The sequence below is a fragment of the Xenopus tropicalis genome, chromosome 2, assembly GCF_000004195.4.
Source record: "Xenopus tropicalis strain Nigerian chromosome 2, UCB_Xtro_10.0, whole genome shotgun sequence".
In the NCBI taxonomy this organism is placed as follows: domain Eukaryota; kingdom Metazoa; phylum Chordata; class Amphibia; order Anura; family Pipidae; genus Xenopus; species Xenopus tropicalis.
Genome location: NC_030678.2, coordinates 29886191 through 29958279, shown reverse-complemented (window position 1 = coordinate 29958279; position 72089 = coordinate 29886191). Strand labels below are relative to the sequence as shown.

Here is a 72089-nt window from a genome sequence, read left to right as displayed (position 1 = left end):
TTTTGGTTGCCATGGGTTACTGCTACTGGGCAAACTTAGTACCTTTTATTACATATGGGGAAAAGTAAATTGTTTTGAGCTTAATTCTCTGATGAGCTGTTTTCATTTTAAAGGAGCACTTGATAAGATGGAAGTTTCCCTTTAAACTGTTAATTTGTTCTTTCTATTAGCTTGTATCATAATGCTACAAACTGCCAATAGTCAAAGAATACCAATATAAAATGCTTGTTTTGATCAATAATTTGAACCACTGCCTTCCCTTTTTATATTGTGTGTTGAGGCACTTTGTATTCAATTTCCTCTCCAAGTCAGTTAGAGAATTTTTATGTATTATTGGCGTTAAGAAATGACCTTGAAGCAACACAATCTCACAGGTTTTTCTATCATCATTGAGGAAGTTTATTTATGCTATACATAAAGAAAATATATTTATTCCCCAGAAAAAATCTTTTACAAAAAAAATACATCATGGCATGTAACACATAAATCCAGGTAACCCATTAAAACACAGTATATGAAGGCAAGAGCACTGCAGAAAAATACTACGTGATCTCCTGAAATGAACTTGACTGGAATTTTGAGTAAAACAAACAAAAATAGTATCATGGAAGAGAAGAGGCTTAAGGGTCTAGAATGAGTGATGAGCCCTGTACATAAAAAGAGCTGATGAGTTGGAGAAAGATATTGGAGCCACTTGGAGTTACACAAAACCAGAAGGGCTTCTGTTAACCTTCAGCAGGAGGGAGTGGACAACCATATTGTTATGGAAAAAGGTGGACACAACAGAAAGTATTCTAGAACGGCAATGAGTTTCTCAGCAAAGTTTCTAAGGGGCACATTTACTAACCCACGAATCCGAATTGGAAAAATTCCGATTGGAAAACGAACATTTTGCGACTTTTTCGTATTTTTTGAGATTTTTTCGGTGCCTTTACGACTTTTCGGAAATTGTCGCGACTTTTTCGTTACCAATACGATTTGTGCGAAAAAACGCGAGTTTTTCGTAGCCATTACGATGCGCTCGTATCTTGTCGCGACTTTTTCGTATTGAGCGCTCGTAAGTGGCGGGCGAAACTTTCAGACTTAGCATGATTTTGGAAGCCTCCCATAGGACTCAATGGCACCCTGCAGCTCCAACCTGGCCCAAGGAAAGTCTCCCATAGGGCTCAATGGCACTCTGCAGCTCCAACCTGGCCCAAGGAAAGTCTCCCATAGGGCTCAATGGCACTCTGCAGCTCCAACCTGGCCCAAGGAAAGTCTCCCATAGGGCTCAATGGCACTCTGCAGCTCCAACCTGGCCCAAGGAAAGTCTCCCATAGGGCTCAATGGCACTCTGCAGCTCCAACCTGGCCCAAGGAAAGTCTCCCATAGGGCTCAATGGCACTCTGCAGCTCCAACCCGGCCCAAGGAAAGTCTCCCATAGGGCTCAATGGCACTCTGCAGCTCCAACCTGGCCCAAGGAAAGTCTCCCATAGGGCTCAATGGCACTCTGCAGCTCTCCCATAGGGCTCAATGGCACTCTGCAGCTCCAACCCGGCCCAAGGAAAGTCACCATACTGAAGCTTGAATGAATCCGAATCTTTCGTACTCAGCGCGAAGGCTACGAAAAAGTCGCGACTTTTCGTGCAAGTAGTAACGCTACGAAAAAAATCACCACATTTTGCGCAACATTCGGAATGGCAACGAAAAAGTCGCGACAATTTTCCGAAAAATCGCCAAATACCGATCATTACGAAAAAAACGCAATTGGACGCATTCGGCCCGTTCGTGAGTAAGTAAATGTGCCCCTAAGTGTTGACTAATAACTTAATAGGCTAAACATTCCCTGCCTCTAATTATAGGTAAGGTGCATGGTCAGTTACTTGATGAACAGAAACAGATGTATAATAAATATATAAGGAGACTAAAAAAGGCTTTCTTGGAAGTAGAAGAGCATTTGTACATGTAATACTAACCCAATACAGTAAAGACTAATTACAATGAACCAAACAAGTGATCTTGCCAATAGGAATCAGCCTTCAATATGTTTATCTTTTGTGTATATTTATCAATATGTTTATCTTTTGTGTATATTTATCTCTTTTAGTCTGTGGGTGCATCTTGTTTTTTAGAAAGGAGCAGCTGGCTGTTGGTGGTCGTGTGTTCCTTAACTGATATGTAAAACATGTTTTTAGTTTGTGATTCATAGAAGGCTGATTTACCAAAACTGCATGTAGACCTGAATTAACTGAACAACAGTTTAGCAGCGTTACGCACAAAACTTTTATTGGTTACAGATAATTGAAATAAAAAATCCAAAATCCAGAAAACCCCCAAGTCCAGAGAATTTTGGATAATTTATCCCATTCCTGTACCTTGATTTGCCATTGCAATAGTGCTGGAGGGCATTTACAGATGTAACAATTTTCTGATGTATTTAGAACACAAAGAAACGAATTTCAATGTGAAAATGCCACAAAGTGTACTAGGTATATCAGCTAAGCCAGTGTCCTCTGCAATTGCTGCACTTTCAGAAGACTTTACAGGCTTAAGCAGTGCTGTCAGTTGCGTATAAGTCCTGTACACCATGTGGCACATTTACAAAAGCATGAACGCTCCGATCGTATTGTCGCCGATTTTTCGGGCGTCCGCACAACTTTTTCGTACGGTGCACGACTTTTTCGTACGGCGCACGACTTTTTCGGACGTTTGCACGAAGAAATCGGAAAGGTTTTACCGCTGTTTACAATTCTTCGGTACGAAAATGTTGTGACTTTCGGATCGCCAATACGATATTATCGTGACTAATACGATTTTTTCTGAAGCATTTTCGTGATATTTGCGATCTTACGAAATATTCGTTTTCAATACGATTCTTTCCCATTCGTGATTCGGATTCATGGATTAGTAAATGTGCCCCCATGTGTAGGTTCAAAATGCAGAAAATATTAAGAGTGGGAAGCACTTTACAGGAGACCCATCACCTAGATATAAAAAGCTGTATAATAAAAGTCCTTTTCAAGTTAAAAATGAAACCCAATTTCCTTTTTTATATAACACATCCATACCCATTATAAAGGCATTTAAAAATCCCAGCTGTCGATCATATATTGCCTACCCCGCCTCTATGCCTGGGGCATGGAGTCAGGGGCAGACAATAACTTAAGCTTTCCATTCAGCACTACCTAGATGTCACTGCACAACTCACTTTTCCCCTTCCTCCTTTTCATCTAATAATGTAGCCAGTGCATGGGCCTGGGCATCTGGTCCTCCATGTTGTATAATAAAAATGTGTTTTCCGAAAATGTCAGTATTCATACTCCAAATACTGGGTTTATATGTACTTATCTTCCCATTTGATTCTCCACTAGGGATATATGATTCTCACCCACACTGAGTAAGTCACTCTTGGATTTAATAAATGCTTATAATAGAGCCTGGCCCCAAAGTTCCCCCTGCGTCTGACTTGAACCATTCAGATTCACTAAGCATATAAACTAGACAGCGAGTATTAAATAAAAAAAAAAAAAAATAGCTCATACATCCTGAAAGCTCGTGAGGGGAACAAATTCAACTACAAAAATGTTGCCATTAACCATTTCTTCCTACATGGGGCTGATCCCATGGCATCCGATCATCATCCATATTTTAGCAACTGTGTCTCTCTGTCCATCTTTAGGAAAGGATTAAGTGTCTCACTGTCTCAGCACAATGACCTGTATGGTAGTTGTGTAGTTGGTGTTTCTGAGACTATTTGTGACTTTTTTAAACTTGCGCTATGAATACTTGTGGCAGGAGCCAACGGATACATTCCTTGTTCTGTATAAACATTCTAGGACCCCAGCAAATAGAATGGCCTTAACCATGAAGCCATTGGAATACCTGGGACAGGAGACATTGGATACATTCCTTGTTCTGTATAAACATTCTAGGACCCCAGCAAATAGAGTGGCCTTAACCATGAAGCCATTGGAATACTTGTGACAGGAGCCAACGGATACATTCCTTGTTCTGTATAAACATTCTAGGACCCCAGCAAATAGAATGGCCTTAACCATGAAGTCATTGGAACACTTGGGGCAGGAGCCAACGGATACATTCCTTGTTCTGTATAAACATTCTAGGACCCAAGCAAATAGAACGGCCTTAACCATGAAGCCATTGGAATACTTGTGACAGGAGACATTGGATACATTCCTTTTTCTGTGTGAGCATTTTAAGACCCACGCACATAGAATGACCTCTAAAATTATCTTGCAATTGCAGTTTTTCTGTGCCTGTGTCCTGTTCTAAATCTTTGTTCTTTGATAATAACTAATATATACATGTGTATAGCATAAATCTAAAACACCAATATCTACACAATCTATCAAGATTTTGGCATAATACAAAGTTCCCCTTACTAACAGTGTTGACAAAATGGTGCCTGCCTGCTTGCTGTGATTGAGTAGTTCCAGACTAAAGGCAACAAGATTTATATTATTTATATGGTGTAAGTGAAGTTTATTTTGCTCAACTAACATGATAGATAATAATTTGGAGGGTTTTTTTTGGGGTGACAGTTCCCTTTACAGGTAAAAAAAACCTTTTTTTTAAATAATTTTTCACTATATTTTGTAATTTTCTCAAATTAAGTAATGCAGTAGCAGCAAATTGCTGTTTTGGGATCTGGCGAAACAATTATAACTGTGCTTGTAGCATAAGACAATCTCTGGGAAACATGGAATCTAAACAATGTGCGAATGATTAAGCTGCAATGTGGTTGTCTTTTGTCTCCTCTGATTGGGCGCAGTGCAGTCTCGCACCTCACGGCTCAGTAACAAAACGTCTGTCTCATTACCAGCAAATGGGCAGCTTTATTTCACAATCACAGGAGGAAAAGACATGGACACCTTTAAATACAGCAGGTAATATACTCTGGGTTTACATAGCTCCAAAAATACTCAGTCAACTAAATATGTGATTTATAGACAGAGCACGCATGTAAATGATACTGAGCGCTAAAGCGCATGAAATAATTCTGCTTATTACAAAGCAATATCCCCAGCTCATTATCTCCAGCTTCTGGCTGCCACATTAAATGTTCTTCATTAGGGCTGAAAGTGCAAGGCATGAGACATTAATTAAGGTTAATATTTGGATTAGCCCTATTTCATTAAGTTGACACTAGCATTAGTTATTGCCTGTTTTTTTAACTCTAAAACTTATTTTCATCTGTTTAAAATAAAGTTTCTCTTAAAGGGACAGTATTCACCCATTTTTAGCATCAGCTGAATGAATATGGCTTGTGGTGAACACACGCTATTGCCTATTGATTTAATTAAGAATTATCTATGGTTTCTGTTACAAGAAATTTTGGCGCAAAGCAAGAATATAAAGCCATTTTAACTTTAGCACTTCCTGATCCCACAAAATTTCAAAGCTGCTAATAAAAGTAATTACCTGTCCACTGAGAAGCTCCTGATAATAAGATGCTCAAAGGCTGCTCATTTGAGTAGCTAGGGAGCTCTGAACAAACTGCCCTGTTTATTAAAAGAGAAGGAAAGGTTAAAACTAAGTAAGCTTTATCAGAAATGTAAATACAGCCATAAGCACTCACAGAAACGCTGCACTGAGTCAAAAGAAACACAGGATTTCTTGTCTCTTTTTTGTAAACATGTTCTTGGGTATCTGACTTCCTCTCTCAGAAAAATCCTTAATTCCTGGGGCCAGAGTCTGTACAGTTCTCTCCTATCTCCCCTCTCCTGCACCCCCCTCCCATAAGAATTCATAAAACTCACTCCCCCTCTCTTAGAAATGTGAAATCTAGAGCTGCAGCAGGAAGATAAGAAGATCAAGCTAAAATGGCAGCTGCTATCTTAAACAAACAGAGAAAGCTTCTAGGGTTCTTTACTCAGGTATGCTTCAGCTTTCTGCAGAATAAATAGTGTTCTAGGTGGCACTAATGTAGCAAATCTATTGGCAGTAAAATGCAAAAATGACTTTCCTTCTCCTTTAACAAAAGGGGTGAGAGGGTGGGAGTCCAGTGAAAATAGCCAAACTTTCAAATTAGTGCTTTACAATGGCATAAATTGGAAAATATGGATTTTTTAAACTAAACAATTGTCAGAACACAAGTCCTATTTATTGTGCTCATTTTTAGCAAAGGAGTTTTTAGGTGTAAACTGTCCATTTAAGGGACAAGGCAACCCCAATAAAATTATTGTTTCAAACTATTAGCCTACTTTAACAGGAAGAAAAAACGCTGAGCTGTGTACAGAAAGTTCCCATAATGCCTCACTCCTGCACAGACACCCAGACCAAGTGAACATGCTCAGTTAGTAAGACTATGGGGCTGATTTACTAAGACACGAATTCCGACCGAATTGGAGAAATTCCGATTGGAAAACGAACATTTTGCGACTTTTTGGTATTTTTTGCGATTTTTTCGGCGCCTTTACGACTTTTCGGAAATTATCGCGACTTTTTCGTTACCAATACGATTTGCGCGAAAAAACGCGAGTTTTTCGTAGCCATTCCGAAAGTTGCGATTTTTTCGTAGCGTTAAAACTTGCGCGAAAAGTTGCGCTTTTTTCGTAGCGTTAAAACTTAAAAGGCGCGACGTTTTGCGCAAGTTTTAACACTACGAAAAAATCGCAACTTTTTGCGCAAGTTTTAACGCTACAAAAAAATCGCAACTTTCGGAATGGCTACGAAAAACTCGCATTTTTCCGCAAAAATCGTATTGGTAACGAAAAAGTCGCGATAATTTTCCGAAAAAATCGCAAAATACCGATCATTACGAAAAAAACGCAATCGGACGCATTCGGCCCGTTCGTGAGTAAGTAAATGGGCCCCTAAGAGTCAGCTTCCTGCTGATTGGCTCAGATCCACATTCTGATGCTTGTCTGTGGCACACAAATTACAGACACAACTAATCTTTTTTTGGTGCAGTGTTTCTGTGAGTGCTTATGGCTGTATTTACATAGACCTTTCTGATACAGCTTACTTAGTTTTTACCTTTATTTCTCTTTTGAGGAATCAGTCATATGACTACTCATCAGATATTTAATAAAATAAGAGCTGTATTGCAAAACAAAATAAGTGTTGATAAGTACCAAAGATGGACAAGGAATTTGTAAGATCCTTTTTAGGGGAGTTGCCTTGCCCTTTAAAAGCACTTCAAATAACACTGCTAATGACCAGTGAAGCCATATTACTACTGTAAATCCTATCCAGCAAACTGTATTTCCCTTGCATGAACTTTAGACATACACTATAGGTTAACGGAAGATCAGCTATAGCTCCTTGAACATATCTAGTAAAGTTGGGGCTTTACGGAAAGATTTCAAGCTTCCAATCTGGCTCCTAAAGCAATATAGGTCCTGGTTTAGCCAGTGCACTCTTATTGCCTACAGGATTTCTGCAGTGGTACTGACAGAGAACATACTTTACTTCACTTGGGACACAAGATGGATGAAAAATTATTACAGGAAACAAAAGAGAGGTTGAGGTCTGGGCCAGTGGATAGTTAAGCAGATGAAAAAATCTGACTGATATGCCAAAATACAGAGCGAATGGCAAAAAATAGGTCCATTAGAATCAGGGTTGAGACGAGGCTGCACAAAACAGATGCCATTGTGGATAAATGTACCTTGGTGCCAAGAAGTTGGCATGTATCCCTGTGCATTTGCTGAATATTCAAACAGAAAAGGTCAAATTGGCCACTTTTATATGTAAATTTAGCTGGATTTGTATCATCTGAACTGCCTCTGAAAAGGTAGTCAATATTTTCCTGTTGTTTGGGAGAAGAGTTTTCTTAATTCATTGCCATCACATAATTAAAACAATTGCTGCAAAATAATGTAACTTGCAACTTACCAAAGTTAATGGGTAAAATATATTGTAAATGAACTAGTAATGTACAGTAACTGGTCAGGGGGCAAACAGACTATTGTGGAATGAGGAGGTAGAAAGTGACACCCAATGGTTGGCCACAGAGCAAAGTAACTGGGCAGAAAACAAGGTTTTGCAATGAGATGTTGGACAGCCAGGAATCCAAATACATTTGGCCATATAGTGTGAATAAACTGGAAGTAATGTATACACCTGTGAAGGCAAGTTAATTAACTGGGCTCCATAAGGCACAATATAGGCCAGTAACCTGCTGTCAACAAACCAATGAGACATTTGCTAAAAACCCATGGACAGTGCACAACAGGTAACATGTGGTATTTTCAGGTTCCTATAAGCTATTTTTCTAATGTTACAGAGGCTCAGCGAGATTAGAAGTCGTATCCAAAGCCATAAGTAGTGTAGATACTGGGAAGAGAGCCAATATCAGCCCCCTGAGCTACGGCAATCGTATTAGTAAGCTACAAAATGTACAAAGAAGGATAGCTTAGCATCCAACAAAAATATCAGTTTTCAGCAAGAATACGATTACGGAAATGGCCCACTGAAGCTAACCAGGTTAAAAGACAATAGATACTGTATATTTCACTGCAGCCCAATTCCCATTCCGAAAATATATTTTATAATGAACAGAGATAGACAGTTGCATTATACCCCAGAGTACTTTTAACCCTTATGACATAGAAGCAGGTATTTAAAAAACATATCCAAACACTTTATAAGCAACTGACCGCATCATTGTAGGAATGGTGAATATTAATAAAAGGCAGCACATTCCAAAGCGTTGGGGCTTATTAATTAGGGGGGCTTATCACTGCAAGGTTGTAATCCCCAAGCAAATTTCTGGAGAGATACTAAAAACTGTGCCCAGCTGAGCACTGCATATTGTAGCCTGGGGGTGGCAGTTTCGGGGGACTCTGAACTTCAACTCTACATTTAAGGCAGAGGAGAATAGTGACAGATGTTCCACCCAGGAAATGCCTCCTGGTACACACATTGTGCAACCTTCTGATTTAACATTCCACACACAATGACAGGTAGCTGTACAGAGAAAAGCTCCTAAGGCATTGATTCCCAAACTGTGGGGCTGTCCCTCTGAGAAGGCCTGGAGGAGCGGCATGGGGGCTTAACCTGAAGGCCAGTTAGGGTGTGCATTGGGAAGAATTCCTATTTTCCTTAGGTACACCATCCTGGAGGTCAAGTAGGGATGAAATTTTTGGTGAAACCTTAATTACTATACTAGTTATTGTTGGAAATAGGTGAGGCGGCAGTGTTTTCCTATGGATATGGGGGCCTATTTTGCATAATGCTTGGGACCTGGAGTAGGGGCCTTTCTGTAATGTTGATCACCTTACCATAAGTCTCCTTCACATCATTTAAACATGAAATAAACCAATTAAAATTGTTTTGACACCAATATGGATGGATTAGCTATAGCTCGAATCAAGTACAAAATACTGTTTTATTATTACAGAGAAAAAAAAATGAATAATTCGGAGTAAATGGAGTATATGGGAGATGGAATTCCCATAATTCTGAGCTTTATGGAAAATGGTTTCTGGATACTAGAACTTTAACAATGTTATGAGCTAAGGAGGCCCTGATCAAGGTTGGACCTACAAGGGTAGGGGGATTGAACTGAAAAAATCTAACAACCACTGTCCTAGGGGATACAAGAACCCACAAAAGTGAGAGTGATTTTATTCCATAGCGCCCATTTTAAAGCATGAAAAAAATGAATTGCATACTCTGCATGTTATTAAATGTACCGGCTGAACTCTAATTAAATCAAATTCTGTGTATCTCTGGGATTTACTGTAGCATATGCCTGATATTTGAAAGTGCAATGGTTGCTCCCCTTATCAAAAAATCAATATACAGTACTTGGAAAATCTCTACAGTCTCAGATAATTTCCTGGACAGCCTTGGTTTCTATTAATGGTATGTCAGTTACTTTTATATTTAGCCACAATGCGAGGCACAAACTGTGAGATCCGGCAGCATCATAACCCCAAACATGGCCAGCAGTTGCTTTCCTTGGTCTCTGTTAGCCATCCGCTTGCGCTCGTTGTCAGAATAACAGGAAGAACAGCAACAGGGATACCTTGCATTTTTTAATTTAACGGTACAAAGATTTTCAAATTATTATCAGATATAACCCACTGCAATGTTTCCCATATGGACCCTAATAACCTCCAGAGAGGGCACAAAGCTGATTGTACCAATAAATCTATTTTTGCAATAATAACTGGGGTGGTAGTATGTCCTTCCATCATAAAACATTTATCTTTTGCTTGCCCCACTCTTTGGCTCACAATAAATGGATGAATTACTCCTATGTGATTTGTGTGCGGTTGTTATTTGTATTCTGCACTGGCATGTAGGGGCAGTAAATGGGTGGGACATGGACCCCCTCTTGGGTGCTTCCTAACTGTATGTCTTTCACAATGTGTATTTCTGAATCACCTTTGAATGCAAGGTGCATCCAGAGACACTTGTGAATAGCATGATCCATCAGAATTAACACCTACCAGGTCATAATTAAACTCTATTGTTTTCGTTCATAAGAGTGTTCCTTCTACATAGTCAGGCCCAGACTGGCAATCTGTGGATTGTGGCAAATGCCAGAGGGGCTGCTGTAAGGTGCCATAGACAATCACTATTTATAGGGCTGATGGGGGCTCTTTGGGCCTCTGTGTACTTGTAATGCCAGGGCTTATTTTTACTCCCAGTGCAGACCTGTACAAGGTCTATATAGACCTCCCCTTACTCAGTATCACCCCAAGCTGTCTATACCACTTGCATTTTGCTGAGATATTCACATCCATTTACTTATATTGCCTGTAACAGGGGTTTTGATATCAGGCAAGAAACCATAGTTCTCTACAGGCAGTCAAAATAATAAACACTAGCCATATTGGTCTTTGTTGCCTTCATTAATTCTCTTATCAGAAAGATTAAAGTTGAGCAGAAGGATCCTAAAAGCAAGCATTGCAGCAAAAGGAACGTCATGTCTATATATTGTACTCTTGCAACACAAACAGAATTAAACTCCAACTGAATATGTTTTACTTGATTTCCTCTATTATCATGCTCCATATTTTTTTATTAGTAAGGCATAAATATTTCCTCTTCATTACACACAAAGGAACGGCTTCTCATATCCCTAGTTTTCCTGTTTTGTTATTTTTCATTACTGCAGATACATTTCCAGCAGACTGTATTGTACTGCTATATAAAACTGACAATGTTTGTGGCGGGGGAAGGATGCCCTATGTCGTTGCTGGGAAAATAGTGTTATCGCTCCCGAAGCAAAAAGTCCTGTAAGAGAAGGAACATAGAAGGGACACAACTAACAGATGATATCAAATAATGAAATACTGGATATCAATCAGATTACTTAGTGCATTTGCAATATGCAGAGAAATTATTCTGCACAGGGGAGGCAACACTAGGATAAAAGATTATAGAGATTATTCTGATAGTGTAAAGGTTTTTATAAGTGCTTCTGGTAGGCAGAGATGGGAGGGTGGAGGGGGTGCTGTTCTCTTAACTCTTCCATTATGTTTTTTTCTTTTGCCATTCTTCTCTTTCCTTTAGTTTTTCTCTTAGTAGTTCTTCCTCTTACAAAATGTACTCAGGTTAACTGCCAGAATAAATTCAAAGTGGGTAATAATTAAAGATGTATAGATGAATTTATGTATAAGTGAGACATGAGAGGGCTGTTTGAAAGAGAAATCCCAACTTGCCTACTTGGAGCCTTAAAACGGGAAATGTGCACAGATGTCTAAGTTTAGGCCAGTCATTGAATGTAAAAATTCATATCTGATTATTTTTTAGTGAGGATTATAAAATGGTTCCTCATATAAAACACAAGGAGTATCAGTAGCAAGATCTTTAAAGCTAATTAACTAAACAAGGAGTCGCCAAGATGAATTCTCATGAGAATATTAGGGTGAAAAATGTATTAGATATTTTAATTACTCTTGTGTAATGTTGAGGATTGCCCCCTACTTACACCCCTCCATGTGCTGGTTTGGGAATATTATGTGAGGCAGGGATCCCCCAACCTTTTATACCTGTAAGCCACATTCAAATGGTGTGGTGGAGCAACACAAGAATGGAAAAAAATCTTGGGGGGTGCAAATAAGAGCTATAATTGGCTATTTGGTTGCCCCTATATGGACTGGCAGCCTACAGAAGGCTCTGTTTGGTATTACACTGGGTTTTTATGCAACCAAAACTTGCCTTGAAACCAGGAATTCAAAAATAAGCACCTGCTTTGAGGCCACTGGGAGCAACATCCAAGGGGTTGGAGAGCAACATCTTGCTCAAGAGCCACTGGTTGGGGATCACTGATGTAAGGCCACTCTGAGGGGTATCTGTCATGGCTATTTAAGACAATGTTTTCATGATGCCTTTATTTATTGGGAGGTAAACTTTCTAGATAGAAACACCTAATTACATGAACCTCTGCTAGTGAAAATGACAGATTTTTGTTCCTACACACTTTGAGCTGGATATGAAAAGATACTGGTGGGTTTATTTCTAAATTTTCGAGTTTGAATATTTTTTCTAATTCAAATAAACTTGCAATTCAAAACAACTTGAATGTTTGTTTATTTATTATATATATATTATATTTATATAAAGATGCCAAAGTTTTACATTTGAGGTTATGGGACAAAAACTAAAACTGTGGAACATATTAGAATTCAAACGTTGATAAATCACCCCCTAAATGTCCTAGCTTGAAGCATATATTTTATCACTTCCAGATTTTTGCCACTGCATTCTGAAGGAGTTCCAGCAGGCAAGTTGAAGAAGGAAATACTTCTCTGCCTTTTTTGTTATAGTGAATATGCTTGCTAAACTACACCAAGGTCATCAGGGTCAACTTGCCATTCCACCCTAGCCTAGATATGCTGGCATGCATGGTACTTTGTGAAGTCTCATATAAGCTGGATGTTGAAGATAAACCTCCTTTCTATCTTTCTAAGGACCTTACCTTTGATGGTTCAGATCTGGCACCACACCCCTGGTCCTACTTCTTTACACATCTGTTCATATCCCCCTTGATCCTATGGCTATCATTATCCTTCCTATGCCTACCTCTATCCTTGTCCTCATCCCACCATTCCTAAATCTCTCCCTGTTCCTATCCCTCACCCTATATCTTGGTATCTCCCTTCTATTCTTTGTCCCCTGCCCTTCTCCATTGCTCCTATCTCTGCCATCCTCCCTTTCTCTCTAGCAACAACCAGACGCATCCAGTCTAAACCACAATACCTTATTAGTTTAGCAGCTTTGCTCATCTACCCATCTCCAATGTTCCCTCCAATCCTATTCCCATCCTTAACCCCTCCAACAGAAGGCCCAGAATATACCCTGCAGCCCCATCTTCTCCTGGGCACTCTCAAAAAGCCTTCCCACTATTCCTCAGTCCCTCTTTGAGTGATGCCCTCTCCCCTCTCCCTTCAGACAAATAAGCTGAGACAAAATGAAAGTGACAAGGAATATAAATGTTAACATGAGTACATTTTATACTTAATGTTTCTATAAATTCAGAGAGAAGATAGATACATAATCAAGAAATAGCATTTTTAAATATTTATGCCTCAGAGCACCAGGAACTGAAATGAAATAGATTTTCATATAAATTGTAGGGAAAATTGCAGATAGTCTCAGAAGATTGGCTGAAAGCTGGGAAGAGACTTATTTTCATAAAGATCATATTAACAGTTATGCAGAGTCATGCAGAATAATGCTAACTGGGGAGAGCAAACATTTTAGCTTGAAAAATAGCTTATTTGCTGCTGTTTGTTATGTAGATGGGATGACTTTAACAGTATTGCAAATCTTGACAAGTGCTGGATATCAAAACTAAGCGTTGATGACATTTTTATGTGCAAACATACACCAATGTGAGCGCTCTTTGCCTGAGGAGATTTTTAACCTTTAAAGAAGTGATGCCAACACATAAAAATCCTTACAATAAATGTTTATTTCTTTTAATGAAATAATTCATACCTGTTATAAATCTAGAAAAAAAAATCTGATATGCCGGTCCGGTGCATTAGGCCCCCCAATTTCGTGCGCACGCAGGATTTTATAGTGATACACAACTTAATAGGTTTCCACAAAATGGTTCCTGCCAGCTTGCTATGACTGTGAATTCCAAGAAAGAAGAAATTTTTATTATTTATATAGTGTAAGCAAAGCTTATTTTTCTCGCCCAACGTTATAGAAAGGAACTCGTAAAAGGTACTATACATAGGTCCCAATCTATAAGTAGAAGGGGGGTGAGTGACACATGGAGACAAATTTACTAAACTCATTTCCACGAAAGTTAGGAGCAAAGACAGATCTTCCAGGGAAGTGAAGGGACAACTGCCACTGACTTTCACATGATCTCAACATGCTTTTGATGGAGTATTTACAGATTCAGAATTGTCACAGTTTTGTGGCATAATAAATCTTGAAGAAGTTGTGACGGTCATTAAATGGCCCCAATGGTGTTGGCTTGAGTAGGGTGCATAGCTAAGAAAGCGAGATGGATTGTAAACTGTATTTTAGAAGGAGGAGTGGCTTTAGTGTTTTGTAACTATATTTCTTGATGTCAGCTACAAAATCAGCAGAGAGAGTAAAGGCTTCACCAGTAACCTGCAATGCAGCATGAATGGAGCTCAGAGCAAAGGCTGAGACAAACAGGGAACGGGTTGCTAAATTAATCACAGGCTTGCTTCAATTTCCAGTCTTGTCCTGTTGTTTTAACTGTGTGGAGACACTAGAGGGAGCTTTTAAAACCATATCTAATGTCCTGTTTTAAAAGACTGTCATAGTAATTTTAATCTCGTTAGGTTTGTGCAGGTAAGCTTTAGCCCCCCAGCACATCTCAAGCCAAGAGCAAATAATATACCATACATACACTGTATACAGTATACGTTATATATTCACTGTATCTTTCTAGATGTATTCAGATTCAGTAAATACATAGAGGTGTCGATTCTTCTACCCCTGGAGCCTTATTTCTTTAACTATTTGCGCAAAAATTAAAAAACAAATTACCCACTCACTGTTAGATGCATATCTTAGATGTATTATAATCAATTCTTGTCCCAAGCAGTGACATTTTGGAGTGCTTTCTTATACGGGCATAATGAACGCAATCTAGTGTGCGACAGTATCACTGCAATACAGGAAATCACATACAGGATATATCCCACACCTTGTGTCTCAACCCTTTCTCCTTGTAGTTTGTAAGCTCTTTTGGGCAGGGCTCCCTTCACCTCTTGTATCGATTATTGGTTGCTTTATAAGTTACTCTGTATGTCCAATGTATGAAACCCACTTATTGTACAGCGCTGCGGAATATGTTGGCGCTTTATAAATAAATGTTAATAATAATATATCACTACTTTGAGTGCCCCTGTTGTCCATTCCATATCACTTCTCATTGCTTCTCTTGCAGCTAAAAAACATTAGGCACCAGTGAATTTTATTGGTGAATCCACCACAACTCCCTTTTCCTTAGCCCAAGATCCCAATTCATCCCCCATATCTAAGTGGAGGAAAAAATTCCAGGACCAAATCAGAATCTGTATGTCTGGCTTCCACAAAACAGGCAGCTAAGCATTACCTCTCCTAATAGTGGGCCAATGTTTAAAGTAATAAGAAACAAGGTGAGGAATGAGATTCGGCCAGGAGAGAAGATCTGTGACAAAAATGCAGTGATAGCAAAGCTAAGCCCAGGTAAGAAATGACAGAATAGAAAGTGGAAAGTAGCAGGAAAGAAAACTAAAATGGTTTATATTTGGAGATGAAATGTGCAAAGATGAAAGTTAAAAAAAGAATCATGTGAAGCCAGCCTCAGAAAACAAAATTTTGTACAAAATCTGCCATTACGCTGTATATCCTACTACAAATTTTTCATACTCTGCCTTAAATCAATCCAACACAACACCGCCAGGCCTGGAGTGGAATTTTCAATAGACCCTGGCATTTCAAGTACACAGAGGCTCACAGCCCAAACAGACCCCCCCAGCCCAATAAATAGTGACTGTCTATGGCACCTTACAGCAGCCCCTCTGGCATTTGCCAGAACCCACAGGTTGCCAGTCCGGGTCTAAACACCACAATTGAAGTTAAGACTTAAAATTCAAATTACACTTTTATATACTCACATAAATTAAATGAAGCATAGCATTTAAGATACAGTGAATATACACCTGAAAACTACAGTTATTGCTACAGTATTATTGAAAAGTTTTGTGCTACTCATTATTTATCTACATGAACTCTTATACCTTCATCATGAAACCAACTGTGTGTATGAAATGTTTGGTTCTTCTCATAAATTAGTCACATGACTAAACAGTGCGATAAAGGCTATTTATGAGAGCAGTTTTGTTTGTCTTTAATTATCTAAAGAACTGCTTTACCTCATTTATAAAAGTGCTTGTATGAACTGTTTCATGTTAATCATCAGTCATTTGAATGTATCCCAGTATCTTGCCAATAAAACAGTTACTTGTAGGAATTGCTTTATGCCTCCCAATTCAGTCATTTATTTGTGAGAACTGATTAACCTTACACAAGCTATTGTGCCATGTTTATTTACCTTGCTTATAAACCTGATATTGGCATGAATTCAATGTATTTGTGTCCCTGTTTAACTTATGGAACAGACATGTACCTTATTCTTCTCACACTTCAATCAATTCAGTGAGCCTCAGTATGCACTCTCATTGCTTTCAGTTTATGTTACATGAGGGAATTGTCTTTGCCTGTTCCTACAATTTAGAAATAGTGTGCATATCTATGATGACTTCATGACACTAAGACATAATTAATCCTTTTTGGTTGCAAAACAATCCTATTGGGTTTATTTAATATTTAAATTATAATATTTAAGGTACAAAGATACAACTTATGGAAAGACCCCTTATCCAGAAAATGGCAGGTCCTAAGCATTCTGGATAACAGGTTCCATACCTGTACAATCAAAATATGTTTCATCTATAAGCTCTAATTGAACTATGGCATGTCCTTTTCCGTTATCCTCCAGATTATGGCTTGATGACAGATGGACATTTGGAGCCCTAAGGGAAATATCTAGTATATAAAAATTTTAATTTTAAATGTCTTAACTTCAGTTATAGCTGAAATATATATTGGCATGTTATCTCATATCCAAGACTGGGGCAGGGGAAATGCAATGTTCATCCAGTTTTTATAAGCAAATTCATTAAAGAAAAGTCAAACATATTATGTTTTGTTTTTTAAATAGGAAAAAAGTTATAAAGCAAATATATAATGATGGTGGAAAAGTAATGACCTTAGCATGAAAGCCCAAATTAGAACTACATGGAATTGTAAGCATGATTAGTAATGATTAGTCTTGTCACTGGTTCATTCATCCATTTAATGAATATGCCAGTTTGTTTGGCCAAAATTTTCATATTTAATTAGCTACAGTCAAGGTCAGGCTGATATCTCACCACTCACATTTCTCTGCATTATTAGACTTACACAACACAATAATGTCATCTGGGGAAAGTATTAAACTTGTACTGTGCTGTTGGCCTCCTGATAAAAATGTTCCCTTTGAACGAAATAAATATAAAAAATGTTTATAGAACTGTATTGGTTCATAGCAGAAATAGCCAAGTCTGGTGTGATATTGGAGCTGGAAAACTGGAAATGATAAGGCATCGAAATACAGCAAACAAAATTTAAAGTGTATTAACCCTAGAAAGTATGTGTATAAACAGGGCTACCAGCATTCTGTATATATTAAAATGCAGTAAAGCAAGTGCACAAGTGTGAGATGAATATCATTATTGTTGTCTTTTTGTCAAAGTTAATAAAATGCTCTATATAAGTGAACTGAGTGAGAACTGAGAACCAGAAAGTGGTTGCTAAAATGCCACTGATATGTCATTTTTATACAACAGGGGTAAATGCCCCACTCTCATTCATATGGATCCAGCTTCAAAAGGAGTGTGCCCTGTAGGACACTTTAATTTTCAGCAGCCACAAAGTTGCCCTATGGGAACCTTTCAGTCCCTGCATGACTGAGGGTCCTCAACACTTTTATTTAAAGTGGACCTGTCACCCAGACATAAAAAGCTGTATAATAAAAGTCCTTTTCAAATTAAACAAGAAACCCAAATTCATTTCTATAGTAACACATTCAAGCCCATTATAAAGGCATTTAAAAATCCCAGCTGACAATCATATATTGCCTGCCCCGCCTCTATGCCTTAGGCATATAGGCGGGGTAGACAAGTACTTTAACTTTCAATTCAGCTCTCACTTTCCCCCTCCCTCCTAGCCATCTAATTGTGTAGCCAGTGCATGGGCCTGGGCATCTGCCCCCCCCCCCCCCCATTCTGGCACATACACAAGAGTTTGGGGTGATACAAAGCTTGCCTTAATAACAGTGCCCACAAAATGGCAGCTGCCTGTTTGATGTTATTGTGTCATTCCAGGACTGAAGGAAACCAGATTTATATTACTTATATAGTGTAAGTGAAGTTTATTTTACTTAACAAACATAATAGAAAATAATTATTTTCAATAATTATGTCGAGCCCATTTTTGGAGTTTTGTGTGACATTATGTCCAATTTGCTTTTTTTTTTTTTTGTTCTGTTCCAATACACACAAAGGGAATAAACATGTATATAGCAAAACATGTGTTACTGCAATACTTTTCTGTGAGAAATACTTGATTCTCTGGAAAAATTTCTGGGGTGCCAACAATTTGGGCCATGACTGTACATGCAAAAAAAAAAAAAAGCTAAATATTAAAACTCGTAATTAACAAATGGCTGCAGCATGCACTGACACCACTTACTTCTGGTGATATATACTTGGTGCTTTATATCAATTATGGGTCTACTTTAAGCCACTAAACTGTCCACTAAGTGGTGAAATGCACAAAAGCCAAAGCAGCAGAACACAGGGCTCCATTAGATCACTTTATGAGCTGTGTGAAAGACATGCAATCCATATATCCCAGAAGTACTCTATTTATACAGTCTTCTCACGGACTGACACGGTAAGAGATAAATTGCAGATGTAGGTTGACTGACACTTGTCTTTGTGTACTTTGCCACTTTGACATATATGACCTAGTATAACCCATAAATAAAAATGTCAACACCACAAAACAGAGAAACAGAAGTACTATTTTTCAAGTTTCACAAAGGCCAATTAATGATCCAAAAGGACATCTGCTCCACAACCATTCAGATACCTGATATATGGCTGCATATTCAAGGTGACGCAGCACAAACACCAAGCAAAATTCATTCCCAGAATTCCTTTTGTTTGCTTTAAACTGCTACCTTAATTGTATTCAGAAGAGCGAGGCAGCATCTACAGAAGTAAAGTGATTAGTAGTAGGAGGTTAATATAGACTGAATTTTGGCAAGGATTAAAAGATGGGCTACAATGCAAAAACAAAAATCTTGCCATAAATGTAAATTTCCTAGATGTTATTAGCAAAACACTGTGCTGGGAAAGAAACTCACATATATAAAAGTCTAACGATTTCATTAGCATTTTAGTATGATATATAGTGTGAATCAAATTTAGAATCCACATATGGAGGTTTCTTTATCAACATTCATATTTATAAATTTTAGAGATTTTTTTTTCAAATTTACCAACTTGAAGAATTCAAATCGAAAAAACTTGATAGAATAAAATTTTGAAAAAATGCTTGGAAATGCATGGAATTGTATTCTACTCATCATTTCCAATGAGTCTCCAAACTCTTAAAAAATTATAAACATTCAAAAAACTCAAATTGAAAAATAATAATGCTTACATTTTGTCTAGGGCTACTCCCATTGACTTTTACATGATCTCTCAAGCTTTTAAATGGTGACGTTTGACATTTTTTTTTTTTTTTTAGATTTTTGTCCCCTAAGAAAAAGGTTAAGTAACTTTGTCCAAAAGAGAACGTTTGCCTTCTCTATAAAAGCAAGCCCAAAACGTTCTCACGGTAGGCATTAAGCTGTAGTCATAAGAATGCACATTCCTATCCATGCATTGTCCCAATGCCCTAGTCCCTCATTAACACTTTACAGTTTGGAGCAGCTCACTTTGTAATGTCAGTTTCAGGAACTAGGAACAAGAGAAAGAATGGGCATGAACTGTGTGCCCAATTGTGTATTCCTTGACTGAGACAGGTAAGTGTCTCTCAAAAAACCCCCAACAGACTAAGTTTAACGTAAGAAGCACACTCAACCCTATAATAATGTTAATTCTGCTATGCACACAGTACACTAATCAGGGCTGACAGATGAAAAGGGCAGCTTGGTGGGGGAGTGTGTTATTTCCATCAATAGAATGCCCTTTTGTAAAACATATATTCCAATAATTCTCCAATTTGCTCACACACCATTGTCCCCCGGCCCCAGGAACATGCTGAAGTTTACAGCACAGGTACAAACTCACAGATGCAATGATCACCTTCTAATTCCTAAAGAGGCTACTTTGTGGGACTTTAAAAATGATTTTACAAAATGCAAAAGAAAATACCCACACATAAAAAGTTACAAAACAAGTGTGGAAATGGTGCAGCATGGAGGTTAGCACACCTGCCCTGAAGCGCTTAGGTCAAAGGATCAAATCCAAGCACCATGAGCAAAGAAAATATGTATTTTTCCCCTGGAACTATATGTTTCCTTTAAAAGTCCAAAAACACAGAGGATTAACTGGCTCCTGAAAAAATTTACTTTTGGTTTTATAAGGATCCTAGGCTGTAAGCTCTGTGGGCCAGGGACTGCTTTACTCTTGTCACATAATCATGAATCTGAGTGTAGTTTTTATAGTTATATTCTATTTTTGCACGGTTCCCTGGCTATTCTATATTTTATTTAATGTACACTGCTGCATTTACAAGTAGCACCTTACAAAAAGAGCTATATAAAAATGTAAATTCATAACAGACAAAATATTTGTAATGCATTGTGAAATACATTGGTGCTATATAAAGGATAATATTAGTAGCAATAGACTCACATAGATATTATAAAATGTGTGCAACCATCAAAGAGCCATTCTTGATAGTTAAAATGAGACTGAGCCACTCACAAAGTGTGACTGTCATGCAGATTGTATTATGCCTGATAGATCTGCCTTAAGGCTAGGAAAGGAATGTGACCCCTAGCTGTGATTAAGATTTGGCAGATCAAAATGAGAACAGAGTTGTGTTAATCTGGCAAAGAACTGTCTAATACACCAGCTTTTGCCCTAATTTTGTTTTCAATCATATCCACCATTCGCTGTTCTGGTATTATAGACAATGGTTCCTTGAAGCCCTGTAGATATTAATCATGCGCCATCTGAAAGTCATACAAGGGTAGCAGGTAATATTGTGCTTCTTTATATTGCTCCAGTCCTGCCAAAGGTAGAGAAAAGGAAAGCTACTACCTATTGGCTATTTTCTGCCTAACTAGCTTTACACAGTACCCATACGCAATGTGATTCAGCATCAAAAGCCCATACATATACAGTGAGCTAGATGCTGATGCAGAACTTATTCAATATATACATCCTATGGGGATCTGGTGAAGCATGGGGAAAAAAAAAAACATTACTGGGAATAAGTAGGTTCAATAACAGGTGCTGGACCTGGGGGCCCATTCACATAAGTCCAAATTTTGGGCTTAAAATCACGACATGGAAAAAATTCGGAGTAACCATGATAATTTCTGATGTTCTAAATTGTCACGAAAATGCTTTAATTGGTCGTACGAAAATATCGCAATTGCCTTCTGAAAGTAACAAAATTTTCTGATTCAAACGTTCGTAACCAGCACAAAAGCCTTTCTTCTTTAGTGCATGATTTTGGAAGCCTCCCATAGGACTCAATGTGCACTCAACAGATCCAACCTGGCGAAAAGGTAGTCCCGATACCAAAGCTTGAATGAATTCTGAAATGTTTGTAGTCTTTGCCAAAAGTACGACTGTTTGGTGGAAGTTAACAAAAACCATGAAAAGGTTGTGGAATTTTAACAATTATCATGGACATTACGAAATATTCTATAAGTTAGAAAAAATATGAATTTATCTCATAAATACTTTTTTGAGGTTTAGTAAATGGGCCCCCTGCTGTCATTGGGGTTTTGCCTTGAGTACAACACACAGCCCAAGCATCCATGATTTTCCATCTGAAACAATACATCAGCTTGTGGCGGGAAGGTTTAGTCATTGCGGAATGATTTTTGCCACAGCTTTTCACCTATTTTAACCATAAAGTTATCATTTTAGTGTTTCTAAATACATGTGGAGTACATGGCCAGGGGTAGAGAATATGGAGCAGAGCAGTCAGTGTCCTCTTACAACGCAGGAAATCTATGCCCCCCACAGAAAATGCATTAAGGTATGTTTAGTCTATAGAGCTCTAGATTTTAACCCCTAGCACTTCATAAAAGCTGAAGGTTTGCAGGGAGGGCATTATGCAATGTATATCCTTTATATCTGTATCTATATTTCCCTCTGTTGTTGGAGGCCCCGGGAAAAGCCCTTATCATCAAACTATAAAAACGTGCCCCACTCAATCAAGTACAAACGTGTTTAAATATATAATTGCCAACCAACCCTCCCCCCTCCATCTGGATCGAGTCCTGCTATCTCATGCGGCTTAAAGAACAGCTCATAGAAGAACTCTACCCCGCCATCACACTGTAATATCCCCACACCCGCCATAACTCATGGCAGGAAACGGGGCACAAAGAAGTTAAAGCTCAAGGCAGGAAGTGTGTTGGCGAAACCGGAAGTGGGGCATGTCGGAGTGTCAGCGCACTGCCTGCCAGGGAGAGAGAGAGTGGGAATATGCTGGCCGGCCCGCTAGCCTATATTTAGTTCACCTTCACAGGAGCAAAGCCCGGGAAAGTAAGTTATATCGCTGTGACTTTTACAAATATGTTATATGAATGCTTTCTGTAATAGCTATAACTTTGGGACTGGGTTACTCATCGCACTTTATAATAACATCTCACTGACCCATGACATTACCAAACACGCATTACTCATAAGAGTTTAGATACGGTCTGCTGTTATACTGCTCTCACCCTAGGGATTGTAATAAACGTCACAAAGTCTGCATCTAGTAACCCATAGCAACCAATCAGATGTTTGCCTTCATACAGGTGGCCAATCAGTGGTGGCTGCTTATTGGCTGCTCTTGCTTGCCAGACCTGCTATAAATCTTGTGACTTGTGTCTTACTGCCTTTTTCTTTGATCTTTAGCCTGTGTCCATATGCTAAGCCATGATTTACTGCCAGCAAGCCATGGGGCTATTTCTGATGATTTGCTTCTCCACCCATAGAACTGCCAGACATTCTGCCTGCTGTTACCCATAGAGCAGTTTAGAGAGGGCATTTCCCCCCGCCCATTTGGATCCCCTTTGTGGTGGCACAATACATTAAAAAAGCGTTGTTAGATATAAAATAAATAATACAAATAAATACAAAACTATCAACCCATTTGTGCTGCATTTGCCTTGCTGTGTTCTTCAGGATGTTTTGCTTCATGGTATTTTATGTTGCAGTTAATGCAGCTGATCACTGGAGTGTTATATCTATAGAATGTTTATTCTTGCATTGTTTGTAATACTTATTATTGGGCCAGTGGTTCTGACAGTTAAACAATGCTTATGCGTAAAATATAGGGGTTGTCTAAAATATCACAATTCTACATCAAAAATGTAATTTGAGGTGTGAAATTAAGGATATGTAAGAGAGGGTTTTATTCTCTACTTCTATAGACAGATATAAATAGTATTTCACCAATGTTTATCTACCTGTGTAAAAACTATCCCCCCATGTGCAAGAGTGCATGTTTTATTCTGAGTGTTTTTTTTTTACTTATTTAGCTTTTTGTTTAACTGTTTTACAGTTTGGAATGTTAGTGGCTATATGGTTGCTAGGGTCCAATTTACCCTAGCAACCAGGCAGTTGTTTAAATGAGAGACTGGAATATAACTAGGGGAAGGCCTGAATAGAAAGATAAGGAATAAAAGGTAGCAATAACAATACAACTGTAGCCTCATGGAGCAACAATTTTTGACTGCCGGGGTCAGTGACCCACATGTGAAAGCTGGAAGAGTCAGAAGAAGAAAGCAAATTATTTAAAAACTATAAGAAATGAAAAATGAAGACCAGTCGAAAAGTTGCTAAGTATTTGCCATTTTATAACATGCTAAAAGTTAACTTTAAGTTGAACCATCCTTTTAACCCCACTTGATATGTTGACCATCGGTGCAGTTAAGGGTACAAGATCATCTTAAGTACCTCTGTATACCTCATCTTCTCTTATCTCCGTTACCATCTGGTAACTATAAAAATGTCTAAAATTCACAGTTACTATAACCCCCCTTCTTTTTTTCCTTCAACTTCCCTTTTGGTTTCCGCGTGTTCCTTTCTTCTACTTCCCCTTTCTAATTTTTATTATGTGAAAAAATCCAGTACCTTGTTATTGTCTGACTTGCTCAAATCTATATTATTAATAAAGATAAAGGATTAAAATTGTAGTTGTGCTTCTATAGCTAACACAAAATTTGATATGTTATTGATCTTTTATTTTGATCTGATCTATTATTTTTGCTCTTAAAGGGGTAGTTCACCTTTAAATAAACTTTTACAATTACATAGACCTCATTTGAAGGCTGGAAAGATTTGGAAGAGAAACGCAAGTAAAACTATAAAATAGGAATAGGACGTTCTGTAACAAGAAAAAAATTAACTCAGTTTAACCACCCCTTTAGCAGTAATAAATTCCAGTAATTTTTATAGATGGATAAGAACAAATAATATCAGATCAAATAATTAATATTACATCTTGGCTATGAAGGAACCTATTTTGAATTGATTTAAAGAAAAGCAGATCGTGGATATTTAGTTTATTCGTTTCTGCCTGCCAATGGTTGCAAGGCGGAACAACATGACTATAGTTACTTCCCCTATTGAATTACACAGATAAGTTACTCATGCATAATTTGTACGGTGCTTTTTCCTATATAACACTGAGATAATTCCCCTTTTCTTGACATCCAAGCAGGGATGTGGGTCCCATGGGTGCTTCCAATGCATAGCTAAGTAGTGTTTTTCCCAGAGCTTTTGTTACTACTATTATTATTAAGTATTTATAAGAGCTCTGTGCATGAAAGGCACGTATACATCATACATACAGAATACATATAAGAATGTAGAATACATATAACTACTGACTAATATAAGAAATATACTGTACTCATTCAAATCAATGTACATTTAAAGCAGAATATTATGCAAAATGTTACCATTTATAATGACACTAGTTAGCTTTTGGTTAAAGGAAAACTAAAATGGTAGTAAAACTTTTGCTCACATCATTTATATTAAAGGTGTACAACATATGGCAAACAGAAAGCAGATTAATTCTGTTTTCATTGTGGTTTTATTACTTTATCTTTCCATTTAGGCTCCCTCTCTTTCATCTTAACCAAATAATAATTTGAATTCCCAACCAAAGAGCTGCAATACAAAAACACTGAATAATTAAAAACCTTATGAAATAAAAATATGGAACAGATGCATATGTACTCAGAATACCATTGTCTATATTATAGTAAATGTAAATTGCGGTGAGAACATACATTTTCTGTTCCGTTCCCCCCAGCCTAAGTCTCACTACCAAATGGGTGCTGCTGTACTGACTGCATCTCAAATAAAGTTCTTTTAAACTGACTGCAGTGCAGATCCATATGATGGTACCGGATGGGGCTACAAAACCAAAAGGGGCAAAGTAAACTAGTTCAGGTATTGGATCCCTTATCCGGCAACCTGTTATCCAGAAAGTTCTGAATTACGGAAAGGCCATCTCCCATAGATTCCTTTATAAGCAAATAATTCTAATTTTTTTTAAATTCATTTTCTTTTTCTCTGTAATAATAAAACAGTACCTGTACTTGATCCCAACTAAGATATAATTAATCCTTATTGGAGGCAAACCAATCCTATTGGGTTTATTCAATATTTAAATGATTTTTAGCAGACTTAAGCTATGGAGATCCAAATTACGGAGAGATCCCTTATCTGGAAAACCCCAGGTCCTGAGTATTCTGGATAACAGGTCCCATACCTGTAGTAAATATAAGGGAATGAGGAGAAACTTTGCTTTCAGATGGTATTGTGATATAATCTTGTTAGTGCCATAGCGACGTTACTGCCTAACATCCTGTTACTGTGTTGTAGTATGTCTCTCACGTTGCAACCATCTTTCCTCAAATACTCCTTTACTTGGCTGCGTTTCATGTAATCCTACACATTCACTGCTGCTTCCCTTATGTGCTTGTTCCTTGCCCACCTTTCCAGCTGGTGTTCAGCATACTGATCCCATAGGTTTTTGCTGATCGTTTTTCATTGGGTATACATGGCATCACTGTGGCTAAACCAATAGCCAACTTTTATTTTTTGGTCACCCTGTGTTTAATTTTAGGGCATTGATATGCTGTCTCTTTTTGTGCACTGTTGTTGCTCCATGTCTTATCGTATGACAGACGAATCAAACACTGTAGGGTTAGATATAATTGCAGGCAGATGTTTGATATGTGAAGGGGCAACATGAACCCAGGCAGTCAAGTCAGGAACAAATTTTTCTTTGTTTGCTGCAGCTACTGACACATCTAAACACATATCACTTCAAAGGAGACATATAGGATAAATGAAAAACCTCTAATCTTGTAGGCAATTATGAATAATATATGGTGCTGGTTTCACTTTGGTCTAAAAATTAATACTGTAAAAATGACCCCTTTATTGAAGCTCCTTATAGATCTTCTCAGGTCTGTGTTTCATATCAGGGTGGGTATATCCTAATGGTCCCTGCTAGGAGCACAGTAGGAGGGGGATAGCCAATCATAGCCTTGCACTCACACAAGCAAAGACAGGCTTTAGTTCCCTATCAGGTCAGCCTAGCTGCTGATTTGTTCCTACAGTACAGTGTACTGAGTGTCTTGGCCCCTGCACAGCCTGGGAAAGGAGGCAGCAGGAAGTGGAACAGATGGGCGGGAATAGTGTGTGTTTTTGGAGAAATTTTCAATAAATCAGCCAGAAACACTACTTTTTAAAGCACATTCCTTCTATACTTAGATGATTACAATTCATTGGCACAATATTGATTTTCACACAATATGTCCCCTTTAAAAGAATTCCCCCCTATACACCCCACCCTTTTTGTCACAGGCTTGGGACCAGTTGGCTGGAGCTCCACCTAAACTGGAGGCCTGGCCTGTGCATGACTGCTACTGCTCCCAGGCCCAAAGTGACAGTTGCAGCCGCCAGAGAAGAAAGAGTGTTGAAGTCCTGCACTGGCTGGAGGCAGCCAAGGGTCTCAGTTTAAACAGAATACCATGTGGTCATGTTTTAGTAATGAAGCAGGACTGTGTCAGTGTCACTTTATGCCTGGAACACTGGTCTCCAATGATAATGGTGTGCATCTGATACTTTTCTTTAATACAAGCAGTGACACACTGGGGAAAAGTGTTTTAATTGTGTTAATCTAATTACATTTATACACGTGGCTTACGGAGAAATGGACATCTTAGCCTTTTTCCCTCTTGGTATAATTTGTTGCTTGTTTCTCATTGACTATAAGGTGAAACAATCAAACAATTTTTTTCAGTGCTATTCTTGCTTAGGTTTTGCCTGACAAGGGAATCTTATATTTTGTATGTAACAATAATTATTTTGGTGTGTATCTAGGCAGCACCCATGCACCTTTTTGTTTCATTCTTTGTATTTTTACAACTTTGATTTGTGCAGACAATGATAGGTAACCGGTACTTCATACAGGAACAGTTACAAAATGTGCCTTCAGCACCTAGAGGTATATTATAAGCACGAGCTGGCACTCACAGTACATTAAATTATCAGTGAGCCTGGCTGCTCAGCATAAAACTGGTACAGGCACTTACTATTCTAACTTGGAACAGAGAGAACAGCCAGTGGTGGAAAATGAAAAACAACTGTAGGGGATTTAGCAATTTATTAGGATGTAGACGGGAGCAGTTTTCATCAGACATCAACTGCATGTATCCTGGGCCACTTGGGAAACAGCAAACGGAGGGTGGGTTTGACCACTGCTGCTCTGCGGCACATCACAACAACAGGTATACGCCCCTTTCTATCATCACTTCTTATACCAGCGTGTGCCGCGAGATGTTGCCTGGTGTGCCGTAGGCAGGGCCGCAATTTTTACAGGGCCCCCTTTAATAAAATCCGGGCCCTGTCATTGGTTGCGCCCCGTGTGTACGGGTGACGTCAGTACGCACGGGGCGCAACGTTATAAAAGGGCCTGTGTGCGGTCGCGTGTAGGCAGAAGTGCAGAGGCGGCGCGCGTGAGGGGAAGATGCTGCTGAAGCCGCCGAAGAGCAGAAGTAAAATGCTGCTGGGCACCAATGTATTAGGGGGGGCCACGGGGCACACTGACTTATGGGGGCACTGCTGCTGGGCACCAATGTACTAGGGGGGCTGGCTCTTGGCACCAATGTACTGGGGGGCACTGCTGCTGGGCACCAATGTACTAGGGGGGCACTGCTCTTGGCACCAATGTACTAGGGGGGCACTGCTGCTGGGCACCAATGTACTAGGGGGGCACTGCTCTTGGCACCAATGTACTAGGGGGGCACTGCTGCTGGGCACCAGTGTACTAGGGGGGCACTGCTCTTGGCACCAATGTACTAGGGGGGCACTGCTGCTGGGCACAGAGTTAAATTTTTTAACATTTTCTAATGGTGGTGTGCCTCGTGATTTTTTTTTGTGCCTTTGCCCAAAAAAGGTTGAAAAACACTGTCTTATACTACTAATGGTAAAGCACCCAATCTGCCGCACATGGAACAATGACAAACGGACCTCAGCACCAAAACATTTGGCACTGAGCTCCACCTAACCCTGCTTTGTGTGTGTCAGATATGGCTCTTTAAATTCAGAAGTATTAGGAGCAGTGAGCCCATAAACAGGCTGCTGTCCTGCTGATACGGTCAGAAAGTACCAAGTTGGGTGACAGTCACTTCAAATAGTTATATATAAATAGGAGAAGGAAAGGTAAAAACTGAGTAAGTTTATCAGAAAGGTTTATGTAAATACAGCCATAAGCACTCACAGAAATGCTGCACTGAGTCCTCTATGAAAAGAAACACAGGCTTTCTATTCTCCTTTTTTGTAACCTGTTCTTTGGTATCAGACTTCCTCTGTCAGAAAAATCCGACATTCCCCAGGCCAGAGTCTGTCCAGCTCTCTCCCCTCTCCTGCTCCCCCCTCCCATAAGAATTCATAACACTCACTCCCCCTCCCATCAGAATGTGTGATCTAAGCTATAACAGCTAGAGCTACAGCAGGAAGGTAGAGACGACCATGCTAAAATGGCAGCTCCTTGGAGGGAGCTTCTAGGGTTCTCTACTCGGGTATAATAAAGCTTTCTGCAGAATAAATATAGTGTTCTAGGTGACACGAATGTGGCGAATCTCTTGGCAGTAAATGCCAAAATGACTTTCCTTCCCTTTTAAATAAGGAAATGTTGTGGATTTCTAAACCGTAGTATTGTTTCTAGATGAACTCTGTTTAAAGTGTATTGAGTATTCTGTTGTAAATATACTTATGCTACTTTTTTCATGGAAAAAAAAAGGGCCAGTTACATATGCCCTGGACAGGAGATGCACTTCTACTGGGGGTCTAGCTAGACTCTGCACCTTGTGCTGAACATAATATCTGACATAGCATCAGCAGGCACAAGACAGCCCTATCCTCAGCCCCCGCTCTAGGTCAGGTAGTAAGTACAGGGCCTGAGGAATTTTATTAAAACCTATAAGAAAAATGACCAGTCTGCTGCCTGATAACAAGGTCAGTCCGAAATCCATATGTATACAAATTAATCAAGCACTACATTGCCACACTCCATCACACACATAGAAAGAAAGAAATATTGTCTGTTACTGGCACAAAAGCACATAATGAAAAGAGATATTTAGAGCCAGAAGATCCCTAGAGAGAGTATGAAACAGGACTTGCTTACACCAGGGCTGTAGAGAGAAAGAGAGAGGTCATTGGGTCCTTGAAATCAGTCTTTGCACCACAAATCCCAGAGCAGAGCTTTCTAAGGAATTCGCACAAAATCAGACTTTCTCCCAATCTCTTTGCCTTCAAGAGATCTCTAAAAACACATTTATTTAGAGAAGCTTACCCTAATCTAGTTTAGCAATACCCTGTGCCACACCTCTCTCTGGTCATGCCCATTCCCATACCTTGTGTCTCAGCCCTTTCTCCTTGTAGATTGTAAGCTCTTTTGGGCAGGGTAACTCTTCGGTTATTGATTGCTTTATATTTTACTCTGTATGTCCAATGTATGAAACCCACTTATTGTACAGCGCTGCGGAATATCTTGGCGCTTTATAAATAAATGTTAATAATAAGAGGTAAATGTGGGCAGGGATCCATTTTGCTTATATTGAGGTTACAGCCATGGGCTCATTTATCAACATTGGGCAAATCTGCACATGGTCAGCAACCCATAGCAACCAGGCAGTGATTAGCTTTTTTCAGCCAGCTACAGGTAGAACAATAAATGCAACAATTTGATTGGTGGTCATAGGTTACTGCCTATATGCAGACTTGGCCAGTGTTAACAAATAACCCTGATGGGTATCTAGACAACAGTTACATGTTCACTTAAGATCCCACCTTTCTTGCAACCTCAAGTGCAGTATGTAAAGTGCATTTAGTATGCAACTTGTCATGTTGTTTACCCATAATTCAACATTTTCCCACAATTCCACTATTCCTATTGTGACCACATAGGGAGTTGTGCCTGATGCATCAACATGAACCCAATTGTATGTGACTGGGTTGCCAATTGGAAGTTGCGGCTAACATTTTTATAGAGTCGGGATTGCTTGGCATAAGAGTTTGCTGCTGGCATAAAATGGCATCCTCGTGTGGTTCTTTTGGTGCAAATCTGCTGTGCCTATTGATAAATTCCAACATTCAAGGTGGCAATAGCTCCAGGGTTCCTAAGTGTTATTAGGCTTACAGAAAAGACAAGATGGATGCAATGACACTTGGCACAACTATATAGAAGTGCAAGGTGCATGCTTGGACACAAGAACCTTTAATGAATGGCACCAGTACCTGCAATATTTACATCTAGAACAACCCCTTTATGCATCCAGGTATATTAGCAGATCAACTCAGCAGTCTTGCCCTAACTGACATACGCTAATGTCAATGATAAATACCTAATTACACAAATACCGGATCTTTCTGTAATTAGGATCTCCATACTTTTAATCTACTAAGAAAATATTTAATCCAATAGAATTATTTTACCTCTAATAAGGATTAATTATATCTTAGTTGGGATCAATGTAAATGGTTTATTACAGAAAAAGGGAATATGTTTTAGAAATTTGAATTATTCGATTAAATTGGAGGCTATGGGAAATTACCTTTCTGTAATTTGGAGCTTTCTGGATAATGGGTTTGCAGATGGCTGCTACACCAATGTTTTCCTATATCTGTAACAACCTTGACATTGAATATTTTGTTTCTGTAAATATTTTGTTGGAGCCCTGGCCAAATGTATGATGTCCCATGATGTCCGCAGTTTTACATTAATTTATAACAAACAAGGGTCTTACAGTTATTTAACAGACAAGATTTACAGAATAGAAATAGGATCAGAGGGTCCTGCTCACAAAAGCTTACAATCTAAAGGCTAGATATATTAGTCAGGGCCTTCCACAAGTTTGTTAAAAAGCATTAAGCTGGGGCCCCAAACCTTACCCTTTTTTACTGGGAAATTACTGGAAGGGAAGCTAATAAACAGGTTTTTTCTTTGTTTTAATTATTTATTTCCTTTCTTTTTATTGTACCTCTGTGTGTCCCTGGTGCATCACGTTGCCTTATTTATTTTATTAATTCTCTGACCTTTTCTCTTGAACCTTCAGCATACAGTTCTGCCAGATTTGTACTATTTGAAATATCCTTTAATGTATAATCTTTAGTGTTTGTTTATGAAAGAGTGATGTGTGGTTAGGAATGTTATTGCCGTTTCCCCCCAAAGGTATTGCTGAGCCCATCTGTTAGGTTAGCAAGCCCATGATATGTTTGCAGTGTAAAGGTTTCCATTCTCTTTGGCCCTTAAGAGGTTAACTCTGTGTGTCTGACCCCCTCTATTAGATGCCCTCCCATCTCTCCTTGCTTAGTAACTCCCACAATCATTCCCCTCCTCACGTGTCACAGGGCTGTAACTGGGATTTTGCCCAAGCTTTGCATGCTGATAAGCCTCTGTTTGGGAACAACCTCCCTATTGTGGTGTAAAAAAGGCACTGCACATCCCAGATTCCATCCGAGAGCCCAGAGAACATCGCTCCGGCGTTTGGCGCTTTGCAGAGATGCCTCTTGGAAGACAAGTCATTAATATTTTATTGATTTTACCCTGTACTTATTTGTGACCCTGCAAAGTGCTGAAGTCTTGCTTTGCCTTTCCTTCACTTTGCATTCTAATTTCTTTTATTTTCTTTGTCGTTGTTCAACAGATGCAGTTTATGCTTTTGTTCAGCCGTCAGGGGAAGCTGCGGCTTCAGAAGTGGTATGTGCCTCTGTCTGACAAAGAGAAGAAGAAGATCACCAGGGAGCTGGTCCAGACTGTGCTAGCCCGCAAGCCGAAAATGTGCAGCTTCCTGGAATGGAGGGATCTGAAGATCGTCTACAAAAGGTTGTTCACACTCTGCTCTCTTACTACACCCCTCCCTAGCATTCTTAACCACTGGGCTGCCACATTGGCCTGCATTGCAGTGCGCTGGCTGAGTGCTCCTTTCCCTGGGAAGGGGGAGATTGATTAACTTACTGCTCATAATGCAGCTGCTGCTGCTCTCCGCACATTAGTACTGCAAACCCTCTGGGCTAGGGCACATACATCAAGGAGACAGATATGAAAAAAAAAATATATATATATGCCAGTTCACCTTCTTGTGACTGGTGTTCCAATGTCACTCTTAAACAATTATGGATAGAAGTTGTCATTAATATTACATGTTTTAGAGTTCGATTAAATGATCTATATTTATACATGGCAGAAATGAGCTAGAAAGCCAACTAAATGGCAAAAATTTTCTCCTGTGCCTACATTAGTTGTCATTCAACAGTTGATAAATCACAAGAGGAGCTACAGCCCTAGATACTTACACCAAACACAGTCAGTCAGATATTGCCTATTTCCAGTAACAAACAGCAACTTTTACCCTAAACCAGTAAGCTCCGCATGTGGGTTAGTTGCCCTTTACTTACTGCCTGGTCAGTGGCAGGTGTAAAGTACAGGGCTTTCTTGTCCTTAGTCACTGTGACTGGCCCATCAATGCAAGATGCCAAATATAGGAGCAAGTGCTTGAATGGCATTTTGGCTTTACTTTTTTTTTAAAAAAAATTATGGAACAATTTACATAAAAACATTTTGTATATTAGCATGTACTCTAGGCTTTATGGTTGCATTTTATTAACTTGATTAAGTGGGGGCTTTCATTCCACCATTTTTTATTGTGCTATGTGCCCTAAAAAGAGCACACAGCATTGGTAACATTGTGTAACATGTACCTGATGAGTGAAAGGTACCTATAGCAAATCTCTCTTTAACTTATTGTAAAGAACAGCAGAAAGTCACCACAACTTTGGTTGCAGATGTCAGTCCCCACATCCTGTTAAGGTCTCTCACAGTAACAAGCCGATGCAACATGTCTGTCAATCCCCCATACCATCTTCTGTGTTGCCAAATACAGCTCTACTCAACTTGGCTGTGGTACATTCCACCCTACACACACACACACTGCTGCCTCCCTGATGTGCACATTTTTAGCCCACTGTTCCAGCTGGTGTTTTGCATACTTTCTCCATCTTTGGATGTTCCTTATTGATGGTTGTGAGTGGTATCTCTTTTGCTGGTCCTTTGCTCTCTATTCTTATCAAAAGCCTTCTTTAATATAAACTTGTTTTTGTTTTGTTTTTTTTAATGCCCACCACATTGTAATTTTTAGAACACTTATAAGCTACCTCTTAACTGAAATAAAACAGTAAACCTTAGTATCTAGTGCCATATTAGCTGTAAGCAAGTGGCAGTACAGACACCTTAAGGTGCCCATACACTATAAGATCCGCTCGCTTGGCGATGTCGCCAAGCGAGCAGATCTTCACCCGATATCCCCATCTACGGGTGTGTGATATCAGGTAGCAAGTAACTTTAAAAAAAAATGATCCAAACGTTTGGCCCTGGGGCCAAACGATCGGATTACATTTTTGGTTATGGGGCAGTCAGTTCGGGGACCGCATCAACGAGCCAATGCGGTCCCCGATCCGACCGGATTTTCTAACCTGGCCGATCGAGATCTGGCCAATTTCAGGCCAGATATTGGTCGGCCAGGCCACTCTGTTCTGCCCATACACGGGCCGATTAGCTGCCGAATCGGTCCAAGGGACCAATATCGGCAGCTATAGTCGGCCCGTGTATGGGGACCTTAAGGCTAAGTCTTATCTTGATTAAAGTTCCTAATGAGTTTTTTTATGTTCAGAGCATTGTTTCTTTTAGCTGCTAAAATACCTTGTACAATGGGAAAACTAAACCAATTGCAATAAATGAGGCACCTAACTGTGAATCTGTACTAAAGTCCTGTCCAGTGTGCCATTTGCACATTCTTCTGTGCATGAAGTGAAAGATGCAACACACACACAAAGAAGTACTGAAGGGTCTTTTATGACCTTAGGCTTCTGAATGATGCACAAGTTTGAGGGCATGGGGGGGGGGTGCGCCTACCTGCCTCCCCTGCCCCCCTCTTCAAGCCGCACTCCACTGGTCTCTGTGCTTTGAAATAGAGAACAGAGGCCTGCGTCTGCTTGCACAATGTCCATGCCAATTGTGGCCTTTTCTTTTTTTTGCCAGTGCTCACCTATGTCCTACCTCTGATTATGCAGAGAGATTAGAACTGAGGAGGCCAACTTCAAGAATTGATAGAAACTGCTCCTCATGTGACTCACTGAGCTTCTATCCATCTCTTTGAGGCAAGTGTTGCCTCTAAGGGCTCTGGTACACGGGGAGATTAGTCGCCCGCGAGCAGGGAGTTTTGCCGCGGGTGACTAATCTCCCCGTGTACCAGAGCCCTAAGGGCGAAGGCACACAGAGCTACTAGTAGCAGCTACTTTTCACAGCTACAAAAATAGACAGTGCTGATAATGTATATCTCTACATGTCACACATGGATAGTAAACTGCTGTTTGTTTGAGCCGACAGCCCAAACTAAGAGAAGTGGGACATTTAAAATTTTATGTATGTTTAAATTTACTGTGAACCAACTGGATCATAGAATGGTTGATTTAGTATACGGCCAGCTAACCATCCTGCTGCACTCTGACTTTTGGGCACAAAATATGTTTTGCTCCTATGAGAAGGAGCATTGCTTGGAGCATATAATGAAAACAGTTCATTGGCTGTTCCACTATGTGGGTTTGGCATATAGGTATTGCTCCAGATTCTCTTACCAGGAAGTAATAACAAGTTTTTTTCAGCTTTCCTTCTGACCCTCTTGACATTTGTGTCCCCATTAGGGTACTGCGTGCCATTGTTTTGTCTAACATCCTGAAGAAAAAGGATCTGCACATATAAATGGGAACCCATTCCCTCTCTCACTTTTGGATGGATCAGTTCCCAGTTCATGGGACAAAATGAATCATTGTCAGACTGCATTTTTTGGATTGACAAACTGCATCCTGACAAGATTGCTGGTGGATTGATGAGACTGCCTGCTGGGTTGGGCAAACACACCCAGTTTGCTCGGCAGAAGGGTCAGAACTGGCCTTACTGCCACCCTGAATCTGTGCCTGTATGGCTACCCTGAATCCTTGTGGCAAATATTAAAACCCCAGCAGAATGCACGAGCAAACGTAGTAATAATAATAATAAGTCTTTTGAGAGCTCTTAGTCTGCTTCCCTGCAGCAAGGACACGGCGCTACAGTGCAGGCTGACCTTACAGGCACTGTGTAAGATGGAAAATGCAAATGTGCTGGGAAAGCTTTGTATAGAGACACACTGCCAGCACCAGTTATGTCCTCCTGAATTTTCTTTTCTCTCATATTGTTAGGTATTATTAAGGAAGCCCCGCCAGACCACATGTTGTGTGCAGGTTTTTTCTGTGCAGCTCTGCAAGCACAGCATATTGTATTTTTAGTTCCGTCCACTCTAAACAGGGATGTGCTACCTGCGGTTTGTCCAGATGCAGCGCGACCTCAGGTTGCGTGCTGGGAAAATTATTAAGCTCTGAATTTCTAAAATTTGATTTAAAAGCTGAGTGCCAGGAAATAGTATATTTATTCTATAGGGCTAAACTAAGGGTTATACTGAGGGCTGTTAGGGCATGCTGGGAGTCATTCTGGGGTGGGGTATTATGACCTGCTGTGAGTTATATCTGGGATGGAAATTTTTATAGAGTTTGAGAAAATGTCCTGCTCTATTGAACTAGAGCCGCCAGTACCCTCTCGCCCCAAAGGCTGGTGGAGAATGCGGGCAACTGCTGTACAGCAGGGGCACAGATTTCAAAGCTGACATGTAATGACTTAGCTTATGTTACTCTGTACAGATAATCATTATAGCCATCTCGCTCTAACCGCTTCTCTCTTTCAGAGAGCATTATTATCATTGCTGTCTCCTGCACTCTTCTCTTCCCTCACCTTGTGACCTCCCTACTTCCTTTTCATTTGTTCTCTTCGCTTTTCATTTCCAGGCTGCCATTCACTCTCACACTATTTTTTTCTTCTCCCTTTTTATTGCAATATCTTTATTTTCCAGTTCTCCCTCTTTAGCCCTGAGCTTATCATTTCCCATATGAAATCTTTTTCTGGATGGTTTTCTCTTGCCCTTCCACCCCCAATTTATCTACATTGTAGCCTTTATTGTCGCGTCTGCTCCTGCCGTTCCCCGCGCCTTTGCTTTCCCACTGCTTGTATCCCGCACTCTTTTCACTTGCTCTTCTCATTAGCACTTGGCATCTGTTCAGCAAGCGTGCATGTAGCCTCTCTGCGCTTTCCCTCCCTCTTGTCTTCTTACTGTTTTTGTCGGAAAAACTTGTATTCTTCTGATTTATTAGTATTTATTGCTCATTTTTGTACAGGCATGGCATCCCTTATCCTGAAACCCATTATGCAGAAGGCTCTGAAGTACGGAAAGGCCATCTCCCATAGAGCCCATTTTAAGGAAATAATTTTAATTTTTAAAAATGGTTTCCTTTATCTCCGTAATAATGAAACAGTACCTTGTACTTGATGGTAGCGAAGCTGTATGAATCCATATTGGAGGCAAAACAATCCTATTGGGTTTAATTAATGTTTAAATAGTGTTTAGCTGACTTAAGATATGGTGAAATTACAAAGAACCCTTTTCTGAAAATCTCCAGGTCCCAAGCATTCCAGATAATAGATCCAGTACCTGTACTTTCTAGTGAAAGGAAAATCATTGTGTGTGATTATCCAAATACAAATACACACTAAGCTGGCCCTGTATGTACCAGTGTAGCCTGGCGCTAGTCACGACAGATTGCCAGCATGGTGGCTCAGTGGGTAGCACTGATGGCTTTTTGGGCCTTTCTCCCAATGTCTGTGAGGTTTCCTTCCAGGCTCCAAGTATATATATAAAGGCAGGTCAATTGGCTTCTGATAATATTGACCCTAATGTGTGAATGTAATAGGGACCTTAGGTTTTTAAAGAAATGGTGTGATGAATTATTGCAAATTCCTTCCAGTAATAATTCACTTGAATCCCCTGTGACTCATGCTCTCATTTACGTGTGCCATTTTTGTAGGTATTTCTTGTGCCCCATGTGACCTAAGAGTAGGCCCAAAGGCCAGAATCAGCTAGAATGGTTGGATGGGCAGTTCTAGATCAGGAGAGGGGTAACTGATATTTACCTGCACTGCTGACTATGACATTGCCAATAGTAAAAAAGTTCCTCTGAGATTTCTTTTCCCAGCAAACTGACAGTTGCTTCCCTACAGACCCCACGGCATGCATGTGTTTGATTGGTTTGTGGCAAGGACTCTGAACTGAATGCTCTGGAAGGTTGAATTTAATGACAGTACAATGGGCAGCAAGGAAGCACCGCTGAGATGCCACTGGAGCGTTAGAATGCGGATCAGATCCAAGAGTATTTAATCAGTTACAGTCTTTTCTTACGACCATTGGTAATTTTACAGTACAACACAGGTTGACGTCGGTGGAGAGTTCACGTGGAAGTGTCACCTCTACCTGCCTTTCTGCAGGGCCTCCGTGTCTTGCTAATTTATTTGTAACTTCCAGGGCTACCGCTTAATTCTTGTGTGTTGTGAGCTATGCCGAATGAATACAGGGAAGGCTGTGGGGGTTATGCCACCTCACATGTTGTGGGTCTTTTACATAACAGTATCATGCCTAATTATCCTTCCTCTCTTTAGGTACGCTAGCCTCTACTTCTGCTGTGCCATAGAAGACCAGGACAATGAGCTGATTACACTGGAAATAATCCATCGTTACGTGGAGCTTTTGGACAAGTATTTTGGCAGCGTGAGTCAAATTGTGCTCATTCAATTACATGCTGCATGGAAAGTATGACTTTCTCATTAAAACCTCACAAGACACAAAAAAAATTACATTATTTGAAGAATTACGGAACGCTCAGATATTAATACTACATCAACTTTGTGCAGTTTAGAATTCATCTTCAGTTCTTTGCCCAGAGCTATGGAAACTGGTTCAGCTACTTAAACGGGTAGTTCACCTTTAAATTAACTTTTAGTATGATGTAGACAATGATATTCTGAGACAATTTACAGTTGGTTTTCATTATATATTTTTTGTTGGTTTTTTTTTTATCAGTTCTCCAGCTTTAAGTTTCTGCAGCTATCTGGTTGCTAGGGTGGGTCCGATTTTAGCCAATAGATTTATTTAAGAGGGCCTGCAAAAAAATCATAAATATTAGAAAAACTATAAAAAATAAATAAGTAGACCAATTGAAGAGCCACTCAGAATAGGACATACTATAACATACTAGCAGTCAACTTAAAGTTGAACAAACCATTTAAAGGGGAAAACATCATTGGTTCAATAGATGGACTAACCTAGAGACCCCCAACCAGTGGCTCTGGGGCAACATGTTGCTCACCAACCCCTTGGATGTTGCTCTCAGTGCCCCCAAACCAGGTAGTTATATTTGAATTCCTGACTTGGTGGCAAGTTTAGGTTGAATAAAAACAAGATTTACTACCAAATAAATCCTCCTATTAGCTGATAGTGTGCATAGAGGCTGCCTAATAGGCAATCTTAGCCTTTATTTGGCTCCTCCATGAACATTTATGGTGCTTGTGATACTCTCCAAGTCTTTTTACATTTGGCTGTGGCTCATGAGTAAGAAAGGTTGGGGACCCCCAGACAAACCTTTGGGGCAATCCTCCCTAAGCTCATTAGAAGGTAACACATTGAGAAAAACATCATTTTACCAGTCAATACAGTAGTTAAAATAGTATCTAGGGCTTTTCATCCCAAATCTTACCCTAACTGACTTCCATGCTGGGCTTTTTGGTGCATTTAAAATAGGCAGTCACCACATGATCTCACCCTAACTGCCCCCTGCCGCTACTCGAGGTTTCCATAGGGGGAATGCCCCATCAATAAACTCATTTAGAATGTTGGCTGTCACAACAATTTTTCCTAGACTTACAGACTAATACAATTTTCTGCTTTTTGGTAATCTTGGCAACCGTTTGCCTGTCCATACTTTAAGCAACTGATTGAATCTGGATCTGATTCAAACTTCCAAAAAAGATGTAATATAAATTACTCAACCTCTCAGTAGACACAAGTTTCTGCTCTGAATCTCTCAATGACCACCATGAGCAGGATCTCTGCTTGAGAACCAGAAGTTCCTTCTGTAGACCTGTTGCCTTTCCTTTTAAAGAAAATTCTCAAACATTAAAATATTTTAGGCATTATAATTTATTCAATCCAATATAATAAATCTAACTAGAAGATATTTATCTGATTATTATTTTATAGATATATAGGTGTCTGTAGTCTACTGACATTGTAAAGATCAAAATAGATATATTTCGGCTTCTATAGGGTTTGTATGTTTATTGAAAACTTTACAAAACATAATAAACAGAGCTTAGGTTGACGTGGGATATTCTCTCCCAACTGGAAATGTTCAACAAGCCTACGTCTGCTTATGAGCTGAAAAAAAAGCTTTTCCCTGGTTAAATGTTTTTGAATTTTTAGCAGATACAAATGCAGAGGGTTCTTTTCTACTCTAATTGTGCTAATGAAAATGTTCCCTGCGCATAGCCATGCATTATTATGCACTCTTGTCTTAAAAGCTCCGTCTAATTAAAACGCACTTTCTACGAATCCTGCCTTTCAGGTGTGCGAACTCGATATCATCTTTAATTTTGAAAAAGCCTATTTTATTCTGGATGAATTTTTGTTGGGAGGCGAAGTCCAGGAGACATCCAAGAAAAACGTGCTGAAAGCCATAGAACAGGCTGATCTTCTGCAGGAGGTAAGGCAAACCGAGAACAGGGCAGAGGAACAGCATGACGTGCCCTGAATACTGATCCTTCCTGCGTCCTGCTCTGTGCTGTGCTTTTGCCCCCTAGCACTACGCACGTGCTGCATGGCGTTTCTCTCTATCCCTATCTACTCCTACCCTTTTGTCCTTTTTCTCCTCTAATGTGGGTTTTTGGATCAATGTGCCTATGGTGTGATAGGTGCAAATAATATAGCCTGTTGTTCCCTTGGTACAATCATAGCATTCCCTTTGTCCATGTTTTAACATTCTGTGTCTGTCTACTGATATGTGTGTGCTTCTTTGCTGTTTTATTGCTGAATTCCAGAAGGTAGACTCTCTCCTTTGAGCCTAATTCAGGTATAGTTTATTAACATTAACTTTTCTGAGACCTTTTTTTCTGCTGCTAATACACTTAGAAGTAGTTCTAACATTTCTAAAAATGAATAGACGTCTTTACTTAAACCTCCAATGAAACACAAACTGCCTCTCTGTCTAGGAACATCAAAAATGGTTATTGTGTTGAAAGGAGCAGCAGTTGCAGCTTGCTATCATTCTGTAGGACTAGTGTGCGCTTGAGTGATGCCATTCCGGTCACTGCTAAGTAAAATATATTGTTATATCGCCACACTGCTTGTGTGAGGTGTAGAACACAGCTATTCCCCTTGACATATGTGCTGAGTGAATGAGCACTAGGGGGGCACAATAGTTCTTGCACCCAGGGTATAAGTAAATGAGACCTACTATATGTTATTGCTGCTGATGTTCTTAATTGGTAGATTATTTTGCATAGAGATGACAAGTAGACATTGTAGCAGCTTGCCTGTACTGTGCTATTGTGCAAATGGGAATTATGGGTCACTGGACAGCTTGGGGATTCTGCCCCTATTTCCATAAGCTGTCTATTCAAATAAATTGCAAGCAGACTGCCCAAAGGCCAACTGTCTTTTTAGAGATTTTCTGCATGGATATAAATATTTATATGCTGCGAGAATGTATAGCTGGGCTTGAGACAGAAAACATTCCTTTGTGCCAAGGTCTCTCAATTAATGCCGCTGATGTGTCTATTTTTTTTTTTTACTGAAATTTGCATTTAACTACTGATTACAGTTGCAGGCTGGCAGCCAAATGTACCAAACTGTTCTGAATGTTTGATATGAAAAATAAATGCGTGTTAATTCCAAACACTATATTTTTGAGGAAAGAAGGCTCCCACATGTTTTTTTTAACTATAAGGCCAGTAACTGGAAGACGATGTGCAAAACAGGTCTTGCTTATCAGTGCAGTTTCAAATAATATTATGGTTATTGTATTATTAATTATTAACCTGACAAATTTAAAGGGAAATTGATACCAAAATAAAAACACACACTTGTCTCACCACCAGGGTCTGGTTCTCTGGGGATGATGCTAATTTCCATTGGTACAACCTGGCCCGACTCACTTGGGTTGGTTCCCACTTTTATAGGGGAATGGGGGGCAGAAGCCACCTTCCAGTTCCTAAAATCCTCCATTTTGAAATAAAAATGGTAATACCCAGAAAATCAGGTCTTAGGGCTGTGACACATGAGCAGATTGGTCACGCAGCAACAAATCTCTGTTTTCACGGGCGACTAATCTTCCCACAGTGCCATCCCACCAGCTAGAATGTAAATCGCCAGTGGGATGGCATACGCGGCGTTGCGATTTTTCTCAAGTCTCAAGGCAACTTCGACAAATTGCGGCACCGCGTATGCCATCCCACTGGCAATTTACATTCTAGCCGGAGGGATGGCATTGCAGGGAGATTAGTCGCCCGCAACAATGGAGATTTGTCGCGGTTTGACTAATTTTCCTTGTGTGTCACAGCCCTTAGGAGAGCTATTGAGATAAAAGGAAAGGCAAAGATAACAACTGCAGTTCCGCAATGTGTGCATTTATGGAAGGAATGGGATCCCACACACGTAAGCCTGTTATCCAGAAAACTCAGAATTACAGGAAAGCCATTTTATGCAAGTAATTCATTTTTAAAAATGATTTCCTTTTTCCCTGTAATAATAAAACAGTAGCTTGTACTTGATGGTACCTAAGCTGCATTAATCCATATTGGTGGCAAAACAATCCTATTGGATTTATTTCATGTTTTTATTAGCAGGCATGGAGAGCCACATTACAGAATGATTTCTTATCCAGAAAACCCCAGGATCCAAGCATTGTGGATAATAGAGCCTTTACCTGTATTTTGTAAACTGCATTGCAAACTGCCATAAAGATATTAATAGGGGACATTTTGTGCAGAATGCACACTGCCTTTTTAAGTGTTTCTAGAAGGAAACCTTGGCAGGATGGTAGCTTGGTAGGATGTATAATTGCTTTAGGAACAGAAAGGATATTACTGCTAAATGCTTCACATTGTATCATTAATGGTAAAGGCTTTCTATTTACTGTGCCAGAGTAAACCTTTATTATTTGTGTTTGTATTTCACCCATCCCTCTGACAGCCAGCCAGATGTTGTCGCTGAACTGCAAGTTCTTTAATACCAATCCCCAGTGTATTTTTAGGTGAATTCAAGCTTGGCAGGCAGGTGGCGAAATGCTGAAATTTGCCTTTAAGTGTTACTCGTGCTCACCCTACCACTTCACCGCTGGTTCAGAATGTGATTTATTATTGCCTCACAGTGATATATAGAGGGTGATATTCTGAGCCTCACAAGGCCCTTTATAAAAATCCTTCTTACCATGTAGAGCTCTCCATACTAGTGGGATCCCCTGACCTACACCCTTCTTTTTTTTGCATTGACAATATTGAATTATTGGGTCTACTATAAAATGTATATAGACTTTACATCTGCCAAGTAATGCAATGTAGTTTCTCTTTCGGACACAGCGCATTTTCAACAATAGGTGTCACAGTAACTGCACATCCAAGAATATTTTGCTTTTCATGTGAAATTGAATCCGTCTAGCATCCTATATTCAATATGCATCAACTGTACTTCATACTTACCATAAAGGGCCTACATAATGCCTACCCTGTGACATGTTTTAGATTACAGTTCCCACAAAAGAATGGGTCTGCTCAAAATCTAGTAAGAACTTGCCTAGTGATATACTGACTTCTAAAGCAATTTCTTACTAGATTTCGAGCAGACCAATTCTTTTGTGGGAACTGTAATCTAAAAAAATCCATTCCATAGCTGCCTTCCAGTTCTGTTATACTGGTGATTGCATTGTTCCCATCACATCCCAATAACACATAAAGGTATCTTAACTTGACAGCTCTGTATTCACTTTTATAATGAGAATATAAATTAACTTTAAACCAGTTGGGTAGATTGTTTAGGGTCAGGATTAACCTGTCGTTTTTAAGCCTCCTCTTATTGGAATCAGACCAGATTTTTTTAAGTTGGGAAACACATGGTTTTGGCAAAAATTGCTTGTTTTACTTCAAGCAGTCCCAGAGTTTAGCTTGTGGCTATATTTGTAGAGTAATGATGAATGGGGTTCTAGCATGATGCCTGCAGTCAATATCTATTGGGATTTGTTGTGACAGTTGATTTAAGAATGGGAGGAGCACAAATAATAGTAAGCAATGCCCACACAATAGCAGCACAGCTCACTCACTTGGGGATGCAAAGTTAATCAAGTAAGCACAGCGGCTGCTGGAGTCACATTGTAACCCTGGCTGCTAAGACCTGATACCTTGAGACTTGAGAGTTAAGTTACTGATGCAGGAAGCATCTCCTGGCACATGTTTGCTCAGTTCTATCTTTTAGTTTGGCAGGAGCAATAAAAGTGAGCATCAAAGCATCAGGGGATGCCTTCTGAATCAGTAACAAGCTTGTGGAGTTCTGTAAGGCTGCTGCCCAGACAGAAAAGAAAAAGCCTGTTACACATTCATTAAAAACTGCTAATGTCATGAAAAAAGAAAATGTTATTAAAGAAGCACTCAGAAGAGCATCCTCAGGAGTTGTAACTGAAATTGTGTGGGTGGGCATATGTGGGCAGTGAGATAAATCATAATCACCATTGTTTCCTTGTGTTATGCTGTATATATGAGATTTAGCCTATAATGAAAGGAAAAGGTCATTCTCCAACAATACATTTCGTAAACATGCCGCTTGGTTTTATGTTTGTAGACCCAGACTGAAGACTGGGGAGGTTATTCAGATGATATCTTGTGAGAAGGACTAATCTGAAGGATTAGCCTCCCCGACCTACCTCCTAAAGTGTTGGTAACTACATTTACTGTTCTGGTGGCACGGATACAGCTGGGTGTTTTGCAAAGACTGCTGCATGTGTTAGTAAGCAACCCTTGCTGGAAACAAGTAACTATAGAAAGGCCATGTATTATTATAATCCTTCAGGGCATGCAAGTATTTGGTGAGTGGGGTATTGTCTTCCTTTAAGGGCCTGTCCACCCATAGATTGGAACATTTCATATCTTTTTCACTTGCTGTTTGTCTTTATTTGCTTCAGCAGTGGAGCCTCTGTGTTAAACACATTGTCCAGTAAGGAACCTTCTTCACAGCCAGACAGTGTGGCACACTCACATTCTGTTAGGAACAAGTGTTGGCACTCGTGCATTTATACCTCTAACCTGCACCCCAACAGGCCATAAAGATGAGCTTGGGCCCAGATAATTAAAGGGGTAGTTGCTAGGATCCAGTTTACCCTAGCAACTCTAGCAACACGGCAATGGTTTAAATAAGGGATTGGAAGATGAATAGGAGAGGCCTGAATAGAATGCAAGTAATAAAAAGTAAAACCAATATAATTGTAGCTTCACAGAGCTCCCAAATGTTTGGCTGCCAGGGTCAGTGACCCCCTTCTGACAGTTCAAAAGAAGTAAAAGAAGACAATTTCAAAAACTATAAAAAAGAAGACCAATTGAAAAGGTGCTAAGAAATAGGACATAGTCCTATAACATACTAAGAGGCCGAATTGTCAAAATTCAAGATCATTTGTGTAATTTTCTTGGATTTTTCTACCACAAAAAACAAATTAAAAAAGCATAAATGTTGACTCGTTATTAGAGCCTAATATAAAAGCCTGGAATGAATATTTAAAAAAAAAAAAACTCGAAATCCTTATTTTCTTATGAATTTCTTGTGCGCTTGCAGGTAAAAAAAAAAATACAGAAACCTCTAAAAACCACAAATGAAATAAAGATTTTTACAGTTTGAATAGGGTAGCTCCAGCTTTTAAATGCCATAGTTTTGTATTTGTGTTTTTTGTGGGGTTTTCTTTGTGTATTTTCAAGTAATTAGTAAAATATACTTATTTTTAGCACTAAAAACTACAATTTATGAAAAAGAAGAAAATATTAACATAAGTAAATCTGGCCCAAGGAGTTAACTTAAGGGTAAGATGTTTAGATGCACAGGGTTACTATATGGGGAAAGTGGTCTGGCAGCCCTGTTTATTAAGCAGAAAGAAAATAAACTTCACTTTGGGTGCCCCCAATCAATACATTTGCTAACCTGGGATCCCAGACTGGCCCTCCTCTTCACGCACTGTTCCATCTTAATATCCACTTCAGCGCCACCAATGATCATTGCATGGGCTCTGTACATTGTTAGGTTAGTTATAAAATCTTTACTGTCCACAATGAAGAAATATGGCGGCACGGTGCTGAGACAACTAGGTTGGTTCACTTTTTAAAGAGGAGTGGGGGTTGCTTAACAAATTGGCACCACCCAGTCAGTTTGACTTTCCTAATATTTGTTTGGGAGATGAATTCATGGCAAGCTGATGCCTGGAAAACCTGGTTCCTAAGTGAGTGTGAGTGTGAGGCCTACTCTAGCATTTATTTGCTGCTGCTTAATTCTGACATTCCCTTGTAGATAAAGTCCCGGTAGGGTGTAGCGGAACAGCCATCCCTTACTTCTTTAGGCTGATACCCCACTGTCGGGGGCGACTAACTTCTCCGAAATGCCTTTCCACTGGCAACAATAGGAGTCGGCGGTGTAAAGGCCTTCGCATTGCTTTGTTTTTCATGGGTGACTAAAGGTGGCCATACATGTGCCAATTTTAGCTGCTGATATTGATCCTTTAGATTAATTCAGCAGCTTATTTGCCTGTTTATGGGCACTAACGACGGGCCTGCCCGACCGACATCTGGCCTGAAATCGGTCAGATCTCGATCAAGCAGGTTTGATTTTTTCACACATCGGTTTGTTGATGAGGTCCCTAAACCCATTGTGCCTATGCCCGCCATTTTAATCCAGACGCTTGGCCCTCGAATTAGCCCGATATCACCCACCTGTATGTGGGCATATCGGGGGAGAAGATCCACTCGCTTGAAAACCTCGCCAAAACGAACAGATCTTAACGTGTATGGCCAGATTAACTCGCAGTGGGGCATCAGCTATAAAAGTGGATAAGGGATTGACTCTGGTGAAGCCCAATAAGCTCCTATTATATTTGTTACAAAGATCTTTGTGTGGACAGCGTCTATAACTAACCCCTTCTGTATTTTTTGACAACTCCCTTTGGGTGATTGGTATTGATCCCTTCAGGAGCATAGCAGCTTCTGTTTAATTGATTGTAAAGCAGGAGGTATATCAAGCAAATTAACAGCTTGTTTGCGACTGATTCCTAATGGGGTTGGATGCTGCATGATGACTGAAAGCCATTTCATTCCTTTAGCATATGTGTAAATGCACAGAGGAGAGCCATTGGTACAGTGTGCCGCTGAGTTTAAAGGTAAGCTGGGCGTTCTTTCAACATTGTAATTAAATGAAAACAGATATAGGCATTACGTGGCTTGGCTGGTATCCCACTTCCATCAATAAATATCTTTTTAACAAGCTCATTGTGTTCCAGTTTGCTCAGTGGTAAATAGATGTATTTTTCAAACCTTCTTGCCTTAAACTATTAGTATGGATGGGTAACCAAAGACAAATGCTGAATGCACGCCAAGGCAGGCTGCTGTAAGATGCCATAGACAGTCACTATTCAATGGGCCTGTTTGGGCCCCTGTGTAATTGAAATGCCAGCGCCTATTTTGAATCCCAGTACAGGCATGCTCCAAGGGGCTCATAAGAAATACATGAATACAGTAAACACAGGCATAAATTATATTCATAATGCCTTTAACTAACTAAATAATATTGGTGTATACAAAAGTTCCTACAGATAGGGCTGCGTTTATTATAAAGCTGGAGATTCATATATATATATGTTTTGCTCAGAATCTGTGTCGGTGTCGAATAAACTTTGTCTGACACCTTGCGGTCCCTGGTAACTGAATTTTCACGACAATATATATATATATATATCTCATAATAAGGAGAGGACACACACCACCAAAACAAAAGCTGCCTGTGTGCCGGGTAAGGTAGCCACCATGTAAAGAAACAAAGGACTCACAGGATTTGCAGGAAAAAATCCAAAAAATTCTTCAATGTGCAAAATCAATGTTTCGGTCACATCTTGGGACCTTTTTTTTTTTTTTTTTTGCACATTAAAGAATTTTTTTTATTTTTTCTGAAAATCCTGTGAGTCCTATGTTTTTATATAATATATATATATATATATATATATATATGTATATGTGTGTGTATGTGTTTACATTATCATTTTGTATATTTTGGTAAGTATTTCATAACATAGAGTTACATACAGAACAGCAGCATATGTAGCCAGGCAAAGCCAGACCAAAGGGTTTGCATGTAACTGTATGTCCATAAATTGTACATATATTTTATATTTATACATTTATTTATTTTTTTGTGGGGATGCTTGCAGTTTAACTTGTGCACTTGTTCCAGGTGTGTCTCTTAGTGAACAAGCATGGCACGGTCCATCAGGGCAGGGAAGCAGGCAGTTTAGCATGATGTTGGTAGAATCAGGGACTGTAATCATGTAAGGGGGCATCATAATATCGGAATGCTGCTACACAGGTATATATAATATATATAGAGAGAGATTGTGTATTGTATAGATGTGACAGTCTAATAATAATAAATGAGGCCCAAAGTGCATTAAAAATATTTTGCTCTGTAGAGTGAAAAATGTGCACCTGGTAGTGCCTATGCCCCCCTGTTTATTTTCATTATATTGATACTTGTTGGCCATATTGCCGTACATTGACGCTTCTATGAGAGAGGGAGAGAGTTTAATAAACCCAAGTAACCATTTTTAACTTACCATTGATTTTTTTCTAACCCCTTTCTTTCTATTACATTATAGTCTTGATTTGTCCTGTCCTGTCTGCTCATTTTCCATATAGATTACAAGCAAAAACTGCCATCCTCATGTCCCTTTGCATTGTATAAGCTTGTGTGTTTCTTTTGTAGCCACGCCATGAATACTTTAATGTGCCTGTGTATTAAATGGCTCCACTCTTCATGCATGCAGAATTTCAGAGGAATTGAACTGGACTGAGCGTGGCTGGAAGTGTCTTTGGATTGGTGGAACCATCCATCTTGCCGCTGGCAACGCACCTGTTCAGTGTTTTGTGTTTCCATTCGTGCCTTCTGTCACATTGTCATGCACTGAGCACTCGTTCTTTAAGTAGCGGTGACTTTCTAACAACACTTGGGATTTCAGCCCTTTCTAATGTGTATGTATCAGTAACCGGAACACTGTTATTTTATAGTATGGAAAGGACACAATTCTTGAGCATCATCTAAAACTTAGATTACAAACACATAGACATAACATGGAGCCAGAATCTTGCAGATTCCCCATATACACGCTCACTCTATGGCTATTTACAGCACATACTTAGTGCATTTGAGGAAGGAACCAGAAAACCAAGAAACCTGTTGAAGCACTGGGAAAACAAATTTCACTTATACTGGGACATACTTGGAGTCAAACCCAAGACCCCACTGTACAAGGCACATGGATGCTTTTAACTTTTTTTTAATAGTTATTCTAGGTTTGAGTAAATTTGGTTGGCCAGTAGAAAACATTAAGCTGTACTATAGTCTGAAAGTATGGGTTTATTGTGTTGATGGAAATTTGTATTCCATTGTATATTCCAGCTGCAATAGCCCATTACATCAATCATTTATAAACACTGGGCAAATTTGCCCGTGGGCAATAACCCATAGCAACCAATCAGTGGTTGGCTTTTTTCAGCTAGCTGCAGGTGAAACAATGAATGCAACAGTTTGATTGGTTGCTGTGGGTTACTGCCCAAGGGCAAATTTGTCCATTGTTGATAAATGACCAGTGCTAGCCTGTTGCATACCCAACACAAGGGGCAAATAACAATGCAAGGGGAGCCCTGTACTTAATGGTTGCAAGAGCAGAGCTTAAGTACAGGGGTCTAAGGGGCCTTCCTTCCCCTGACAGTCCCTCCTTGCATGTTATGAATGACATATAAGGAAGGGGCATGCCGACAGATCCCTGTAACTCATCCTTGTGCCACCCTCTGGTATGCTGTGCTGTCAGATGCTGCAACTACTGCATACACATTCAGGGAATGGAAAGAGTAGCACGGGGTGACACGCTGCATTGTGGGCGCAAAACATGGGATTCTGAGCATTACCTTGTATTGTAAGTCCTATAATTTGCTTGTGCTGGTAAAAAAACTGTTTTTCACTTATTGACTGCAACAAGAGACATTATCAATATATATATATATATATATATATATATATAGGACATTAAGACATTCTGTGCATACCAAGATATCGCATCCCCCTTAAGCGAAAACAGGGGTTGTTTGTCCATAAATTGCAATGTATTCAAGCTGGCCAACTATGTCAGTCATCCCTGGTCTGACCAGTCCTACACTCACTTTCATCTGATTTATTGAAAAAAGTGTAAGTTCTATTAGTAGAAGGATAAACCCTCTTTGATATGTACATATTATTTAGTTTTTGGTTTTATAAAATGATATGGTACCTGTAGAGACTAAAACCAAACTTCTGTATTAACACCCTTGCTGAAAATGTGAAATAGAAACATTAAGAGAAGTGCTAACCAAGCGAATGTATTGTTATTTTGTGCATAATGTCCCTATAATTACTTCTGATTCAATCAGCCTCTCCTAACTCCCACTGCCTCATTCTGCCTAACTACAGTACTCCTTAGCATCTCTCCTAGCCCTCATATTGTGTTACAGGCTCCTTATTAGAAGGCACAGGGGTTGGCCAAACAGTACAGGGGCAAGGACTGATGTGACTAGGAGCACAGCCAGCATAATATACATGCGAATGGTTTTCCAGAGGCAAAGCTGCAGCTGGAAAAGTACCTAAATGTTAATATTACTATTATAGCCCATATGGATTAGGATCATATCACTGTGCCATCATAGATACCCCCCTATACCTTTATAGACACCCCTGTACCAAACACAATATAGCGCATGTCGGCCATTTAATAAATTGTATATTCAGAGGCAGGTTCATATAGGGATTATGCATTGCAGTGGGAATGCAGCGAGGCATTAGCTCCAAGGTCTGAATGCTCCAAGGTCCGAATGCCCAAAGGTGCCCACCAGAGTTCCTCATCAGACTCATTGGCGATCTTGGTATTGAGGTGACTGCAACAAGGTTATTATCAGCAGTTTATTAAGGGTTAATGCTGCCTAGGGGGTGTCTGTAAATTGCAGTGTGTGTGTGTGTAGCTGTTCCCCTCATTTGCTATGGAGTAAGAGAAAGAAGTGAAAGCACATTGTGCTTTATGTGAAATGGGGAACATGTTTATAATAACATAGAAATGAAACTGGAAACTAAATTGCATTTAAGCCAAATATCACTGCATGTATGTGGAATGGAAAGTGTAACAAGCTGTTCTGATTGAATATTTAAATTGATGACCCCCATCCCAGTATTTCTTTTCCTAGCAATATTTTTCCCTAAACTGTCGCTTCCAGGAGGAGAAATGTTTGATGTATGCTGGCTGGTTTGCACTGAGCAGCGCCATGTTATCAATACACACACAATAAATGTCCTGTGCAGGCTAATGGGTTTACTCATTGATATAAATGCCACATTGGGAAGATGAAGGTTGCCCTGATAAAATGCCTGCTTGGGGGCTGTCATTTCCGGTCAAAAGCTAATTTACAGGTATCTGTACAGCAAAGACATTGCCTTCCATTAAATTATTTATTTTTTACCAAGATAAGGCCTGCCAGTGTTGATTTCCTTTTAATACATGGCTATATCTCTATCTGATATGTAAGGTTGGGAAAGACATATCGATCAAGTCCAACCTTTCCAAAACAGTCTATGATTAAAACTATACCCCACAAACAGGTCTCTATAAAAATATATTGCATAAACAAGCTCATATGTAAAACCCTGCTTCATCTAAATAAACCATCTTCATAACGATATACTTTTTTAGTAGTATGTGCCATTGGGTACTCCTAAATAGAGAAATGCCATTTCAAGTATTAGGGGCCACCCCCGGGATCATAAGATTCACAGTGCACACAAACAAGCCAAGGCACACATACATGTTAGGTCACTTTAGCCAATTAATGCTTTTTATTTCCTGTCAGGTGATCTCTGTAGCACAGAGGGAGCACACAGACCACCACAAAATTGTGGGAACAAATGTAAATGCAAATTATTCCAGTTTGCTTAGATATTTATTCTGGGGGTATAGTTCTCCTTTAAGCTCCTTGTAGTAAGAATGTTATTTTTCCTATGTTTGCTGGGAGTCCTGTCCCTCCTCAGGGAGCCAGCACAATGCTTATTGGCTTGAGTGGTGCTCAGCTTGTGAGGCGTTACTGCGCCAGGTCACCACCAGTGGGTAAGCTTGGGGCCATCAGTAATCTCAAGTAAGCCGATTTGCTTAATTAAACTTGCTTAGGTATTAACATTTTTGGCAGATCTAGGAATAAGTTGCTGAACTTTGCAATCCTTAATAAAGCTGTATATGTGGAGCAATATGCCCTGTAACATATCCAGAACAGAAACCAAAATTTTGCAGAAGTCTAGAAAGTTCTGGATCTCATCTTCAATTATTATTCATTTAGCAAGAATCCGGCTTTTAATGTTACATAGCATGTAAGGTTGAAGAGAGAGAATCCATCAGGTCCAACCTTCCATGACTCTCTACAAGATGGTCAGTTACCCACAGTGCACAGAAGGGACATTTAACCATTTAGTGGCAAAGTTCATAACCCTTTTTGCAACACAAAGAGGTGGTGTTAAATACAGTGGCATAGATGGGACTTCCTGTTATATTCCCATAACATATAGGATGCATTTTCTGGACTACATAATATTAGGATGTTATAGATGGAGTCAGCAGTTTTTCAGATGTGTTGGCCAATAATTTAACCTGGGAAAAAGTGTCATGTATGTCATTTTCAGTGCTTGGTTCAGGCAAGGGAAAGAGGGGAAAACACCTTGGCGGCCTAGCCGGGATGCCAGCCAGTCCCCATGTTGTGGGTAGACCTGACAGGATCCTGCAGTATACCTTTCCCTTAGTGAGAGCAGGGCTTTGCCTTCCATGTCCTGCTGGGAAGTGAATGTCAGGGCACAGCCACATCTTCAGGCCTCATAGGAACTTTGGTGCTATGTAATCCATCACTAGTAAAATCAACATCTAAAGTCCCTTCATATTAATTACATTGTCACTGTAGCAGGCTCTGAAGTCAATAATAAAACTAGGGTATGGAAATAACAGAGAAATACCCCTCTAATCTGGGTTGAATGCCATTTCTTCCTCTATCAGCACTATCACTATCAAAAGATATCCCATAATATCGAGCCAGGAACTTTTACGGTTTTCTAATTGGATCTTTCTCTGTTCTGTAATGCAGCTATTTACACTGAAGCACCTAAAGAGATAACTGGGACACCATGATAAAAGGAGGCTAGTGCAGATACATTTGTGTGCACCCCCCCATGAATACATAGCTGTCTAGATTCAGCAGAGCTGTATTCATATGGGGTGGGTGAGGGGAGGCACATAGGAAACTCTCCTTGAGCTTAGCAGCGCTGTACCTTGCAATGGATCATGTATATGGCACAAGGTGCAAAGTGCAGACAGACCCCTGACAGAAATTACATTTGAGTTGAAGTAGAACATTTCCTTTGCTACTGTGACCCAGCATACAGGGACTATGGGTAGAGAACCAGAACCTCTTCTCCAACCAGTCACAATGTGGGCAGTATTAACCATTTACACATGTGCAAATTATACTCCCACACTTGTATGTATATATAACTTTATTTATAAAGCGCCACAAAGCTACGCAGCGCTGTACGTTACAATATTCAAGATTTCACACTGGGAGGATAAGTGTTATAGTAAATGCAATAAATAAGTATAAATACACAGGGAATAAGTGCCATGTGGTATGAGACACAGTAGGAAGGAGGTCCCTGCCCCATAGAACTTACTAAGTGGTTGGGTAACACTTATACTGTATCTTGTAGAAGACATTTCCTCCCTGATCCACATGTAGATTCTTTTCACTCTGTGCACCCCTGAATAAAAATATTATGGAGGCACCCATTACTAACTTTTGAAATAAAAAATAAACAGTGGACACAAAGGGGAAAGATACACAGTGTCTGCACACTGCCAAAGATTGTAACAAACTATGCTCATTTGGGAGATCACCCCCATTTTTCTACTGTAAGTACTTAGGTTCTAAACAATAAATGCAAATATATATCCAGTCATAGGAAACAGTTTGGGAACCCCTCTCAGCCTGCATAATAATTTACTCCACTTTCAATTTGCTAATTTGAATGCATGTAACTGCTCAATACTGATTACTGGCCACGCCAAATTGGTTGGATTAGCTCGTTAAGCCTTGAACTTCATAGGCAGGTGTGTCCAATCATGAGGAAAGGCATTTAAGGCTGATGCCAGATGAGGTGTAGGGCGGATTTTTTCGGCAAGCGGAAAATCGCTTGCTGAAAATTCCGCCCTACGTCTTACATGTCCCTGCACCGGAATGAATGGAATACGCTCGGGTGCAGGCACATGTAGGAGGCGTAGGGCGGAATTTTCAGCAAGCGCTTTACCGCTTTCTGAAAAAATCCGCCCTACGCCTCGTCTGGCATCAGCCTAAGGTGGTCAATGGCAAGTTGTGCTTCACTTGGGATCCTCAAAGCAACTCTCAAAAGATCTGAAAGCAAAGATTGTTCAGTATTAGGGGAAGGCTACAAAAAGCTCTCTCTGAGGTAATCAGGAAATGGAAGGCCACAGGTACAGCTGCTGTAAAACCCAGGTCTGGCAGGCCAAGAAAAATACAGCAGTGGCACAAAGAACATCTGTATGGCAGGGTAATGAGAAAGAAGCCCTTCCTGCACTCACCCACAAACAGAGTCGCTTGTTGTATGCAAAAGCTCATTTAGACAAGCCACAGTCATTTTGGACCAAAGTGCTTTGGACTGATGAGACAAAAATTGAGTTATTTGGTCATAACAAAAAGCGCTTTGCATGGTGGTAGAAGAACACTGCATTCCAAGAAAAACATCTGCTACCTACTGTCAGATTTGGTGGAGGTTCCATCATGCTCTGGGGCTGTGTGGCTAGTTCAGAGACTGGGGCCCTTCTTAAAGTGGAGGGTCGGATGAAATCAGCCCAATATCAACAAATTCATCAAAGGCTATAGGAGGTGTCTAGAGGCTGTTACATTTGCAAAAGGAGGCTCAACTAAGTATTGATGTAATATCTCTGTTGGGGTGCCCAAATTTATGCACCTGTCTAATTTTGTTATGATGCATATTCCATATTTTCTGTTAATCCAATAAACTTTATGTCACTGCTGAAATACTACTGTTTCCAAAAGGCATGTTAAAAGGAACTTGCTACTTTGAAAGCAAAGCTAATGATAAACAAAACTCCAGAGAATTAAGAGGGGTTCCCGAACTTTTTCATATGACTGTGTAGGTACTTAGTACTAAGCATATGTAAAGTACTGTGTTGTATATTTCTCCAGGGGCATTTTACTAAAGTGACAAGACAATGTGATTAATGTCTCAGGCTAGGTATCATTAGGTGACACTGACAGTGCTGTACATCTTCCCACTATAATATAGATCTTGGCACAGCTGAAGTATTGGATGATTCATGTGGCTTGGAAATAAACCTAGAAGGCTGTACCATGTTGAGGAGCATAGGTTAGCTGGAAACAAGGGGGGGGTATGTTTTCTGCTTTTTTCCTTCAGGGTGTATATTTTTTTTTTTATTTTACTGGTCATATTGAAATCCATCACATTAATGTATGCACTTAGGGAGTGCATGTGACCATTCAAATCCAAATGCTGATTGGTTGCTATGGTGAATATTTTACAGTGCATAGAGAAGAAAAAAAAAAAGAAATCATCAATAACAAGAAAGAAAAAAACAAGAACATAAGGTTAATGTCACACACACTGGATTCTCTGCCTGGGTTTTATGCTTTTGCAGAAACAACTAATTCTACCCTTAACTGCCCCATCTGCTTCTTCCCTGGTGTATTCTAGCCTGTATAAAAGCAACCAAACCCACATCTACCCATTAAATGTAATGGGAACCACCTGAATACATAACCATTGGCAGTTCTTGACCCTGATAGCTACTGCCTGTAGTCTTTGTAGGTATAGACCAAGCAAAAATTATTTCATGAATGGAATTGGCTACATTTTGAGACTACACCTTCAGCCATATTGCTTATTAATGGGAATAAATATATCTTCCCATAGCGTATCGCTGATTTGTTTCTTTTTCTGCTGACCACCTAATCGTGTTTGTTATCATTAGTTTGGCATGGGGTTGTTTCCACTTGCATCTAGAAGCTGCACAAATTGAATGTATTGGTTTATGTTGGGAATCATGGGGATGCTTCTTCGGAACAGTGTTATCCACTGATCTTTATGGAGCTCGGTTCAGGGTAATGGGGCAAAGGATGGAAACATACCATATTTATTCTCAGGTGGCCAAAGCATCTTAAACTTGGAAATACTGCCAGACAAGCCTGTTAAAGCTTATTCATCACTGGCGATTGGTTTTGCTAATATTGTCCATGGCATGGTGTCCCAGGATAATTCCTTTATAGATGGATCTGCCTGCCAATGACATTATTCTGCTTGTTGGCTACAAATTTTGTATCTGATCTAAATGGTCATTGGCCAAGGAATAGTGAATCTTATAGTGCATAGGGCCTTCCCCACAGTATGTGGCTAGACTTCTTTTTACAAGTGTTAGGCTTCTGTGTAGTGACTGATGCTCCCTTTTTCCCTTGAATGCTGCTTATCTGCCATTGTCCAGTTGGATCTGAGAGCTGGGTCAAGGCACCCATTCTGGACCTGCGTGCAGTTGATCATCACAGTGAGTTAAAAAAGTAAAACCACAATAATAATGCATATAATGTTGGACTGGCCTTTCTGTCAGGAGGTTTTATTGCTGCTCTCTTTATGAGTGCAATAGGAGAAAGATGGGAGACCTCTGAAAGATCATCTCCTTTAGGTTTTGGCCTAAAAACCCTGTGCCTTTCAAGTAGAATAGGGATAGATTATCTTTTAAATGTCATGTAAACCCCCCCCCCCCCCACAAAAATGTAATCAGTGGAATCTCTAAATACCTGCCACTCCAGTTGTTCAAAGGTTAATAGTAAAGCTGCAGCATCCCCTTAATCACACACTCGGCCCCCTCCCTTAGGAATTGGCTTTGGCTGCTAAACATGCTCAGTTCTTCTCAACTCAAGTTTATTAAACACACACCCCAGTCTAGCAGCCAATGAAGAGATGGCTGTTAGAGCTTCCATAGAAGCTCTGCTGTAGCTGTGTGAGAAAATGAGAAATGTTTTTCTCCTAGCCTCCTGTCCTGAGCTCAGCTTAGCTATTATGGTGTTCAGTCAAGGAGGACTCTTTCTCAAAGTAAGTCCTGCCTGTGTAAGCCTGCATTCCTCATTGCATGGACTTTAAAGAGCACATGTGTTGTTTGCAGTAAATGTAACTGATGATGCCAGAGGGAATATGGCTGCCGGTTGAAAGCTTCTTTTTTGTTTTAGAAAATGTGATGGTGCTGGCCAACAGAGTACAAATGATATGGTTTGGGTGGGGGATATCTGCCCAACTTATATGCATGGTAGGAAAATGTAGGGTTTACATGTCCTGCACCTAATCAGTTAGATATAAGTCAGCTTCCTATCCTAATTGGTACTGTAGGCCTTTTATTGCTTTAGCATAGTTTGGGTTTGTGCTTTGCAGTGCTTGGTGCCATCATAAGACAAAGTTTAATTCGCTAAAAGTGGCTATACATGCACAAAGCTGGTGACGGGCCGAGTTGGCAGATTATCAGCCCATGTGTGTGGCCCTTAAGCTGGCCATACACGTGGCAATCTGATGATGTTTCGTGCGACCATCGGTCGCACTAAACATCATCAGATCCGCCACACACCATTCAGGGCTGAATCGGCAGGTAAGGAGGTAGAAACAATAGGATTTCTACCTCCTTCTGCCGATTCAGCGCTGAAGGGAGATTTTGGTCAGGCGCCTTCTATGGCGCCCGATCAAAATTTTCAAACTGGTCCGATCAGCGAGTCGTCCGATATCAGCAGCTTCCTGCGATATCGGTCGACTCGCCGACATACCATACATGCACCGAATATCGTACGAAACGAGGTTTCATACAATATTATCGGTGTGTGTATGGCCAGCTTTAGACAGGCCTGTCCAACAAGATCTTTCAATGTATGGTCCAGCTTCAGAGCTTGAAATAAATCTGACATGTATACAATGGTACCACTGTAATGGCGCTAGAGATAGCTTATAATTACAGCCCTGGGTTTATAGTGGCACTCTTAGCTAGCGTCTATCTGGCACGCAAGTCACGCCTCACCCCCTGGGTACATTTTTTCTTTTAACTAATAACCATAAATGCAAATCACTATGCAAATTATGCATATCTGAAATAAAAACCCTTGTCTATATTGTGCACTTTGTATCTGAAAAGCAGAGTTTCCATTGAAACTGTGTCATTGTAGGAAGCTCACTGAAAGCGAATAGGGGAGCATTATAATTTTATAGCTAGTAAGTGTTTGGGGACAGAAAACTCTTTCCAGGCCTGTGTATGTTTTCAGCATTTATTATAGTTAATGGCATTTAATGTATGGGTGATTTGTTTCTCTATAAAGTGAACTGTACCCTTGCGGCACTATGAAAGCCCATTTATTTTCCTTGGAACAAATAAATTATAGCTGGGCAGCTTTGCAGCCTCTGGGAATGCACAGAAGACTAAAGGAGGAGCAGAACATTGCAGTTTTGTGTATCGGTTCACAAACTATTGCCATGCCAAGCAAGTTGTTATTTATCTTATTTTGTACTTTGCCATTGGATTAAATGCCCAGAGAAACTGGCCTGCCTGGCCCCAGCCATCTGTAAAATCATGATGAGCTTGAAACTTCCTGCATATTGTTTTAAAATTGAGTGAGAATGGATTGTAATCATCCACTTCCTCCGTTTGACAGCTCATTCCCATAAAAGCGATGGAGTTTAAGAGCATTTATCACCAGAATGCACTGCTCTCTGCAGTCGTCCATTGAGAAATTACAGCTACTTTGTTTACCCATTATGAAATGTGCTTTAAGCCATTACATGCACTAGTAGTGCTTCTTGCTGACTCTACAAAGGCTGCCTAATGGAACCGCAGCGAGAAATACAGACCGTAAGGCGTCTTTTGCAGTTTAGGATTAACTTTTGCATTTCTATTTAGTAGCTGTCACATTTGCAAGCATGCACCTCATATTGAGGATTGGAGAGCAAGTGGGGCCCTCCAATCCTCTCTTTGTTTCTTTGGGCCTCTGGGTCTGGTGGGCTTGAGGGCCAAATGATGGGAGCAATTTGTTTTGACCTACTATCTGTTTTGATATCGGATTAAACAGTGGTAAAGCTGGCCATAAACGCACCGATATTATCGTAGAAAACTTTGTTTCTTTGACCCTCTGGGTCTTGTGGGCCTGAGGGCCAAATAATGGGAGCAGTTTGTTTTGACCTACTATTTGTTATAAAGATTAAACAGTGGGTAAAGCTGGCCATACAGGCACCGATATTATCATATGAAACCTTGTTTGTACGATATTCGGTCCATGTATGGCGGCTGTAGGGCATGTAGGGCTGAATTGGCAGGTGGAGGTAGAATTTCTATTGTTTCTACCTCCATATATGACCATTCAGCCCTGAACGTCAGTGGAGGGTGGGAACGATCCTTTGTAGGACCACTGGTCGCACAAAAGCTTGTTATTGTTACGTGTATGGCCACCTTAAGTCTTGTAAATAATAAAATGGTGCATAAAGTGGATTATTGTGACTTACTTGGATTAGATAATTGGCAGTTGGGTAAGGCCAAGATCATCAATGTGCTTGTATTACCTGAAGATGGCACGGGCAAGCTAATGGTGCAAAAATCCTCTCCAGGAGCTACCAAATAGGGGCAGCCAGGCCGATCAGAACCGTGCCTGGCACCCCTTCCAGCTTCTGCCTACCTCTGGCCCTGAAAACTCCTATGTAAAGTTGCAGTTAGAGGGCAGTTCTTTGCACATATGTCCTGTGCATGGGATATGTGTTGCAGAGTAACTGGCAGAGCTAAAAGTCATTTGTGTAAGTGTGGCCATAAACCGATGATCCCCAACCAGTGGCTCTGGGGCAACATGTTGCTCACCAACCCCTTGGATGTTGCTCTCGGTGCCCCCAAAAGTTATTTTTGAATTCCTGACTTGGGGGCAAGTTTTGTTTAATTAAAACAAGATTTACTACCAAATAAAGCCCATGTAAGCAGATAGTGTGCATAGAGGCTCCCTAATAGCCAATCACAGCCCTTATTTGGCTCCTCCATGAACTTTTATGGTGCTTGTGTTGCTCTCCAAGTCTTTTTACATTTGACTGTGGCTCACGAGTAAGAAAGGTTGGGGATCCCTGCCATAAGCCATGACTGCTTCTCCATTGCTGACATTCTGCTATGCAAACCCAGGCTTTGGACCTGCTCACACTGCAGACTTTGGCCAAGCTACAGTATGCCGTCTTTTTTATACAAGTGTATAGATAGGTACAGTAGCTGGTGTAAGTGCCCAATCTGGCCAATGTTGCTGTGTGACTGTGTGCTGTGTGACTGTATTGGCTGAATTGTATTGTGGGGGATAACCCATTTGGGATTTGCATTAGATGTTAGTAGAAGTCCATGAGTTCCTGTAGGGTGCGGCCATTCTCCGAAGGACAGTCCGTCCAGTTATGGTCAATCTCACAATGTTTATTTGCCTTTTTTTCTGGCCATGAAACTTCAGCATTATTCCTCCAGCCTGCGCCAGAAAGCAAACGGTTTCCCTCACCTGTTGTGCTGGGAAAGGGACTAATGAAAAGCTTTTATTGTTGCGCTGGATGGTCGGATAAACATTCTTCTAAGGATCAAAGATTTGTCTCTGCGTGGGGCTCAGAAAGCTTTTTGTGCTTGAGTGCCTGCTGCTAAATTTAGCTTTTTAATGTGACTTGCTGCCACGTGACATATAAAATAGAGCGATGGTGTATAGCGAGGCTCAGCATACCTCTCTAATGTGCTCAGCCATCTGCTCCAACTCTCACACACACCTAAACTACATGCAGGAGCTCATTCATTAGCACTTACCTTTCTTTTACTAATTATACTTACAAACAATGCATAATGATGTACTTAAATACAAAAGAATCAAGAGAACCCAAAACGGACTTCAGCGCCTTTTTATTTTGCTAATATCTTTTCTTATAGAAGGTTCCTATAGGCTGTTCCATAGAGTTCCTCCGCTGGTACAAACAGGGCACAAATAAGTCAGCGCTGTATAAATGAAGGAGAATCCCAGCAGCCTGGCCGCACACAATATGGCAACTCAGCAAAAGTGTTTGTTCTTCCCATAACATTGGTTTCTCAGAGTAAAAGGCAATTGTTTCATGTACGAATGTGCTTTTTCCTTCAGAATTGCTGTTTTAACATGTTCTTTTTCTCTTTCTCTTCTCCTATGTCTGTCCCCTCTAAGGATGCTAAAGTAAGTGTGTGTGTTTTAAAGGGATTTGTGGTGTTTATCTTATTAGAGATGAAATACAGTAGAACCACCATATTTTGTTTTTCAGGAGACGAGAATAAAATATAAAATCGGGGAAATGCATTATTTTGTAATGCAAAAAAGTTGTAAAATGTGGGAAAACATAAAATTGAGGTTTCACTGTATTATTTACAATGTATAGCCACTGGGGCAAATTACAGTAATATACAGCAACAGCTCAGTAAAGGGGGGCATGCAGAAGCCAATAAAACAGTCGGCCTAGCCTGGCCCCTCAGACTGGTTTGAAAATCCTGCTATGCTGCATTATTTGCCCTTCTGATGGGATTTGGCATTTGTAGGCATCATTAAATACACACATTAAATACACACACGTGTAGTAAGGTTACCATCAGTCCCCTTTTGGAAAATGGACCCCGGCAAGAGTTCTTGCCTCTAAAAGCTGCTCCTGTGGCAAAAGATCTGCCCCAGCCAATCATTGCTAATCCAGGACAGGGGAAGGAGTGATCACCTGGTCCCTTCTTTCCTCCTTCATCCTCCAGACTTCCCACGTCAGCTTTTCTGTTGGGGAAGGAATATGTAGATAATTATGTTGGCGCTTTTCTATGGAAATATATTGAGATGTGGCTGTGATGTTGAGTGGAGGTACGGCAATAGGGGAGTGGCCAAAAAGTGGGCACAGTATAAAAAGTCTTGCGTCCCTTCCTGTCCCTTTGCTGAAGATAATTTTTTACCCATTTTAATCCAAAAAGATGTATGGTTTTTGTTTTTCTGGCACTCAACAATAAAATTAGACCGATTCCTGTTACTTCCTGGTTCTGCCGAGCAGAGGAGAAGCTGATAAAATGAATTATCTGTCTACTCAGAAGCCCTCTGATAAGGATCTGCTCAAAGGAACTAACGGAAATTGCTTTGTATACATTTAAATATAATGTAATGTGTGCATTGCTTCACATGCTCCTATCAGGCCTGGACTGGGATTCTAAACAGGCCCTGGCATTTTAACTACACAAAGACCCAAATTTCCCTCCACCAGCCCAATAAATAGTGAGTGTCTATGGCATCTTACAGCAGCCCCTCTGGCAGTTGGTACAATCCACAAATTGCGAGTTCGAGTAGGGCTTACTTACTGTAAAGTTTATTTATGTACAATACAATAGTTTTAACATAGTGCAGAGTAAAATAAATAAATGTCATTTATGGCTCTCCATATAGTGTGAAAGGCTTTCCTACATAATATAGGGCTGTTGCTGCCAAGAAATATGTGATATGCACATTTTGATGTTGCTGCCAGCTTAGCTGATACATAATGAAACCTATGGAACTGACATTCAGTAACTAAACGCCAGCTCTGTAGATTGTGTTTGAACCAAAGGCAAATATTGTGCTTTTTGGCAGCCAGTTTAACTGGTTAATCTGACATCTGATGCTGTTCATTCCCACTGATTACAGATAACTGACAGTTAGTGAGAATTATCATTACTGCAGATACCAGTGATTCTGATTGAAACAATATGACTCAGGTTTCCTTTGGAAGCATTTTATTCTCAGGTCTGTTTGATGTTTCCTTTCTGCTGTTAATAAAATAAAGATGCCCCTGAACACTGGCAGAGATTTGTATCCATCAGGGGGGCTCTGGGAGGGTTTGATGGGCTCGGGAAGGCTGTCACTTGCTGCAAAGGGAGAAAGACGTTTCTAGTTTCCCCGCCATGTAGCGACTGTGGGAGGAACTGGCACAGAAAGCTGAGAGTAAAGCTTTTGTTTTGCATTATTAACATTCAAAGGCGCATTCATAAACAGACTGAAGATATTGTTATCTGCCCGGTGATGTCGGGGAATTCTATCATCATCACACGGAAGTGGCAAAATGTTGCGCAGAAGGCACTGTAACGGCGAGAGCATCGCTGGATAGAATGTGTCTTTTAGCACTGAATGCAAATTATTATTGGGATTATATTCTGCACAATTCTATTGTTATAATGCACTAGAGCCATGACTGATCTGGAAACTATAACCTAAGTGGCACTTGGTGATGGCAGTTATTATTATTGTCTATTATGTTATATTGTGCCGGCATATTCCAGAGTGATTGACGGTGATTATACATCAGTCCCTGCCCCAGTGGAGCTTACAGTCTAAGGAACCTATCACAGTCACACACAATAGGGTCAATTTAATCAGGAGCCAATGAACCTGCCTGGAGGAAACCCACCCAAGCATGGGGGGAACATGCAGAGCAGCACTAACCTCTGTGCCATAGGACTCATTAACACGTGTGTATCTTTATATAGCCCTTATTATTATATGCAAGCGAGGTCCAGAAAAGTCACATTAGATCAACCAAGAGGGTCTTTGGTGACCAGTACTAAGCAAATGTTTTCACATGATATTCCCTTATTGCACTGTTAGAGCACAGGTTGAATATTATTCTGTTAAGGAGTCACAGAAAAGCAGAGCTGTAAGTGTAGAGGAACCACAGTTGCCTGGGGACCAGTGGGCCACTGCTTGATAAGTAGATTAAAAAAAAAACAAAAAAAACATATATATATATATATATATACATAATAAAATCTGGGAATTTTCCCAAAGCTCAGAGGGCCCTTACATGATTTTGCTGTAGGTCCAGATAACTTCTTTAGTCAGGACTTTGCATTGATTGATGCTGCAGTAAGCCAATCACAGGCTGCCGCATCATAGTCCCACTCCCTGATGTCACTAGCCGCCTTTTTCTTGAAGCTGTACCCACATAAATTAACACCTATTTAAAGGAACAGAACCCTAGAAATAAATCCAGCATGTGTATTGTTGTATTCCTGAGTGCCATAGGTACATGTTCCGTTCCTTCATTGCCCAAACTGACTATGTTCCTTCCCCCTGCAGGAAGCAGAGACGCCACGCAGCGTGCTGGAAGAAATCGGACTGACATAAACCTCCTCTCGCCTTACCACTGTCTCTTTGTTCGACATCAATGTTCTCACTGCCTTCATCTCAGTGTTAAACTACTAGTGTAAAATGCTGTCTGTCAGTATTACTGTACTGCTAAGCTGCTTTATTTGGGTTCTCAGAGGGGAAAATCACTCCAGAACAATGTTAACAAAAAGGGAAATGAACATTTCAGCAAATCCACGGTGTGTTCCAAGAACATGTTCTCATTTGGTTTCAGATTGATAATGTGGAATCTGATGGCACAGCGCCCCCTAGTTCTGATACTGCCAGTGCACCAGAGCTGAAGTTCTTATTGGCCCACAAGACAGGAAGCTGTCATTTGAACCCCATCTTGTATGGAGATGGATTTGTGAGGTGCTGCAGATCCCTCGGGCACATACAAATTAACTGTTGTTTTGGCAACCAAAGAGTAGTCGTTGGCTGTTAAGGATTTTCTTTTTTGTATTGAAATTTCTTTAAAATATTAAAATATTGTTTCCCAGTTTTAGTATTTTCCTCCCAGTGAACCAAAGTATGAATGTGAATCTCCTTAGAAGGTAGGAGGACATGTTTGGGAGCCCCCTCTTCTGCTAGGAACATAAATACTCCACTCTTCCTCTGCTGATTTCACATGTGAACCTCTTTGAACATCTCCACTCTTTCATTGTCTTCACCTTTTAGCTAGTCTAGATTTTGACTTAAGCCGGCCATACACGCACCAATGATATCATACAAAACCTTGTTTCCTACAATATTCAGTGCTTGTGTGGCTGCTTGACAAGGCGACTGATGTTGCAAAAAGCTGTGGATATCAGTCGACTCGTCGATCGGCCAGGTTAAAGCACCTGAGCAAAATCTGCCGTCAGGGCTGAATCGGCAGAAGGAGGTAGAATTCCTATTGTTTCTACCTCCATATCTGACAATTCAGCCCTGATCGTCTGTGGAGAGTGGGAACGATGTTGCACAAAAGATCGAAAACCGCTGCGTGTATGGCCACCTTAAAAAGCGATCATCAGCATTGGTCCAACTTTTGGTCAGAGGGGTATTTGTAATATTTTTGGGGTAAATAGGTGTTTGTGGCGATGCAGTGCAGACATTTTCCAGATGATCTGCCTTTGCTGGGAGATGTATCCTTTAGGGATGCACCATCAGTTTTGGATGTGGCTAAATACTAAATCCTCTACGAAAGATTTGAATCATAGAAATTACGTCAATTTTAAACAAATTTGGTTTTACAAAGTTGATAAAGGTTTAGATTCAGTTTGGGTGGAGACTTAGCACTTTAGCAGGATTTAGTGGAATCCTAACAGTCAAAAAGAATTGTGGGTTTGATGCACCCCTAATATCTGCATGAAGAGGTTTCCGTTGCAGAGGAGGAGGGAGCCAGTTGTGTTGGTCTTGCTACTGATTTGGATTTGAAGTTCAGTAGAACCTCAGGGTTACACTTCTTGGGGACCAGAGTAAATTAGAGGGAAGTTCAGGAGTAAATCAAATTAAATTTGGCTTCTCGGGATAAACATAATATAAAATGTAGGTTCAGTTGCATTTTCTGACTGGCTCAGAAATCAAAGCCAAAGAGTGTTGTGCAGCCTTCTAGCTGTTGGGTGAGGACTGGGTGTGTTTCTATCCTGTTGGGTCTCTATAGGTCTGTGAGCGGATGTGATCTTTGGCCCAACTACTTGATCAGCACAGTCTCACCCAGCCTGAGGATGGCCAAACTGAGAGGAAATGAGCTCATTTCAACCAGATCTGTTAGGGATTCCTACCTGGCTATACACTGTGTGGCATATACTACAACAAAATCCCCCTGTCCTTTTTCCATACATGGCAGTATTTTGTTGCAATGTTTTCAAAGCACAAAAGTTAGGACAATATGTTGTGACAAAATTGGGTCCTGGGGACAGTATCTGTGCAGCTAATAAGGGAAACTGGTTAGTAGAACTTGCCTGACAAGTAGGGTAGAGCGACATACCTTTGGCTACCCAATGTGGCTTTAATTAACCAAGCAATCACTGTTTTTAGGATCAAACTATCCAAGCTCACAAGCAATTTATCTCCTTCTGGGTCATTCTCTTTGTGATTTAATAGTAATTGGAACATTGCCTGCTTGACATTGGCTTTTATTGAATGGCAGGTTACCCATATGATGGAATTATTCTTAACACCAGCACACCCTTACCGCCTCCAAAAAGTTTTCCACTTGGTCTAGAGAGTCGGCATTCTCAGTACAGTCCAGTAAAAATTATTTCAGCCGGCACAACAAGTAAAGTGCAAGCGGGGCAATGAAGGGGTACGCCCCCGAAACGTTGCTTTCTGAATAAACACGCAGGGGCTTTGCCCCGCTTGCACTTTACTTGTTGTGCCGGCTGAAATAATTTTTACAGGTTACCCATATGCCCATGAGCACAAGAATAAATACAGGAGTAGTGCTGGTTATCCCAAACTATTCCTCACTGTATCCCAATATTTTAAGATCTATTCTTTTCAGCCACCTAACTTAAATTAGCCCCTTGGACTCCAGCTTGTAATCTGGGATATCCCAAAGAATTGTGTTTGATTTAATTGATTTTCATGTAAACCTTTGAACTGTGTACATTTTCCGTGGTTAACTTTTATGAGCACTATGTCTTATAAGCACTCCAGGTGATGGAGATTACAATACTCACACGGTACATGCTACAAGCACACTGAGAATGTCTTTCCTATGCCTGCCCTTCTGTTGGCCCCCATCAGTTCTAGACATGCCCCTCTATTTTGCTATAGTCTTGTAAGAAGACTATCTTACATGACCCAAGTGACATGGTCACATGTTGATTTTTTCAGTGAAGCTAATTCGGAACGTCCCTTGACTAAAGGTGGCCACACATGGGCCGACAAGATCTGCTGTCAGCAACTTATTGGCCCATGTATCGGGCCCTTAGACAGGACTTACCCAACCAATATCTGTCCCGTTTGGATGAGGAGTGCATCGATTAGTTGATGTGGCCCCTGTCCTGACGGCTTGAATCAGATATCAGATCAATCAGATATCGCCCACCTCTGAGATATCTGGGAAAGATCTGCTCGTTTGGTGACCTCGACAAAGGAGTGGATCTTTCAATGTATGGCCAGATACATTTAACAAACAGTAAAAGATCCATGTTTATATTTACTTGGAAAAAGATTAAAATTGAGCCAATAAGTCAACCAGGAAAGTTTAAAATATATTGAAAGCCACACTCCGAGACTGTAGGGACCTGTCAGGGCAGAAGTGTCTGAAAAATGGCCATAAAGAAAAATGCGCACATACAGAGAGGATTCCCATCAGGCTGAATGCACTGTACATTTATGGCATGATATATATCAGGGCATATTTAGCAAATCATGAAAAGATCAATCACCTGGGACAGTAGGTTAAGCACTAAACGAATGTTAAGATCCCTTACAATAAAGTAAAAGTATTTCCTGAGTCTGATGCTGAAATGCACAATAATCACAACTGATCAGCAGGAACTCAGCTTGAAACCCTTTAGCGAGTACAGACCAGTGTGTGTGTGTGTGTGTGTGTTTGTGTGTGTGTGCGACGCCTTTACTTTTATAGAACTTTCTTTTCATCTGTGTGTGCTTTGCTGGACTAAGCTTTCCTGTAACTGTGGCGACAGCGGCCAGTGTCAATAATGTCTGTGTGTCCCATGTCATTTGTAATAAATGTCGGTTTGTATTCCAGCCACTGTCTGTGCAACCTGCCTTTTGTTTGCAATGGTTACATGTAAACGTTCTGAACATCTCTCACGTGACTATATACTGTCTGGCAGTCGGCAGAAGCCCAAGTCTTGCTTTATGGCAGGGAATCTACTCTCAGGGTCAGAGCCTGTGTCCCATAAGGCAAAGCAGTATCTGAACTTTATGAACATTCATGACTTTTAAAGACCAAAAACTCACGAAGCCCCAAACATTAAATAAGGATACTTTAGCTTGGGGCAACACTAAGGGGGCAAATTTAGTAGACGTGAAAAAAAAATGAGCGAGTATTTTCTGAAACCTTGAATAGTTGGCATTATAGTTAAAAACTGCATAAAGTTGCCAGAAAAAAAACTCTGCAAGTAAGAGCTAGTGAGGCCAACAAGAATGAATGAAAACACCGCACCAAAGAATATTGTCAGGGTTTGTTTCTCATGTAAGGTAACAGTGGGAACAGTCACACTTTTTGTTGGCTTTTTTCCCACAGGAACTTGAGTTTTAATAAATAAGGCCCTAAAGATCTCCATAACAATAAGTTGACCCCAGAAATCCATATTTTTGAGGAGTGCAAAATTGCAAAGGGGGAGATTTATCAACATTCAGATTTTTTTTAAACCACAACTAAACTCATTTTCATACAAAACACGAATGTCTAGTCAATTAAAAGATTCAAACGAAAAATTATGCAGAAACAAACCCAATAACCTCTAAAAAGCAAAGAAACTTCTTCCACTTGTAAAAAGGACTTCTACATGATTTTGACAGCTTTAAGGTGGCAATTTTTTTTCTTCTGGGGGGGGGGTTCCGTGACAAAATAGTATTTTTTTGCAAAAAATATGAGCTGTGGGGAAAAAAATCTAACAGTTAATGCTCCCCTAAATGTCTATTTTATTACATCTGATCTCACTTGTGCTTAGTTACTATGTGTCCTTAGTTACTGTGAGACCACATTATAAAAGCAGCACATACAGATTTACATGGCTGACACTTTAGCTACAGAAAAAACAACTCACTGTCTGCATTTTGTATGTGCCAAGAAACCTTAATAGTAAGTCAACTCCAGTAACACAAATATTTTTGAAATGTCCACATTGTGACAAATTCTAATTGGTTGAAGGTTTTTCTCCTCCAAATTACAAAGCTGTGTTTTATTATATTTCATGTTACCTCTGACATATCCTTAGGTACCAAGATAAAGCACTGTAACTACTGATCCGTTCCATGCCCAGTGTGCCGAGTTTTAGCAACTTGTGCCATGTAGAAACCCCAAAACGAAGAGATTTTGCACAAAACAAGGAATCAACAACAATGCAGAATGAAATAAAACTACTTTAAAGATACAATAATAAAAGATGATTGAACAGTGAGATTGGTAGTCAAAATCACCATTTCCACTGCTCTCTGCTCTCACTGCACAAACAAAAAGGAACTGCCCCAGGTGATTAGCAGTTACGCTAGACACACGGTAAAAAAAATAATCTGTGTGTAGACATGAAATTGTGTTTTTGTTTGTGTTATGCAAGTGTGCAAAAGTAAATGCGAGTTAGTGTAGAAAGGGTGTGTAGCACTTTAAGGGGTGCTGGGGCAGGGGGCAGTGCTAGGGGGCTCCGGATGCAGGAATGGGAGCAGGAGTTACCCCTGTGCCGGTATCTTGTGCTGAAAGAGCCACTGACCTGCCGCTGCACCTAGAGCTGCATAACATCCTCCTGACTAATGTCTCTGGCACCTCCATCCTTTTGTGCGCAGGTGGGAGATTCTATGTTATGTGACATTTACATGGTTAAGCTCTTTAGGGCACATACATACATACAAGGTGTTACATGTGCTTGTACATTGCATATAACCTGAACATGAGCCCAATGTGGGGTCTATATAAAAAACAGGTGCCCTTAAGCAGGGACGGGAGTTTTACCTACAGTCTGCACTCACATAAGGATTGTGCACGGAATGAAACAGAATTATACACAAAATGTAGCGATGGATCTTTTCAAACATTTTATTTAAAAGTATTTACAAATCGTCATTCATATAAATATACAAATGTCCCATATGTAACAAAGCTTTGTACTCCAGTTAATTGGTTATGCATTGGCAGCAGTGCATCATCATCATCACTCACTGTGGGATCCCAGAATATAGCAATACATGCAGTTGTACTGCGTGGGCATGGGAACGCCGCAGCAAAGGCTGGATATTGAGCCTGGAACGCCGCAGCAAAGGCTGGATATTGAGCCTGGAACGCCGCAGCAAAGGCTGGATATTGAGCCTGGAACGCCGCAGCAAAGGCTGGATATTGAGCCTGGAACGCCGCAGCAAAGGCTGGATATTGAGCCTGGAACGCCGCAGCAAAGGCTGGATATTGAGCCTGAAACGCCGTTCGGGTTTCCTTCCAACAAAGCCCGGGTTGGTGACTACACGGCAGCAGGGACCATCGGAGTCTTAGCGAGGAGCTGAAAAACAAATCCTTATCAGTCTCAATGACAGTTACAGGGGAAACGCCATTGTTTTGCTGAAGACAAGCTGCAATGAACCCAAGCCAACACATGTAACCTCCTTATAACTGATCGTTGGGTAAGTGCCTGGGGGCACCCATAGTGCATTACGAGGTGACCGACTGGAAAATTCCAGAACCCAAGCATTTTAGATACCTAATCCCATACCAGTACTGTATCATTTATGCAAACATCTTGATCCCAGATCAGAATCATTTCACTCAGCATGTAACAAAGGCATGGCCAGGGAGGGGGGACAGTTCATTTAGCTGAAAGGAATCTGGCATGACAAGGTGACATCTGAGACCAATGCACAAGGGCAAAGGGGAAGCCAGCAGGGTAAATCACAATGTCAGGTGACAGATACAGTTAGATAATCCATCACCTATAGGGATCGTTCCTGGCCAGTTATTAACACTTTACTATGGGTTCTGGTCACGAATGAGGTCGTTGGTCATTTTCCTGGTACTCCCCCTATTCAGGTGTTTAACATTTATCACTTTGTGCTGGTTCCAGTCAGGTGGCAGCTGCCTGGAAAATATCTGTATCCAGTATCCTTCAGACAAGCAGGCTGCTAAGCTACTATAGAGGAAGGGGGATATAGGTTTGTTTTACTTCAAGGACAAGGAAAGCCAAAGACTAAAAAGGAGGGGGTGCCAAATTGTTGTACCACCCAGTGAATTAAATCTACTTTTTACTTTGGGTCAGCACATTTCTGGCCCAGGATAATTTACCTCCAATGCTTTGCATTTTGTGCCTGAAAGCCCTGCGTGCCATTACCCGCCAAGAAATCTATTGCTTCAAACCAAAGCAACTGAACATTAACAGAGAATTTATTGTATATAAACTTATGTTTCTATTCAATACCTAGATACACGCAGAATTTTGCTGGCCTACATGGTGAGGGGCGATAACGGAAGCCTGTTTTGACCACTCCCATTTTTTACACCACACCCATGTAATCACAAGAGCTTTTAAAGACTATATGCCTCCCCTATGGATAGCACAGCAACCCCCAGCACAAAAGTACACACCTTAGGATCTATATAATGACTATTTCCAACTGCTAACAGACTCCTGTCAGGTCACCTCCCACAGGCAGCAGAGGGAAGGCAGAGTATGGCGCACACACAGGCAGCATAGGGCAGGCAGTGTATGGCACACACAGGCAGGGTATGGCAGGCAGAGTATGGCACACACAGGCAGGGTAGGGCAGGCAGAGTACGGCACACACAGGCAGGGTAGGGCAGGCAGAGTATGGCACACACAGGCAGCATAGGACAGGCAGTACATACAGTGACACAATGCTGGCACTGCTCCTGCAGTCAGGTGTGAACAGGTGAACAACATGGACGCTTACAGTCCTAGCTGAGTTGTGAACAATGCAAAGGTGTGAACAGTGAAGGGGCTTACAGCCTGAATCTGAGGTGTGAGCAATGCAGGGGGCCAGTTAATCTCAGTATTGATACCATTTAAAGCTTACACAAATGTAAGCAGTCACAGCAGCCAGACAGGCCATGGGCCACCAGCTGGACA

The 72089-nt window shown here is 40.3% G+C and overlaps 2 protein-coding genes across 14 annotated transcripts in view; one reads left to right on the top strand and one right to left on the bottom strand.

Moving 5' to 3' along the window:
* The first annotated feature begins 22605 nt into the window (after window positions 1-22605).
* Window positions 22606-64846, top strand: ap1s2 (adaptor related protein complex 1 subunit sigma 2). Of its 13 annotated transcripts, none has more exons than XR_004221069.1 (7): window positions 32186-32338; window positions 32465-32643; window positions 38392-38500; window positions 40353-40490; window positions 44615-44706; window positions 47127-47183; window positions 64297-64444. XR_004221069.1 is itself a non-coding variant. In NM_001045645.2 (6 exon segments), coding segments are annotated over 5 exon segments (483 nt in total). In that variant the 5' UTR covers window positions 22719-22784; the 3' UTR covers window positions 64345-64843.
* Window positions 64847-70042: 5196 nt separating this feature from the next.
* The window catches only part of zrsr2 (zinc finger (CCCH type), RNA binding motif and serine/arginine rich 2), a 15214-nt gene continuing 13167 nt past the window's right edge, over window positions 70043-72089 (bottom strand). The window contains exon 12 of the mRNA XM_002938254.5: window positions 70043-70511. The gene's annotated coding sequence lies outside the window, so the exon portion shown is untranslated. The remainder of the gene's footprint in view (window positions 70512-72089) is intronic.

Coding starts and splice junctions, on each gene's coding strand:
- ap1s2 (XM_012957158.3), top strand. Junction 32,644..38,391: donor CTGAAGATCGTCTACAAAAG/GTTGTTCACACT, acceptor TCCTCTCTTTAG/GTACGCTAGCCTCTACTTCT. Junction 38,501..40,352: donor TGGACAAGTATTTTGGCAGC/GTGAGTCAAATT, acceptor CCTGCCTTTCAG/GTGTGCGAACTCGATATCAT.